At 49.5% G+C, this 71,784-nt stretch overlaps 2 protein-coding genes across 2 annotated transcripts; one reads left to right on the top strand and one right to left on the bottom strand.

Annotated features, from left to right (window-relative positions):
• Positions 1-8,834: 8,834 nt before the first annotated feature.
• Positions 8,835-9,353, bottom strand: LOC119382197 (uncharacterized). The gene is made up of 2 exons (XM_037649913.1): positions 8,967-9,353; positions 8,835-8,927 (listed from the first exon to the last, which is right to left on the bottom strand). Exons 1-2 carry the CDS (start codon positions 9,351-9,353, stop codon positions 8,835-8,837), a joined length of 480 nt encoding a protein of 159 aa, XP_037505841.1.
• Positions 9,354-32,975: 23,622 nt separating this feature from the next.
• LOC119382196 (facilitated trehalose transporter Tret1) lies at positions 32,976-66,952 on the top strand. The gene is made up of 6 exons (XM_049413040.1): positions 32,976-33,185; positions 34,191-34,452; positions 37,185-37,358; positions 45,729-45,974; positions 60,048-60,243; positions 66,605-66,952. The coding sequence occupies exons 1-6, from the start codon at positions 32,986-32,988 to the stop codon at positions 66,931-66,933; spliced, it is 1,407 nt and encodes a 468-aa protein (XP_049268997.1). The 5' UTR covers positions 32,976-32,985; the 3' UTR covers positions 66,934-66,952.
• The last annotated feature ends 4,832 nt before the right edge of the window (positions 66,953-71,784 follow it).

The raw sequence follows: 71,784 nt of genomic DNA, 5'->3' as shown, positions 1-71,784 counted from the left end.
TGAAAATGTCACAAAATTGTGTTAATCTAATCTAAATCTCATTATTCTGCTGTGTGTCGCATTTTAAACTTTGACTTTCTTGAAATGACGATATTTTCAATCCGTTTGGAAAATTGGTATGAAAGACTAGGTCGTACATGAATATTCTTTTGCATCACATTTAGTTATTCGCTTCACCTCTCGTAGTGGGTAAGCTGCATCGTAACATGTAGAAGGTACCATAATCTGGCACTGCACGAGTGGTCCAAGGGCTGATGTCTGGCCGTCGTGGATACCTGCGGTAGGCCGGGAAGCGCAGGACAGCTGCAATCTCCACCATGCGGTCACGCATTAGAGGTAAACCGAAAATAGTCCCGAGAAGTGTTCCAACAACCGTGCAGACGCAGCGGCAGTCAATGCCGGACGTATCAGCCGTGGATAAATTTGAAACAACGATCACCGCTACGGTTGCACAGAAAGCGCCTGCCACGAATGGTCGGGATGTCTCCGGAGACAATGATGCCCTTGATTACGTCGACGACCAGGAAACCGCCCAGCACCCTATGCCAAAGCTTTATGACACGCTCGACACCGGCACTGCTGATGAAACAACTGCATGTAAAAGTTCTCCTACAGTATTTACCACGTGGTCACGTTTGAAAACTAAGCCTAAAATAGTCCCCAGAAGTGTAACAACCCCCGTACAGACGCAGCGGCAGCCGACATCGGGAGTATCTTCTTTCGATGAAGTTGACACAATGTTCTCTGCTACGGCTGCGTTGGAAGGGCCTGTCGCCTTTGGATTGGACGACTCCAGACTCAAAAACGCCTCTGATTTCGACGTTTCCAAAGTGAAGGACGCTCCTTATTGTGCCGACGATCACGAAATCACTCCGCACGCGCAGCCAGCGCATTCCACCACGTTCCACACCGGTACTGCTGATGAAACGCTTTCATGCAGAAGTTTCTCAGTAAATCGACCACAGAGCAGGCTAGATAACACGCCTGGAGAATCTGTTGCGAAAGCCAACGTCGTGTCCCCTGACGCCACGCTATCAGGTCCTCAGGCTCCAGATACCGGCCGCCATGAAACACTATGTGGTGTCGAATGGTACCGAGGGGATCAAGAGGAGCCTCACCCGACCGCTATCCACGCTGAACCACGAGGGCAGCTTATGATGCCGTTGGAACACTACATCTACTTCAATCCACCCGGAATGCCCATGTCTCACAAAGATGGGGTATCTTCAGCCGAGGAAGACATCGGGTCTACAGGGCGGAATAACGCCTCTCTCGGGAACGCGACACTCGGATCGGCGATTAGTAATGGCCCGGAGACTGCGAAGGTTAGAGTTACTGTCAGCTTCAACGGTGAAAACACGCTCGTCTCAAAGAGCTTACCTATGCAAGTGGATCTTCGCGCCACGACCCACGCCGTGGTGCGCGACATGGGAATCCCCGAGGCAAACTATTCATCATTCCAGGAGAGGCACCACATTCATCGCTGCTGGAGCGCTGAAGAGACTGCGCGATTCTATCGTGCGCTGAAAATATTCGGCACTGATTTCGATCTAATGACAACTGCATTCCCGAATCGCACGCACAAAAACCTCAAGAACAAGTTTAAGCGGGAAGAACGAGAGAACCGAGAACTTGTGCAGAGGATAATTAACGATCCATCAAAATTCAATCTGGAAGGATTTGAGGATGAGTTCAGTTGGCCAAAAGGACCTGAGCCGATGCATAAACATATATAGAAAGAAATATAACACAATGAAGGCCGGTCCTTCTATAGTGGCAAAATGTCGGCACATGGCCTAATGCGGGGATGTACAACTTTAATGCAGGCAGAGAGGTTTTCCCTCTGCAGCAAACGACAACCATCGGGGCGCATAAGATAGGGCTCGCAAGCCCCGTGTCGACACGAATGTACCCACGTCAAGACGACTTCACATACTAGAAACACTACGTATTTGATAACGTGTTTTAACTTCGTTGTTTGAAAGGAATCTACGTTCCATCCGTGAGACGACGCGCATGACAATTAGATCAAAGAGTACGTGTTTTTTTCCGCTTGGTTACCTAGTGTTATTGATTGTATTCATCAGTAATTGAAAATGTTCGGGATATGGATGTTGCTCTTTATGGCCGAAATAATTACGGCTGAACACGCTTAAAACTCCCGGACATGTTATTGCTTGGTCCAGCTGAGTGTGATGAGTTAGACGTAGACATCTCAACAGAAAGTCTTGCACAAAAGTTTATAAACTTGGTTCAGGATTTTTTTTTACTGTCTCTAAACAAACGACTCTAGCTTGCCTGAGTTGAAGAACACGTAAAGGTAAGGTATATTAAAGCCACTTTGAGAAACGCGCATTTGCGATGGCGACGTCACCACTAACTTCCTTATTTATGCCATTGCCGTAAGGATAAAATGCTCTCGAAACTGAAAGAAACGCCAGGCCTGCGCGGAAAGCGCAGCACAGTCCCAGTGAAAGCTCGAAGAGCGGCATTTCTTGAGCACGTTATAAACTCTCTTGTGGCGACTGATACAAGTACACTAGGAACGTACCCACTACGCCACAAATCATAATTTTTGTGAAGTTGGGAACCACCCAGCACGACATTATTCGGCATTCTGCGGAAACGCGAGGTACCATCTGTAAGGCAGTATGTGCACTTTGTTGATGCGACAGTTGATGACCAAGAAGAATTATGGCTGATCCGTTTGTAATGGGTTGGAAGCTTTAAAGGGACCACTAGGGACGTAATTTGCATTGCGTGGCGCCCGATCGTTATTTCATTCTCCCATCACGCTTTATAACATACGCTAACGTAAGAAATAGATAGATAGAGAGAATTAACCTTATTGAGACCCTGAGCAAATTGATCATGGGAGCCTTATGGGCTTCCTTGGCAACCAATAGAAATGCACTTGCGAGAAACCTGCTACGCTATAAAACACCATAATTTTTTGTGAAGTAGGGAAGCAGCCACTATGCAATTTTTCGTCATTCTATGAAGAACCGTGGTACCCGCTAAATACCTGTAAGACAATATGTTCACTTTTTTGATGCTGTGGCTGATGACGATAAAGTATTATTGGCAGATCCCTTTTTAATGGGTTGGAAGCATTCAACAACCCTCTCGTTGCGCAATTCGCGTTGTGTGACGCCTGGTTGCAGAATTCGCGTTGTGTGACTCCTGGTTGTTATTTTACTCTTCTACCACGCTACATTACATGTGTTAATGTGGTTCCTTCCCTACATGGAGCCTGCATAGGGTCTTTTTGCAACACAGCTTCAAGCACCGGCATGGCTCCGAGGTAGAACACTGTGCTCCCACGCAGAGGGCCCAGGTTGGAACCTCGTTCCATCCTGGAAGCTTTTTCTTATTTCGTTTTTACAGCGAAAGCTGTTATGAGATCATTTCACCGGCCGTTTCTGGCGCCGTAGTTGTCCGCCGCCGCCGCCGGTGTCCGTAACCAGTATCGCTCGAAATAAGAAAAAAACGAAATAAAAAAATTCCAGGATGGAACGAGGTTCGAACCTGGGGCCTCTGCGTGTGAGCCCAGTATTCAACCTCTAAGCCATGCCGGTGCTTGAAACTGCTTTGCAAAAAGGTCCTATACACCAGAGCACGCCTGTCTCGCACCCAGGCTGCTGGCGAGCCGAGCGGATACTCTCGCACCCAGACGCCGGGCTGACCGGGGTGCCAAGGCGCGCGCGGGCTGCACCAAGTAAACAGGGCAAGCTTCAGTTATGAGGCTTTAAAGTGCGAAAAAGAACCCGTTCACGCCGCTTCAGCGTATAAGAGCTGGTGTGGGCACTACTGCGTCGTCTTTGGATGCCAAAACAAGCTGCGCAACAAGAGGATATTAGCGTTGTCTGCGGTGATTACGACGCGCCACGGAATAGTGTCGGTGCGGTGTTTTCAGCTTCGCCGCGAGTGGATAACTGTGATTCAAGCAAAAAAACTAGGAGCCGAGTGAAAATGCGCGAGTAAGTACACTAACAGCGTGTATTCTGCAGTGAGATGCCCACCTGTTTCATTTTGCGAACCCATTTTGTGTGACACGCAGCTGGGTTGAAGGCAGGCGTGAGCTTTGTGTGGGGGTGCACTTCATACCTTTGAGCGTTTCCTCTGACAAAAATCTAGTGCAAGGTAGTGCTTTCAAGCACATGCAATCAGCATGCTTTGCCACTTTCAACGTAGTATTAAGCTTTAGTGCTTTTGATGGCATCCACGCCTTCGAGATCTCATCTTCAAAAAGTAATAAATGGCACGGTGCTCCTCAACAGCTGGCCAAAATTTCGTGCTTTCATTTCAGTGTTTGATGTCCCCAAATTTATTTGGACACGAGGCATCCAGCTGCACATAATACATATATTGGAACGTAAGTAAACAGTACTCGCGCCAGTGTCCTTTACGTCGCAGGCGTAGCTAACCGGCTTAACTAAGAGAAGCACAGTTTCGCTTGTAAAGCACCATCGTTACAAGAATAAAATAGCGCAGGTAGCTTCCAAAAGGGATCGCTGAACGATACTTCAGGTTATACTCTCTGATAGCACGCTTTTGTGAGCAAGATGCATTATTGTAAGAGCGCCCGTGAAACAAAAATTACGTTCCGCGAAACTACCCGTAAAGCGTACTCTAATTATTACGCGATGCATGCTGAAATGATGAGCTTTCACAAAACTTTGTGCACAACTTGTAATATGGGGCAACAAAAAATTGTTTCACTCTTTCGCGAGCTGCACTGCAATTACGATTCACGTGTACTACAGCGAGAACGCTTATTTTACAAATGTAACAGCGTACGTATCTGACGAGGTTGCTTCCGCAGCCCACTAGCACGTGGACTTGCATGAGGAACATGTTCTTGATGTTCCAATGAAATCAGCGAAAATGTCCAGGCTAGAAAACACGCGAAACACGCTCTCCGACGGGCTGAGTTTCGGAAGTTTCACGTTTGCTCTGTGTAGCGTCTGCTGGCGTCGCAGCCCGCGCGTGTTTCGTCGCGTGTGCGATAGATGGCGCGACGCGCGATGCAAATATGGCGATGCGCATGGAATTCGCTGTGTTCTGGTCTATACAGGCTTCATGTCGGGAACGAACCACGTTAGCATATGCCATATAGCGTGGTAGAAGAGTAAAATAAGCACCAAGCGTCGCACAACGCGAATTCTGTAACCAGGCGTCACACAATGCGAATTGCGCGACGAGTAGGTTGAAGTGCACTTGTATTTGTTGCCAAGGAAGCCCATAAGCGTGTAGCGTACTCGCCCCAAGGAGGAGGGAAAAGCGAACACCTACACTCCTTGAAGTCTGGGCAAGAACTGCTTTATTTTCTCAGAAAAACAGGCTTCGAAAGCGACGACACAAAAGGGGCGTGGCTGCGTATCTCCCGCGGCACGCCGTAGATAACGTGAGGCATGTTGACCGCGTATGGGCCGTGCGCCTCTGTGTAAGAATTGTTATGCGCACACAAATAAAAATTATCGCGGTCACCGGCATCAACGCCCGCTACAAGAGGTCTCCCCCCCTAGACCGCGGAGCCAGGAAAAAAAAACGAGTTAGTCCATGATGTAAGCCGGTTTCACGCGGTCGAGAGAAACGACGTCCTCTCTGTCGCGAACACGAATGGTCACAGTTTTGTGCGACCGCGACAGCACACGGAGGGGCCCGTCGTACGCAGGAGTCAACGGCGCTTTCACTGTGTCTCGTCGCACGATCACATGGGTTGCCGCATTCATGTCCAGGAACGAAAACACTCTTTGGTCGCGGCAGACGCGTGGCGCGTTGGGTTGCAGGTGCTCCAACCAGGAATGTAGCCTTTCCATGTGTTCTGAAGGTGTCGGCGCAGTGCTTGGTTTCTCACCAAAGAATTCTCCCGGTAGTCGGATTGTAGAGCCGTACAGCATTTCTGCTGCATTGAATCCGAGGTCTTCTTTTAGCGCGGTACGCAGGCCCAGAAGAACAAGAGGGAGCTTCTCCTCCATCCGGTGCTCTCTATCCAATTTGGCCGTTAGAGATGCCTTCAGTTGACGGTGTAGCCGCTACACCATTCCATTGCTCGCTGGGTAGTAAGCCGTGGTGAACTGGAGCCGTGTTCCCAGAAGCCTTGCCAGCGCAGAAAATAGGTTGCTCTGGAATTGTCGTCCGCGGTCGGTTGTTATGCGCAGTGGGCAGCCATAACGTGAAACCCATGTGGCCACAAACGCCTGTGCGACGGTCCCGGCTGCGACGTCCAGAATCGGCGTCGCCTCAGGCCACCGTGAGTAGCGGTCGACACATGTGAGCAGGTATCTGTAACCCTGGGAAGGAGGAAGAGGTCCTACCAAGTACAAGTGGACGTGGTCGAAGCTACACTCTGGTGGCCGAAATGCTTGAAGTGCTGTGCGCGTGTGACGAGTCACCTTGGCTGCTTGACATATTCGGCATGTCTTCGCCCAGCGTCGAACGTCGGCGTTAATGCCTGGCCACACAAAGCGGTCCATGACGAGCCTCTGCGTCGCGCGGATTCCTGGGTGGCTGAGTTCGTGAAGGCTGTCAAACACTGCACGCCGAAACTGGACGGGGACGGAGGGTCTTGTAATTTCTGCGATGTGTCGCATGTGACATAGTAGTCGTGTATGGTAGTGGGATCTCTGCGAGCACAAGTGACATTGGATTCTGCCGCATCACGGTTAGCTCTGGGTCTTCCCGCTGGGCGCGGCTAATGCCTCAAAGTCGACGGACGCTGAAACGGTGTCGATACGGGAGAGTGCGTCGGCTGCTTGATTTTCGATCGCCGCTGTGTAGCGGATGTCCGTCGAAAATTCGGAAATGAAAGAAAGTTGGCGCAGTTCTCTTTCCGAATATGAGGAACTGTTTTTCTTGAACGCATATGTCAGCGGCTTGTGATCCGTTAAAATGTGCAAAGTGCGACCTTCGAGGAAGAAACGGAAATGCTTTACGGAGCAATAAATGGCCAGCATGTCTCTTCCAAAGGTGCTGTAGCGCACTTCCGCCTGTTTCAGCCGTTTCGAAAAGAAACCTATCGGTTTCCAGTCCTTGCTGTCGTATTGTTGCAACACTGCTCCCACTGCCGTCAGTGAAGCGTCAATCATGAGCCGCGTTGGAGAGTCGGAAAGCGGGTGCATCAGAAGTGTTGCGGAGGCAAGCTGAGTTTTGGCGTCCTGGAAGGCTTTTTCGTGCTCCGCTGACCAGTGAAACTCGGGTGTTTTCTTGGTGTCCCGGCGCAGCAAGTCAGTTAGCGGCTGTAGAATGTGTGCACAGGATGGGATGAAGCGCCTATGGAAGTTGATCAGCCCGAGAAACTCGCGCAACTTGCGGAAACAGGTAGGCGTGGGAAATTCCCTAACGGCTTGTACCCGTGATTCGAGCGGCAAGATGCCTTGCACCCCGGGGTGATTCGATGACCTAGGAAATCTAGTGCTTCAACACCAAATATGCACTTTTGGGGCTTCAAAACCAGACCGTGCTCGTCAAGACGCTTGAAGAGGAGCCGCAGGTCATTTTCGTGCTCTTCCGGCGTTTTGCTGGCGACCAAAATGTCGTCTAAGACAAAGAGCAGTCCGCGAGTGACCTCATTCATGAAACGCTGGAATGTTTGTGCCGCGTTCTTCAGTCCGTACGGCATACGAACAAATTCAAAGAGGCCGAACGGTGTTGTCAGGGCCGTCTTTGGGATGTCGCTTGGTTCTACTGGAATCTGGTGATAAGCGGCCATCAGATCCAGCTTAGTGAAGCTGGATCTGATCAGCGCTCGCCTCGCGGTCGTTCCCGCGAGGCGAGCGCTGAATTCATGGATGTGAGGGAGAGGACATTGGTCTGCCGTTGTGGCAGCATTGAGTGCCCGATAATCACCGCAAGGCCGCCAGTCACCAGGCTCTTGTTTTGGCACCATGTGCAGCGCAGAAGACCAGTTGCTGGAAGAAGGTCGAATAATGCCGAGCTGGAGCATGTGGTCGAACTCACGACGGGCGACTTCGTGTCTTTGTCCAGCGAGCCTTCTAGGTCTAGCGGTGACGGGCGGTCCGGAGGTGACAATGTGATGCGTCACCTTGTGCTTGATTGGCAGTTCGGTGTTCCGAGGTTTGGTGATTTCAAGGAATTCAGCCAGAATATTTTGAAAGTTTGACTCTGGGTGGAAAGTGCAAATGCCGCATGAGGACAGGTCAGACTTCAGTCCGACAACAGCGAGCAAAGTGACGTTGTCCTTGAGACGACGATCGCGAACGCTAACGTCAAGATTGAAGTGGCTCAGAAAGTCCGCTCCCGGGATGGCCATTCTGACGTCGGCCACAACGAAGAGCCATCGATATGCGCGCCTGAGTCCGATGTCTATCGTCGTCGACTGAACTCCATATGATGCAATAGCAGTATTATTGACTGCAGTTAGGCTGGAAATGGACTTGCCGCCTCGGCGATGTTGAGCTGCTCCTGGTAGAATAGATAGCTCAGCTCCGGTATCGACAAGGAGGCGTGTGCCGGTGATGCGGTCGACAACGAAGAAGAGGCGGCTTGAGCGCTGGCCCGTGTCGCATTCCGCCGTTAGCGACTGGCCGGTGCGTTTCCCGTCCACGAGCATGGTTGGGTGCAGCGAGTGGCTTGCTCTCTGAAGCGGCGGTGGTACCAGCAGACGCTCTGCTCTGCCTCGCTTGAGTGGCCGCGGTGGTGCGGGCTTCGAGCACGGGACGACGAACGATGCCGTGCAGGACGGTGTTTGTTGGACAGGGCGAGGTTTTCCACTGCTGCAGCCAGTCGGTCAACTCTGTCCTCTAAGCGACGTAACCGGCTTGCATGTTCGAACATTCCCGCTGCAGCAATAGGCATTTTTGATGGCTCGGTCAGTCGGTGATGCGGTCGGCGAGTTGAGCCAGACGCTCGAGAGCCACGTCGTCCGAGCCAGCGAGTATCATCCGTGTTGACTGTGGCAGTCTCTGGAAAAACAACTCGCGAAGCAATGGCTATTGACGCACCTCTGACGCTTGTTGGCCCAGCAGCTGACGCATTCGGTGGAGAAGTTGCGAGGGACGCTTGCCACCGAGCTCTTCATGAGACAGGAGTTGTTGCAGCCTGCTCTGTTCGGACACCTCAAGACGTTTCAGGACGGCGCTTTTTAGTTCGTCGTAGGCCTTCACCGATGGAGCGGAGGCGAGCGCATCGTCTATGGCGTCAGCGATGTCAGGTGGCAGTGCTGCAACGATGTGGAGGTATTTAGACTCCTGCGATGTGACGCGTCGAAGCTGGAAGCGGGCCTCGACTTGGCTGAACCACACCCAGGGGTTTTTGGGCCAGAAATCAGGAACCTTTAACTCCGAGGCGTTGGTTGTGGATGAGCTCGAAGTGGCTTCCTCGTCTGACATGGCTGCTGTTTTACAGCGAAAGCTGCTATGAGATCATTTCACCGGCCGTTTTTGGCGCCGTAGTTGTCCGCCGCCGCTGCAGGTGTCCGTAACCAGTATCGCTCGAAATAAGAAAAAAAACGAAATAAGAAAAAAATTGCAGCATGGAACGAGGTTCGAACCTAGGCCCTCTGCGTGGAAGCCCAGAATTCAACCTCTGAGCCATGCCGGTGCTTCAAACTGCTTTGCAAAAAGGTCCTATACAGGCTTCATGTCGGGAAGCAACCGCATTAGCATATGCAGTATAGCGTGGTAGAAGAGTAAAATAAGCACAAAGCGTCGCACAACGCCAATTCTGTAACCAGGCGTCACACAATGCGAATTGTGCAACGAGTAGTTGTTGAATGCTTCCAACCCATTACAAATGGCTCTGCCATAATTCTTCGTCGTCATCAGGCACAGCATCAACAAAGTGCGCATAATGCCTTACATGCGTTTAGCAGGTACCACGGCTCTCCGTAGAATGACGAAAAATGGCACAGTGCCTGCTGCCCTACTTCTAAAAAATTACAATGATTTATAGCGCAGTGGGTTCCTCGCAAGTCCACTTGAATTATTTGCCAAGGAAGCCCATAAGCGCATGATCCACTTCCTCGGAGTCTCAGTAAAGTTACAATGATTTATAGCGTAGTGGGTTCCGCGCAAGTGCACTTGTATTGGTTGCCAAGGAAGCCCATAAGCGCATGACCCATTTCCTCGGGGTCTCAGTAAAGTTCTTCGCCCCCCCCTCCCCCCACCGTCTCTCTCCCACGTCAACGTATCTTATACAGCATGACGGGAGAGGGAAATAGCGACCGGGCGTCACCTAATGCAAATTACATAACTGGTGGGCCGTTTAAAGATTCCAAACCATTACAAAGGGCTGAGCCATAATTCTTCATCGTCATCAGTCGTCGCGTCAACAAAGTGCGCATAATGCCTTACAGACGTGTAGTGGTGTCTCGCTTCTCCGCAGAATGACGAATAATGGCTTAGTAGGTGCTTCCCAACTTCACAAAAATTGTGATTTATGGCGTAGTGGGTACCTTTCTAGTGTGCTTGTATTGTAGCCCCAAGAGAGCTTAACGGGCTCTAGAAACGGCGCTCTTCCAGCTTTCGCTGTGACTGTGCTGCGGTTTCAGCGCAGGCCTGGCGTTTTTTTTTTCTTATTTCGAGCGATAGTGGTTACGGACACCGGCGGCGGCGGACAACTACGGCGCCAAAAACGGCCCTTGTTGTGATCTCATAACAGCTTTCGCTGTAAAAAAAAGCACAGTGTACACTAGTGGCGCAAGGCTAGAACCATCAGCGGAGCTAGTGTTCGACTTAGGTAAGTTTGGCTAGTATTGCCAAGCTTTTGTTGAGAGGGACAGTTTTCGCTAGCAGTACCAAGTATGCCTACACTTGGCTAGACATCTCACTTGACTACGTGATAGGTTAAGTTGTGATTTTAGTTACCTTACTAGGTGTTACGTGCTTTTGGGTGGCAACATGCCACGTGGCTAGCTGTCACGTGGTTTATGGCGGGGGCATGTCACGTGACTAGCTATTGCACGATGCTGCATGTTTTTAATCGCGAGACGAAATGTTACGTAATTTTTATTCACGTGATTAAAAATCACGTGATGTTACATGATTTTTAGTCACGCGAGTAGTTAGTTACATGATGGTACATGATTCTAGTCACGAGGCTAGTTACGTAATGTTACGAGATTTTAGTCACGTGAGTGTTACGTGCTGTTTAGTCACGTCAGTGGATGTTGCGTGATCTTACGTTAATTTAGTCACGTGACTAGATGTGACGTGATTTTTGTCGCGTGACTGGTTATTACGTGATCCTGAAGGGAGTGCGGAGCTGGGCGGCCTTTACTGTTTATCTTTGTTTTTCTGTTTCTTTCTTCCTCTCTTTATTTTTCTTTCGTCGGTCTGTTTATTTTGTCTTTTTCGACTCTGTTAATTTCTATCTTTCTTTCTCTCTATGTATTTCCTTGTCTTTCTCGCTCTTTCAGTCTTTGTCCTCTTCCCCTTTTTTTCTCTCTCTCTTTACTCATTCTCTCCTCTTACCCGTCAGGGTTATTACAGGCCACGCCAGAGAAATCGCGGCGCACGTGTTTTGGGAGCGAAGGCAGAAGTTGAAAAGGACGAAGCCAGTGCATGCCGGTTCATGATGATGATCATGACTGTTCGCACTAGCCGGCACAAAAGAAAGCTTAAAGACCGTCACTAAAACTTGCAGTTTCGCCGCAAGGGCGAAACAATGTATGCGATAGCAACAAATTGCAATGTTTTGCGAAGGAAGGCTAGCAGCTAGTTCTTTTGGGTCTGATCTCGCGTAACTCTAGAATTTATGCGTGTATTTAACTGACTTAACGTCGTAAAGGCCACTGTGCAGCAGAGCTTAGGGGAAGCTTCAGCGATGAAATGCGGAGTGGTGCAAAGCTAGGCAAATATTGGCATGGATTATCACTCAAGAAACCTCCTCTCCGTTTGACCAACTGCATGTCTCCAACCTCCAACTCGCCTGACTCCTCCACTCACCTCCGCTATACTATGCTGTACTCTCCCTCCTTCTTTACCTACTCCTTACCCTCCCTTCCTTTTTCACCCCTTGCTATACTATGCCATGCATGGATATGCTATGTATGGCATAGTGCGTGCTTCTATGCTCTTGAGTGTTGTCTTCTTCGTGCAGTTTAAACTTGTCTCCCGAATCTAGGAACCAAATAGCCCGACAACGCTGCTCTTGGTGTTTGTGCGTGCTTCTATGTTCTTAGGTGTCGTCTCATTCGCGCAGTTTAACTTGTCTGCTGGGCGATACTTGTCTATTTGAGCTCGGCTTTTACAGCTCCACGGTAAAACGCTGGTGTAATGGAATACGGCCATAAAAAACGAGAAACAGCGCGAACAGCAGGATGACAAGACAGAAAGAGATCAACGGCAAGTTTTTCTGTTGTCCTTTCGCGCTGTTTCTTATTTTCTATAAACATTTACCAACCGTCCCAAATAAGCACTCCAGTACGGTCATTCCATGCAGAGAAACTGCTTTCGTGCAGTCCATTGTCGCAACGCGAAGCGGTGAGAGCACACCACGTAAAAAGGCATACGAACCGCTTGGTGATGTCTGCCGAGATAGCGCGCGCCTTCACTCGGGACCGCGCCCTTGTGGTAAAAATTTGCACTTGCTGCTCGAGTGATGCAGCCCTGCCCCTTCCCCTCCCCCTCCCTCGGTGTCCATGCATCTCCCTCGGTGTCCATGCACCTAGGTGTCCATGCAAGACAGGCGCGCTGCTTCCTTTCCGCTTGAGGAGCAATCGACAGCAGGCCTCGCACACGGGGAGATGTTATCGCATACGCTCTACGTGTGACAGAAACGGCCGGCTCGTTTCGTGTCTGCTTCAGCCGCGTTCATCAAACCAGCTCGCGCGCTTTTACCCGCAGGTAAAACATAAGGGTTTTTTTTTTCTTTTCTAAAAGAGCGAAGTCCACTTTACCTGAAACTAAAAAATACGCAGTTTTTTGCTACTGAGAGTATGTTCGGGGCCTGTTCCAGCAGTTACATCCAGTGTTCTCATGTCACCAAAATACCTCAAATCTTTTTTATTTGAACATACTGCAGGCTCACGAGGTTCTTGCAGGAGTGGTTGCAGAATGCAGCACAGCATGCAACAAAAACAATCATAAACAGAAATCGATGGCTTTAGAAACAAATGATTCCACAGTATTTCAATGCACCACAATATAAGGCAACTTATTCCACCAAGAAATTGCTGAGGGAAGGAGAGAATGTTTGTGTAGGTTGACGTGGCTTGAAGGTTGTCGAATTGTTTTACTGTGGTCACTTCTTGAATGGGGGAAAGGATGACGCAAATAGCGTAATGTTGGGAATTTTAAATGGCCATTGTACAGAAGATAAATGAATTTTTTTAAAGTGGTTCAAGCTTTGCTTTCGCTAATAGTTCAGAGACGCTGGATTGTCTAGAGTAAACAGAACATATGAATCTAGCCGCTAGTTTTTGTATGCGCTCAATTTTGTCAGTTAGGTGTTTTTCATAAGGGCTCCAGATTAAGTCAGCATACTCTAATGATGGTCTGATGAGTGTTTTACAGGCATTTAATTTCACATTTGGTGGAGTGGTGCGTAACTTCCTTCATAAGAACGATAGTTTGCGCTCGGCAGTCTCACAGATGGAGGAGATATGAGGATCCCAGTTAAGATTTGACGTGAGGATAAGGCCCAAGTATTTTACCTGATGAAATTTTTCGAGTGCAGTGTCACCAAGAGTGTGTGTCACATCCATGGGAATTTTCTTGTCGGTGAATGTGATGCACTTGGTTTTTGACGCATTAAGTCTCATGCGCCATGTATTACACCATGAACAGATAGACACAGATAGACTGTAGTGAATTATTTAGTTGGATTTGATAATTTAGACGTCGGGCTACTGTATACACTACACAGTCATCGGATGTAGTGCGGCTAAACTCTTTACAGCACACTCTCATCGGTATTGAGGAGTAAAATTTGGATTTGGCCCTTATAGATTGGAACACTTCATTTGGGTTTGAATTACCACGTAAAAGAAGTCTAAATCGCAACGAATGAATGATATAGCAATTCTCCTTCTTTCGTCGGTGCCGTTCTTTGTTGCATGGGCGTAATGGCAATGACTATATCTGCAGAGCGAGTGATCGTTCCGGGCAAAAGCCAACATTCTGGACTATCGGCAGCATTTTCTTCTTCTTGGAATCTAATAAAGACCCTAAAAATGCTTGAGCTCTTTTTCTTCTGCTTAGCCCGCGTTATGCCGCGCCATTTCATATCAATAATTTTTCTTCAAGGAACAGATCGATGCAGAATATCCTCGTTTCAGTTGTCTTCTATTTCAAATTTGCCATCTTGGAGCGAAGAAGGACACGAACGAGGGCAGGTCACCGTTCCGCCGCGCTCCAGCGTCATTATTTCCGTCGGCACAGAAAAACCTGCGAACCTTGAAGGCGTCATCGTGGGCGATCAGCACCTACTCCTCAACCGTCAAATTTGCGTCGCAAGACGTACAGCCGAGCTGCGGGACGGTAAAGCAAAGGTAGTGCTGACAAACTTCAGCCACGAATATAGGCGCCTCAACATTGGTACGACGGTCGCCTACATCGACGAATGTGTGGCCGCCAGCAATGCTTTCGCCATCTTCGATGTTACCGAACCTGCTTCGACGAATCGAGGTCCCGAACCAGATTTTGACGTCAACCCGAGCCTTCCAAAAGTCAAGCTAGACCAGCTCAAAGCCCTGCTCCCGCAATATAGCGACTGCTTCTCATCGTCGTCCAGACTTCGACAGACCCCAGTCACGAAACATCGCATCATAACAGGAGAAAGTGCCCGAACAATCCGCCAGAGCCCGTACCGAGTTTCGACGCGAGAACGCGATGCCGTCAAGAAACAGGTCGACGAAATGCTACGCGACGACATCATCCAGCTGTACAAGAGTCTGTGGGCGTCACCTGTGGTGTTAGTGAGGAAGAAGGATAGGACCCTATGTTTCTGCGTCGATTATCGTCGCCTGAAGAAATTCACGAAAAGGGACGTGTATCCTCTCCCACGTATAGACGACGCCCTAGATCGACTCCAGAACGCAAAGTACTTTTCGTTAATGGACCTCAAGGCCGGCTATTGGCAAATCGAAGTCGACGAGAGAGACCGAGAAAAGACAGCCTTCATAACAACGGAAAGCCTGTTCGAGTTCAAGGTCATGCCTTTCAGTCTTCGCTCGGCACCTGCGACATAACAACGAGTCAGGGATACAGTATCCGCTGGCTTGAAGTGGCAAACTTACCTTGTTTACTTGGACGACGTAGTTGTTTTCCTCGAACTTAGGCGAACACCTCCAGCCCCTGGATTCCGTACTACAAGCAATCAAGAACAACGGGCACACCTTGAAGCCAGAAAAGTGCCGCTTCGCGTGCAAAGAGCTCTTGTTTTGGGGTCACGTGATCAGCAAGACTGGGAGTGCGCCCAGACCCGCAGAAAACAGCTGCCATCTCCGCTTTCCCACCACCCACAGACAAGAAGGCCGTGCGCCAATTTCGCGGCTTGTGCGCCTATTACAGACGCTTTGTCAAAGACTTTTCACGGATCGCCAAGCCACTAACGCAGCTCACAAAGACCGGCGTCAAATTCATGTGGCAAACAGCGCAAGTCGACGCATTTCATGAACTGAAACGACGCCTGCAGATGCCTCGGATACTTGCGCATTTCCACGAATACGCCAATACGGAGATTCACACGGATGCAAGCAGCGTAGGATTCGGCGCCGTCCTTGTGCAGCCGACGGACGGACCGGAAAGGGTTATCAGTTATGCGAGCCGGTAACTGTCTAAGACAGACCCCAACTATTCCACAACAGAAAAGAGTGCCTGGCCATCATCTGGGCTACATCAAAACTTCGCCCTTACCACTACGGCTGGCCCTTCAAAGTTGTGAGCGACGACCACGCCTTGTGTTGGCTAGCTAACTTGAGGGACCCTTCAGTTCGCCTCGCATGGTGGAGCCAAATACTTCAAGAATTCGACATTACCGTCGTGTACAGGTCCGGAAGGAAACACTCCGACGCCGACTGCGGTGTCGGACCAGGAGGATGACTGCTTTTCGGGAACCGTAAGTGCCGACGACCTCGCCGAACGACAGAGAGCCGACCCGGAACTGAAGGGTCTAGTGGAATACCTGGAGGGCAAGACCATCGTTGTCCCAAAAGTATTTAGGTGAGGATTGACATCATTTTCCTTGAAAAACAACGAGCTCGTAAAAAAATGCCAGACCTGCGCGGAAAGCGCAGCACAGTCACAGCGAAAGCTGGAAGAGCGGCATTTCTAGAGCCCGTTCTAAACTCTCTTAGGGCTACTAATACAAGTACACTAGCAAGGTCCCCACTACGCCATAAATCACAATATTTGTGAAATTGGGAAGCACCTACAACGCGATTATTCGTCATTGTGCGCAGAAGCGAGGTTCCAGCTACACATATGTAAGGCATTATGTGCACTTTGTTTACGTGACGACTGATGGCGATGAAGGATTGTGGCTCAGCCCTTCGTAATGGGTTGGAAGGTTTAAACGGCTCACCAGGTACGTAATTCGCATTGTATGACGCCCGGTTGCTATTTAACTCTCCCACCATGCAATATAACATACATTGACGTGAGAAAGAGAGAGAGAGAGAGAAGGGGGAAGAACTTTATTGAGACCCTGAGGAAATGGATGATGGGCTTATGGGCTTCCTTGGCAACCAATGCAAGTGCACTTGCGAGGAACCCACTACGCTATAAATCATCATAACTTCTGTGAAATGGAAATGCTTACGTGACGACTGATGACGATGAAAAATTGTGGCTCAGCTCTTTGTAATGGGCTGGAAGCTTTAAACGGCTCACCAGTTACGTAATTCGCATTGTGTGACGCCCGGTCGCTATTTAACTCTCCCACCATGCAATATAACATACATTGACGTGAGAAAGAGAGACAGAGAGAGGGGGGAAGAACTTTGTTGAGACCCTGAGGAAATGGATGATGGGCTCATGGGCTTCCTTGGCAACCAATGCAAGTGCACTTGCGAGGAACCCACTACGCTATAAATCATAATTTCTGTGAAGTAGGGCAGCAGCCACTATGCCATTTTTCGTCATTCAACGGAGAGCCGTGGTACCCGCTAAAAACATGTAAGGCATCATGCGCACTTTGTTGGTGTTGTGCCTGATGACGATGAAGAATTATTGCAGAGCCCCTTGTAGTGGGTTGGAAGCATCCAACAGCCCACTCGTTGCGCAATTCGCATTGTGTGACGCCTGGTTACAGAATTCGCGTTGTGTGGTGCGTGGTTGTTATTTCACTCTTCTACCACACTAAAAACATACGTTAATGTGGTTCCTTCTGGACATGAGGCCTGTATAGCGTCGTTTTGCAAGGCCGTTCCAAGCACCGGCATGGCTCTGAGGTACAACACTGGTCTCCCACGCAGAGGACCCAGGTTCGAACCCCGTTCCATCCTGGAAATTTTTTCTTATTTCGTTTTTTTTTTCTCATTTCGAGCGATAGTGGTTACGGACACCGGCGGCGGCAGCGGCGGCGGCGGACAACTACGCCACCAAAAACGGCCGTTGAAATGATCTCATAACAGCTTTCGCTGTAAAAAGAGCTCTCCGGCCCGAGCCAGCTACCGTATTGTTCTACCTTCGGGACTGCGATCAGAATTTCTGCATGCCCTGCACGACGACCCGACGGCTGGACACCTCGGACTTTCCCTCACGCCCGCATGAGTACAGGAAAAGTACTACTGGCCGCGCCTTTCCGCCGACGTCACTCGCTACGTAAGGACGTACCGGGACTGTCAGCGACGGAAGACACCGCCCACAAGACCAGCAGGCTTCCTTCAGCCGATCAAGCCTCCTCGGCGACCATTCCAGCAGATCGGGATGGACCTCCTGGGGTCGTTCCCAACGTCGACTTGCGGAAATAAATGGATCGTCTTGGCTAACGACTAGCTCAACCGCTACGCCGAAACAAAAGCCCTGCTCAAAGGCAGTGCCTCTGAGGTAGCCAAGTTCTTCGTTGAGACCATCGTCCTTCGACACGGCGCCCCAGAGGTTCTCATCACCGACAGAGGTACGGCGTTTATGGCTCACCTAACTCAGGCGATCTTCGAATACAGCCACACAAGGCACCACCGGACCACCGCGTACCACCCTCAGACCAACGGCCTGACCGAGCGTCTAAATAAGACCATCGCCGACATGCTGGCCATGTACGTCGACGTCGAACACAAGACGTGGGACGCTATCCTTCCGCATGTGACGTTCTCGTAAAACACGGCCGTACATGAAACGATGCAGATGACGTCATACAAGTTAGTCTACGGACGGAGCCCGGCAACGACGCTCGACGCCATGTTGCCAAAAGTGACCGACGAGGAAAACATCGACGTGACCACATACCTACAGCGCGTCGAAGAAGCACGGCAGCTCGCCCCCTACGGATCAAGAACCAGCAGACGACTGACCGCCGCCGCTGCAACCTTCGACGACGCCACATGAAATACCAACACGGTGACTGTGTATGGGTATGGACGCCAATACGCCGACGGGGAGTTAGTGAGAAGCTTCTTCGACGATATTTCGGACCATACAGGGTGCCTCGACGCCTCGGCGCACTCCACTACGAGGTTGTCGCTGACGGCATTACCAACTCTCAGCGGCGCCGTGCGCGACCAAGTAGCCCATGTCGTGCGCCTGAAGCCATATCACGCGCTTTAGTGAATCTTCGGACTGTACTTTTGCTTTATTATTGTACTATCTTGGTTGTGCTTATTGTTTATTTAATTTCTTGCTTTCTTGTTATTTATTCTTGCATACATCGCCCCCACCCCCCGTGTTCTGTTTCAAGCATCGGCACGATGCTTTTTCAGAGGGGGGGCATTGCCACGTGCGCTTCTTATTATCACTATTGCTGTATTATGTTTTCGCCAGCAAAGACTGTCAGCAACGATCAGCGCAAACCGCGCCTCATTGTTCGAGAAGTTTCGCGATTATTGTAGATCGTTTTGTTAAGATTGCGCGCTAGACGCGAACACTCGAGCTTATTCTAGAGCTTTCGTGACAACCAGCCATAACGCTCGAATATTCGACGGCTCATGTAGAAATGCCGACGCGCTTCTCTGCTTGTCAGATTATTGACGGCCGACGCTCTGTTTGCCGCTATCAGTGTACAGCGTGTATTGTTGTAGGTTGACTTTGCGTTTCACGGCCACAAGTTCAGCCAAATAAAAAGTTTGACTTTGGACACGCCGCCTGCTTCCTTCGTGAGCGTCACGCCCAGGTGACAATATGGTGACATGCGACTGGTTTCTGTTTTTCCGCGCCCGACAGAATATAGCTGACGGCGCTTATGAGACTGTCGACAGACGACGGTCTACACTTTAAATATCCCGTATTGGTGTATCCCGTATTTTTTACACGCTGGGATCTAAGTTACAGAATTACTACAGAATTACAGTTACAGAAGTACAGAATTACAGTTACTAGCATTAGAAACATTAGGACGCTTAAGCTTCTCATTTAAGAGTTGTGCGTGACAGCGTCATCGGGCCCTGTTATTCGCTTCTCGGTGTTCACCTCTACCATGCTGCGAGAGAGAGAGAGAGAGAGAGAGAAAACTTTTTATTGAAAAAAATAAAAATATCAATCACGTCAGGTATTGCCCGTCGCCCCTAGCTGTCGGCCGGAATCCCTTGAGCCACGGCAGCAGCAAAGGCTTGGCTGATGATGTCCCGCTGGACGTTGTGGTCTGGGCTGCGGAGCAGGGCCTCCCAGGATTCTAATGTGGGAACCATCGTCTTGATATGTCCACACCGTGTGAGCCAAATTCGCTGCCTCATCACAAAATTTGGACTGGGACCGGAAAACTTCTGGGTGCCACGTCTAAAGTACGGGGTTTGGAAAAACCCCCGTCTCCAACTTTCGCCACATAACCTCGTCTGTCTTACTGAGCGATATATCCGCACCTTGGTATACTTGCCGATTCAGCCGGTAGTTTGCTAGGATTTCATGATATGTGAGCATATCCTTACTTCTTTTTGTAAGTTCTGTAACTTGGAAGTTCCCGGGGGTCGACCGGTAAGGGAGGAAAGAAGCGTCTGTGCACGCGACATTGGCTCGTGTAAATTTCCCTAGGACACTTCGCAACTGTGCCGCACGTACAGCTGCGAAGGAGCCACTGCGCCTTCGTAAGGCAGTACACGCACGTACGCTGCTGCACAGTTTTTTTTCATAATATAGATGATGAGGAGGAATATTTCTGGTTGAGCGCTCTGTGATGGTTGGGGCATTTGAACCACCTACCTGTTGCGCATTCACATGGTGTAACGCCTTGTGCGATTGTAAAGCTGTTCCACCCAATCGTACATCTGTTAACGAGACTCCTCGTTCTGCATGAGACCTGGCTAGAGTTCTTTTCTTGAAGCCCTTTCAAGCACTGCCGTGGATCAGTGGTAGATACTTGGCTGCCACACACAATTTTTGGGTTCGAGCTTACCCCTAATTGGAGCCCCTAATTTCTATTGTTTGTATCGATCACCATTTTTCACTCAAAGACAACGATATCGACGCCGACACCGGAATTTCTGCGACACAGGTTCATTAACGCTGTCGCGTTAACAACGGTGCTTTTCGCATTCGTGTAGCTGATCGCGTCGCAGCACAACGGGTTGCAACAGAAGCTACAAAACCGGAAGAATATGCTCTGCAAAGAGTCAGGGAGTGTCAACTTCCCTACAAACTTTCAATTGGCAATAACGGCCAAACATCGCTAATTCAAAAACTCAATAGGCAATTGAAGCTAATTACGAGCGTAGTTATGCAACTCGCGTGTTTTTCACAATTGCTGACGTCCGGCGAATCTGACAGCATGCTTCTTAAGAGAATTTGGTACTTTTCTCGAGAAAGACAATGTTTAGACATTTTTCAGAGTGTTCGCCGAAAAACCAGGCATATCAAAAACAGGGTGCTGAGAATGGGCATCATTGGCAGAGTATTTTCTGAGCATCTGGTGACACTAAAACTGTTCCGGCCTTCGACACATCGCTATTTTCTATCCATACCTGAAGTATCATTTTGCCCACTATACTATTGCTGCAGCTCATGATGCTGGTTGTAGTCTTCTCCTTTGTTTCGAGTGGGCACCTCATAGTGCCTTGAACGGAAACAGAAAAGCTATTAAAATAACATGGTTGATCCCTCCGTCATAGGAATCGGAATAACACGAAAGTAAAGTGCGCCCTTACAGAAGTAACTGAATGTTTACTGTACATTGATATAAGAGAGTTTGCACAATGTATATTGACGTCTGGCAGCTATAGCACCGTATAACGTGGATGTGCCCACTTTGATGATTGGTGGTACATCCATCCCGATGACTAGCGTCCCTGCTAAATGATTAAACAAGCCCTTGTGGTAGCTGTAGTAGTTAACGGTGAAAGCGTAATCAGACAACTAGGTGTGATAGCCAGAAGAGCGTCGCATATTGCACGCAGAACTTGGTCGCCATCCCGCGGCATGTTAAAATGTGATTGAACACCACGGCTGGACTAGAGGGGAAACGCAGGCGCGCGTCGCAGAGCTAGAGCGAGGCCGACGCTTTTTACGACGCTTGGCTAAGGTCGCCACGTTGCGGTGTGTTAAGGCATTGGCAAAATTGAACTTCTATTGAAAACGCGCGGAATGGGAGGGACGTGTAACGCATTGCAGGTGCTAATCGTGGAGGCCACAGTAATGACGAATTACTTTCCTTTACCGCTCCCAGAGGGCAACACCGCCCGGCCGACCGGGAGAGTGGTAGGTATAAAAGGCGCGTTTGTAAAGCCTCCAGAGTCTGTGGCCGTGGCGCAGTGGATAGCGTACCCGGCATCTGTTGTTGCGGACCGAGCGGTCGTGGGTTCGATGCTCGTTGACGGAACTTTTTTTCTTTGCCATCTGATCGTGTATATTTTTTCGCCGTCATTTCCGTGACGGAAATACGTCACTGAAGTCTTGGTGGATCCCGGCATAAAACACTTTCGTGGTAAAAAGTAGAGCGCGATCTGTGGAGAGCCCCGCAAGCACCATCCGCCTTCTTGCGTTGGGCTTCTGAAAGCAAAACCAGTTGTACTGTTTTTAGGGGCGAAGCTCCTTTAGGCGGCACCCGTTCGTCCCTCGTAGTCGTAGTCGTAGTAGTCGTAGTGCGTAACCAGTCTTAAGCTTTGACCTCCAAGGTGGTGCCGGTGGGAGATTTTTCCGGTGCGTTGTTGAACAATAAAATATTCGCAGCGTGCGCGTTAACTAAAAGCCGAATTCTTCTGTCTCTCATTCCCCATTAGCAGCCATTGGCATGTTCCAGTAGGAAACGTTAGTAGAAGTAGAAGTGTAAGTGTTAGCTAAAAGCCGACTTCTGTCTCTCATTCCCATTAGCAGCCATTGTTTACCTCCAAGGTAGTGCCTGGTGAGATTTCTCCTGTGCGTGATTAAACAATAAACATTTTGTTCAAAACGCCGTTGATTGATAAAATAAACCAACGAAAGACGCCAGATGTTTTGTAAAAGCAAAACGAAAAAACGCCAGATGTTTCTAAAGCAAAACGAAAAGACGCCAGCTGCTTAACGAAAGACGCCAGATGTTTTCTAAAGCAATGGTTTTCTAAACAATGAAAATTCACAGCGTATATGTAAAATTAAAGTGAGCTGCAAGTCGTCATAACTCATCGAACCTTTAGTATAAACGCGCCCGATCTCACGTCGGTGATGATGTACTGGGCAGAATTCACGGAAGATTCACGGTTTACCGATGAACCTCCGCAGCTTCGCCCACTCATCATCATTCACTCCGTGGATATGCTGTGATTTTTTTTTTCTCACAAACATCGGCTGGTTCTCTTATGTCGTCGTTCCACGATGCCTTATCAGATTTGCGCACCGCTGTACGCGTAACGAGTGAGCCAGGACATCTCCGGGAACTTAGTCAAACCGTTTTTTGCAGAAGTGCATTTACAACTCGTGCCACAATCAAAAAAGAAAATACCGTCACCCTCGCGGAACTGGTTTTGTAACGAGACTGGCATTGTGTTTGCCAGAAAGTTCGGTTGGCGCAAATAAAAGCGACAGGTTAGATTTGTTTCTCTTTGTTCTGCGCCATTCGCTTTGCTTCTCTGTGATAATAGCTTGGCTTAACGAAATGCCAAGCACAGATATTTGACATGCGCATTATTAACAGATTTCTAAGAGGAGGACGTACAGGACGCGCGAGAGAGTGTGATCGATCGGCCTTTCCTTGCGTTGCTACTCACTAACGTAAGCAATTGTACACGAGGGCAAACATGCACACGTTAATAGTCTAAAATTAGCTTAAGGGTCTGTGAAACATTCGGCGCACATATTGCTTTAGTTGCTTCAAAGCAGTACACCTGTGACATGCTTTTCATGGAAACAATAAACATACGACCTCGTGGCGTGGATGTGCGTGGGGTAGCATATGTACCTATTCGCAATGTCCGTAGCCTATAAGTATAACGCGATGCAAACCAAGATGGCGGTCCGGAAGGGGATAGCGAGCGAGTAGGAGGGCACGGATGCGTGCTGCGCAGGGTTTCCGCAAATGTGCAACACCATGCCGCTTTCAATGCACGGCATTATGAAGCACATTGAAACAGAACTACAATTCCATACATCTATTCAAAGAGAGTTGGCGTAAATCTGTTGCGCCGCCGCTCCTATCGCGACGACGATGACTATGCTGGGTCAGCACGAATCGCGAGCGTTAAACGCGCCTTTTGCAGCGAAAGCTACTGTGAGGTCACAAGAAACAATCGAGTACTGGGGGAGTATTTCTGCCACACAACTATAATCGTCATCCACCTCGCGTACATTCCTCGCGTTATCACCGCGCCCCCGGCACTTCTCGGTCACAAACGGCGCACGCACTATCAGCGTGACATGGCATTCTTGATAGGAAAGTGGCAAGAGCCGGGTTTTCAAGAAAGGAAACGCGAGCAAGCCAGATAACGATCATTTTTGCGTGGCAGAAATACTCCCCAAATACTCGAATTTTTCTTAGAGTGAACGGCCGTTTTTGGCGCCGTAGTTGTCCGCCGCCGCCGCCGCCGGTGTCCGTAAGCGCCATTGCGCGAAATAACAAAGAAACGAAAAGAGAAAAAATATCCAGGATGGAACGAGGTCCGAACCTGGGCCCTCTGCGCGAAAGCCCAGTAGTCTACCTCAGAGCCATGCCGGTGCCTGAAACTGATTTGCAGGAAACCCCATACAGGTTTCATGTCGGGAAAGAACCACATTATGATATGTAATATAGCGTGGTAGAAGAGTAAATTAACAGCCAGGCGTCACACAACGCGAAATCTGTAATTAGGCGGCACGCAATGCGAATTGCGCAACGAGTGGGTTGTTAATTACTTCGAACCCATTAAAAAGGCCTCGGCCATAATTCTTCATCGTCATCAGCCAAAGCCTCAACAAAGTGCACAAAATGTCTTACAGGTGTTTAGCGGGTACCACGGTTCTCCGCAGAATGATGAAAAATAGCATAGTGGCTGCTTCCCTACTTCACAAAAATTATGATGATATATAGCACAGTGTGTTCCTCGCATGAGCACTTCTATTGGTTGCCAAGGAAGCCCATAACGCCCCATGATTCATTTCGTCAGGGTCTTAATAAAATTCTTTTTCTCTCTTTCTCACGTTAACGTATGTTTCATAGCGTGGTGGGAGAGTGGAATAACGACCGGGCATCACACAATGCGAATTACTTTACTAAATGGTCGGTTACAAACGGCTCAGCCATAAGTCTTCATCGTCACCAGCCGTCGCATCAACAAAGTGCACATAAAGACTTACGGATGGCACCTCGCTTCTCCCTATAATGACAAATAATGGCGTACTGGGTGCTTACCAACTTCACAAAAATTATGATTTGTGGCGTAGTGGGTACGTTGCAAGTGTACCTGCATTAATAGCCCCAAGAGAGTTTACAACGGGCTTAGAAATGCCGCTCATCCAGTTTTCGCTGTCACTGTTGCGCTTTCCGCACAGGCCTGGCGTGCTTTAGGAGCTTGCACCTTATGCTCGGTGCTTGTCCATCGCCGTAGCATCCGCTAGTTCTCATTGCTCCCGCTAGCTTGGCTCAGCGCACGCTCGAGCGAAAGAGAAGTATTCTTCCTCTTGTTCTTCGAGCGCCTTGATGATGATAATAACACAGGCAAAACCACATGTAGCATAGCCAACTGTAGCACGCGGCGCTCGCTTCACTCCGGCGCGTGCTCTAGTTTGACAGGAGACAGCTAGAGGGCCACAAGTGCGCGCTTCCTCGCTCTTTCAACAGTCGTCAGTCAGTCAGCTTCGATACTAATAACACGAACGAAGAAGACAAGGCGGCGGAGCGGAAGGCTCGCAAGGCAGCAGCAGCGGGCTCGCCGCCAGGACCTTGTGATGAAAGCTCGCGAGGCCGCATAGAGACGTCAGCGTCGTACACCCCGAGATACAAGCCCGCGAAGCCGAAGCAGCGCTGAGCGGCAGCAGGAGAACCTCGAAGAGGTACGGGTGCGGGATGCAGCGGCCAAGCGCCGAAAGCGGTCGCTACCTGAAGTTGGTGGCACCGACGCGCGCTTCAAGCGCGAACGTGTGGTCGCGCTTGAAGCGCGCTTCAAGCGCGCTTCAAGCGCGACCACACGTTCGGCCACAGCTGCAAGGTCTGCGACCGCTTGTGGTTCGACAACAACCTGACGACAATCGCTACTATGACAATGTGTCACGTCTTTGACTGTAGAGGAATTGTACGGAGCATTCATGGTTTACACGATTATCTCGGAGCAAGCTCCTGTAACATCATTCACTTCTTGAATATGGTGGGGATTATTTTATCCGCTGCATGCACCCACTCGCGTCCGCAAATGTCGCTTCGGATTTTTTATCTATAAATGTGACAACGACGGCATACACCCAGGGCTGCCATCACGTCTTTTCTTGCCAATTAAACGCCAGCTACATTATTTTATGTGGCGTTAAATATTCCGCCGCTAGTGTCTTGAAAGCTGTCGCTGGCGCATTTCAAGAAGGGAGATTGCAGAAATGCACTGTCCACGCGATAGGCGACGTTTTCTTGGTCGCAAAATAAAAACCTTTCAAGCTGTAATGTCGTCAAGAAATTCCATGTTATTTCTCGGCAGTTTGTGAGGCTTCTAAATTTGAATTACTTGTTCAATGTCACGATTTGTTAATGCGATCATCAACATAACCACAGTGAGGAAAATAATTCATCTGTCTGTAGCCGTCATTCTTCACTATGTCAACGATCAGCATTTTTGGACTTGTATACACACTTCACCTCGACACAGTACCACTCCGAGAGAATTTATTGAAGTGATCGTATTATGTGACAAATTATCGTTAAAATTGCGCGCAGTTCATTAGGGAGCATTTTTCAGAGTTTTGCCATCTTGTCAGAAGAAGAGTATTCTCCAGGGGCGTAGCCAAGGGGGGGGGTTGGGGGGGTTCAAACCCCCCCCCCGAAATTTTTCAGTTTTGCTTGCGTATATAGGCACGCACACATACAAACGCACGCACGAACATACATAAAGTATGGTTGAAACCCCCCGAAAAAAAATTTCTGGCTACGCCCTTGGTATTCTCACTAGCGCAGGGGGGAGGGGAGGGGGAATAAATTATAAATTGCTTAGCACAGACTACCACATACAACCTTAGTTTAATAACACTACTACAAAACACTATTCGCTCAATCTAATTTCCGTAAATCGTGCGATTGAATGATGCGTCAAGAAAAAAAAGAAAGGCGCTCTAGGAACGGGTAACATCACAACGTCTGGGTTCATTGGAGTGTACATTTTCTATCGGTCTGAAATTTGTGCTTTGTAATTTTTCACAAATAAAACCCAGTGCCATTCGTGAGTGCCTTAACTCTGTTAAGATACGCCACCCGGGGAGCTGACGGTTGCAAGAGTTCACTTGGGTGTTGTGTAACGGATACGCAAGGGAAGAGTGTTATTGCATTGCAGCGCTGGCGTCCTCGGTTATAATGTTCGTCAGCATTTCGAGCAGCGCCTTAAAAGGCACATGGCGATAAACATGTTTCGCGTGAAATTCTCGCCAAGCAGGAATTTTTCTTATGTCTACAATTATGGATGTTGGTTTTATAAATTGTCTTGCAGAGGGCTGCTATTCCGCGATGACGAACGTAAAGCAAGCCTTCCTAGGACGAGTTCTCTTTTTACATTTGTTTTACACTGCGGCTAGAACGCATTCAATATAGTTCAAATATAAGCGCTTTAAGCAAGCATGGGTGTGAAGCTTCTGCTGATATTGGCTCCTCTAGCGCAGCTTCTACTTCGCACAGCTGATGCATGCGAGCAAAGGAGAGCTGCTTGAAACGTCACATATTTACCGCCCTAAATGGGAAATGATTGTCAAAGTAGCGATGAAATGCTATACCAAAAGCACTGTTATCTGTCACGACTCCATCCATTCTATTTCTTCAATGTGTTTGTGGCGGGCGTGCTTTTTTTTCAAATCCCAAAACCGTCTCTGTAGGTGTCTCTCCAAGCGCCAGGGCTTCCGCAAGCTGTCTTCGCGCGAAAATCAAGATGGGAACGATGCAGCGGTGGTGGAGAACAAGTTTTGTTTGGTCCTGCAGGGTTTAACGCGATCAGACTTAGATCTTCCTCTAGGGGATGGTGAGGCTCTGCCACAGCGCCGCCTCCCGGAACTGCTGGACAGCCCAAAGCTGGTCATAAAGGCTGGAGCTGCGCAGAGCAACGGTGCACATTGACGGAAGAGTCAGGAGCAGTGTATGTCTCATCGCCTATAAATCTCCCATAACATGTGATTTAGCGTGGCAGGGGCCCATCTCCAGATATCGCATATATTTATGGTGTATAGCTCTGGAAAGATCCTGTTTAACTGGACTGGATTAGGTAGAATTCGTTTGTAGCTGACGCTAAGCGAATGCGTGCGCCCTGCCAAGCTTGGCGTCAGGGGATCGAAGCGTTCTTCTGGAGTTATAATACATTTTGGTGACATCATTGCATCTAGTCATCGTACTAATCTCTTTAGGCGTGTGAAAGATCGAGGCCTAGGACTGGAAAGGCATTTTATACACCAGATTTTCAATAGATCGTTTTTATTTTTTGAGGTGTCGAAGACCCACTCTTGCGCACGATGTGTCAGCTTAGGCCCCGACAAGCACTTCCTCAGTTTGTGATCCGAACAGTTAGCATCACGGGTCCAGTTCGCGGTTTCCTTAAGTAAATTATTCATGAGTGTTCTGAGTGTCCCGTTATCGAATGAATATTTGTGCATCGTTGGAAGGAAGGAATTGTACAATGTCGTACGTGACAGTACTCTGCCTGTTCCAATGTACAGGTTAATATTCAGTGGAATCCAAGTCTAGACGTTTCGAAAGGTGTAAAGATAATACTAGTCCCACCTGCAACGAAAACGTTCTCCAAACTGCACACTGACGTGCTCTAGGTTAAATCTTTTATGGAACAGCGGGTTTCTTTTTTTTTACGAGCTGAGCTCTTTGAGCTTTTCGTTGCGCCGGTAGGGCGAACAGTAATTGTCATCATCATGAACTGGTGCGCGCTCGCTTCGTTCCCACACCCACAACACGTGCGCCGATTTCTTCAGCGTGACCTGTAATATCCCTGATGGGTCAGAGGAGAGAACGAGTACACAGAGAGAAAGAAAGAGAAAGAGAGAGAGAGAAAGAAATATATAAAGAAAGAGAAAATCAGGGCGAAAAAAATTTCTGATGAGGCGGCGGGATTCGAACCCGCGTGCCCACGATACGAAGGCGAGCGTTCTAACCACTCGGCTATCCAGGCACGCTAGCAGAGCATAGCAATGACTTGTATAGTATAGTGTAGCACGGTGGTGGGAAAGGGATATGAGGGTAAGGAGGAGAGATGTGAGGGGAGAGAGCAAAGCATGGCATATATAGATAAAGAGAGAAATAGAAAGAAAGGAAAACGAGACAGAAAGAGGAAGTTAGAGACACATATAAAGAGAGAGAGAGACAGGGAAAAAAGGCAGAAAGAGAAAGTCAGATCGAGACAGATATAAAGTTATAGAAAGAGATAGCAAGAAAGGGGAAGCGATAAATAGAGAGAGACAAAGAAAGGTGGGCAAGAAGGAGAGAGATAGAAAGAGCAAGGAAGACAAATAAATATATAGAGAGAGAAAGAAAAAAGAAAAATTATCAGTGACAGAAAATACAGAATAAACAGAGAGATGAAAGAAAAATAAAGAGAGGAAGAAAGAAACCGAAAAATAAAGAGAAACAAATAAGACTGCCCAGCTCCGCACTCCCTTCAGGCTTGGCACCTCTAGTGTGAAGCATCGCATAATAAGTAGTCACGTGACGAAAATCACGCAACAGCTAGTCACGTGACTAAATTTCCGTAACATGACGTAACTAGCTACGTGACCAGAATCATGTAACTACTCGCGTGACTAAAAATCACGTAACATCACGCAACATCTAGTCACGTAACTAAAAATCATGTAACATTTTGTCACATGACTAAAATCACGCAACATCGCGTAATAGCTGGTTGCCTGACGTGTCTCCGCAATAGACCACGTAACAGCTAGCCACGCGACATGTTCCCACTTAAAAACGCGTAACAGCTAGTCACGTGACTAAAATCACATCACGTAACAGATAGTCACGTGACATGTTTAGCCAAGTCTAGGCATATACTTAGTACTACTAGCAAAAACTTTGCCCTCAGCAAAAGCCTGGTAATACTAGCCAAACTTAACTAAGTCGAACATTAGCTCCGCTGATGGTTCCAGCCTTGCGCCACTAGTACACGCTGTGCTTTTTTTGCAGTCTCGCGCGCATTTCATCCTTACGTCAATGACATAAATAAGGAAGTAAGCGGTGACGTCGCCATCGCAAATGCGCTTGTTCAAGCAGTTGTTCAACTGCTTGAACGCTTTCGTGGTTCATTCGACGTCGGCCAATCATCACTGGAGCGCACGTCTGCGGTTGTTCATCGTATCGACGCTGGTCACCACGCTCCACTGCGACAGCGTCCCTTCCGAGAATCGCAGGCCGACCGTCGCGTTACTAGCGATCAGGTAGATGATACGCTGCAATGCGGCGTGATTCATGAATCCAACAGTCCGTGGGCTTCTCTTGTCGTGCTGGAGCGAAAAAAGCATGGTTCGATCAGAGTTTGCGTCGACTACTGCCGGCTAAACAACATTGCACCAAAGGATGTTTATCCCCTACCACAAATCGACGATGCTCTGGATTGCCTCCAAGGAGCCGAAGATTTCTCTTCCCTGGATCTGCGTTCAGGCTTCTGGTAAGTGCTGATGGCTGATGCCCACAGTCCAAAAACAGCTTTTGTCACCCCTGACGGTTTATACCACTTTAATGTAATGCCTTCGGCCTTTGCAACGCGCCTGCAACCTTCGAGAGGATGATGGACACTATTCTCAGAGGACTCAAATGGCAGACCTGTCTATGCTACTTAGACGATATAGTGGTCTTTTCTGCAGATTTTCCATCTCATATCGCTCGCCTTGAACAAGTTCTCGAGTGCCTCACTACTGTTGGCTTGCCGTTAAACTTACAAAAATGTCATTTTGGCGCCCGTCAGCTTACCGTCCTAGGCCACGTCGTCCAGAAATAAGGAATTTCACCAGATCCTGCCAAACTTCGAGCGGTTGCCGAATACCCCAAGCCCAGCACTCTAAAGGAGCTCCGAAGCTGCATCGTTGTGTGTTCATATTTTCGGCGCTTCATCCGTAATTTCGCCTCCATTATTTCCCCTTGACGCAGTCAAATGCGACAGGCCGGTTCTTCTGAAGTGTTGCGGCCCGGCGCCTGGCAAAAGGGTCACGAATGCAAGACAGCTTAAGCACAGAAAAAGACCAAGCGCGCAACGCACGAACGTCATCGTGTTGACACTCGCTGGCACAGAATTGGTGCCGATGCGCACCGGTATATATATATATATATATATATATATATATATATATATATATATATATATATATATATATATATATATATATATATATATATATATATATCCCCCACGAAAAAAATTTCTGGCTATGCCACTGCATACAACATAGGACGTACGGGCAATGTCAACACCATTAAGGCTCGTTCAGATCGAAGGCGGAGCGCCCAAAGCGGCGAAGCGGAGTTTCAACGCTGCCAAGGCAGGGAGTGCGCGTAACTGTTGAGACCGCACGGCTCGCCTGGCTGCCTGCGCGGCGGAGGGGGCGGAGCATCGCGCGCATTTGCGGACGTGTCGCCATCACCAAATATGGCACTGAAACAAAAGTACGATACTCTCAGAAATTTTTTCAACAAACGTCAGCCAGACTACATTCTGCGAAATTCGGAAGGCTCCCACGTGACGAAAAATTGTTTTCGCTCCGAAATATTCCAGAAATTTACTGTTTTCGACGCAAGAAATCAGCACAATGTTTTTCGATCACATTTGGGATGGTCGCCGAGATGGCTGGGACGCTTGGGCGTGGAATGACCGCATTGCCTATTGTCGCTCAGTGCCGTCAAATAAACGCCTTATCAAGCCTTTCAGATACCTTTAACGTCAAAAATATTTAACACACCCGAAGGCACGTTGTTCGATGTCTAAGGCGCGGATCGGATTTAATTCCACGCGAAGGACAAGCAGTCACTGTACTTTCCAAGCTAAACAAACGTACCGGTTACTGTTTTGGACTGCCACGGGCGCTATACCGTGGAAATCTCACATATGCAGAAAGCAGCGCGCGAGTGTGCGTGAAGATTTTTTTTCTTAAAGAGGTAGTGTAGCTACGTTCGCACGATGAACATTGGTTAAGACTGAACGTCTTTTAGGAAACAGAGATATGTGGACACAAGTCTAACGTCACACTTTAAATTATTTTTTCAAAACACCTTCATTTACCTTATCAAAAGACGGCGTAATCAGTGCTTCCGTCACTAGACTCCGACTATATCAAAGCCTCATCGCGGGCAGACTTTATGTAGCCCGAAGGTACCAAGTCTCTCGACTTTGTAGCAAAACTGAAAATAAAATAATAGTAATAAAATCTACTTGCGTATAGGTGACGTTATAAGAGGAACATCATTCTCATTCGCTTCTTACATAACAACAAGCTCTCGTATCCTGGCGGAGATAATAGACCCTTGTGTGCCTAGAGACGGAGGCAGTCATACCGCACGCGCGTGGCTTTGAAACAGGCGCGCATGAACCTTCAGAGACGCCATTCGAGAATTCCGCTGTCAGTAAACGGCTCAAACTGTATTAGAATTGCTACTACAGTTAAATAATCATGGATTCCATGTCTGCTGCGAGTTGACGAGACATCATTGGACAATAAATATGCGATACTTTGGGTGACGTATTCAGGGGAACAATAGAATCGCACTTTACTTTAATAAACTGCTGGCTAGAACCACAGTTTTACAAAAGAAAACGCATTTCCAATGTTCAACCGTTTCTTTCCCTCTTTCACTCCGACGATTTCGCGAAAACTGAAAATTCTTTGGAGATGCCTATCGGGGATGACATGCGAATTTTCGTACCATAATTATTACGCTGGCTCCCCCTAGCCACCATATCATCATGGTACCGACCGCAGGTGTTGCGAGCAATTATATGTCACCGACATTAAAAACTCAGGATAAAAAAAGAACCTTTATTTTTTGTTTTGCAGTATTTTAATAAGTAAATTTTCTATTCCTACTGAATGCCATCGGTAATACCAATGTTTTCAGGCTACGACTAATTAGGCAACGCAATAATTTCATCATCATCCATGGCTGAATATACGGGTCACGCGAACGCATGTGCGTTGAGAAAGAAGACGGTTTTCTTTTGGTGAGGCTACCGTTCGCGTATCCTGGACAAATTTGCGTTCCTCACCGGAAACAGGCATTCCTAAACGCAGGAATCTCAAGTAGTACGGCTGACTACACTACAGCTGAGCGAGGGGCGTCGTTTTCTCTTCTCAAAGGCCAGCTGTCTGCAGCCCACTCGACATGTCCCAACACAGCGGTGAGCGTTTGGACGAGGACCAGCGTCCACCGATGCCCCGTCCCCTGCTGATGACCCTGATAGGCAGCTGGCTGGGATCGCTGTGCATGGGCAGCACGCTGGGCTACTCGTCCCCCTCCAAGCACAGCCTGGAGCACACCTTCAAGGACGGGGTGCATGGGTTTGACGTCAGCACGAACGACTGGTGAGACGGCGGCGCCTCTCGGCGTTGTAAGAAGGCCGTATTATTCTCCCATGCACAAAGCGGCGATGACGACACAAAGTGGCTGTTTGTCCTCTTTTATACAAAGGCGTCCCGTGTGCAGTGGCCATGACTTCGTTCCGGCTTATGCAATCGCGTCCAACGCTTGCGGTGTCAAATGTAGCCTTCGATATTGGCCTCCGTTACAACATACTAAGAACACATTGCGGCGTTTCGCACGCCTGAACTGCTACGTGGTTATGAGGAACATCCCCATTACGAACTTTGGGCTGATTGCGACCGCTTTGCTTCTATAACGTGTATATAACCTAAATACCCGAAGGTTTGCACTTTTCGCACGCACTGAAATGCGGCCGTCGCCACTAGAATCGAAACCACATCGTATTCCCGCCCTTGAAGGGAGCCGTCGCTGGGAGTTCGAAAGGGGGGATAGGAGCAGGAGCATTGTTGCGCTTTGGGAATTACCGCGCGGAACTCACAAGGCAGCTCGGTCGTTGCATCATAGCCAATATATTTAAGGCGAAAGCCTTAGACGCCTCATCAAAGGCGAAAATTGACCGTCGTCGTCCGGTGCCGTCGGCATCAACACAAGTGATGCAAAAATCATCACGTGATGACTTCACCACATGACGTCATCATGACGCCACATGTTGCAAAAGATGTGACGCCATAATATATTCTGGCGTCAAAATTTGAATATAACGACTGGCATACGCAATTGCTCAAGCGTCATGTCATTGTGAGACCTGTCGCTAGAGATAAAACTGGCTCTGATCAAACGTTCAAGTAGAAAATACCCCGATATCGCACGCACTGAAGGCGGTGGAAGATAAAAGTATGGGCATTACTTATCCCTAAATTGTCGCATTTCAGTCCGTGAGTACTGTACGTGTACTGTCTATAAGTTAGCACATCAGCATCGTTATCAATGTGGTTTCCCTTCCGGGCGGAAATCACCGCACTGCGTGTCTGACACGTCATGAGCAGGTACGACCCTCTGATGACCATCGGTGCCGTCCTGGGAGCTGCGATCAGCGGCGGCGTGTCGCAGGCCCTGGGCCGCAAGAGCATGCTGACGGTCATCTCCCTCGGCTTCATGAGCGGATGGATGGTGATCTACCTCTCGCGCGGAAACACCTTTCACATCTACTCCGGCCGCCTCCTCACCGGTTTCGCCATGGGCCTCGTATCACTCGTGTCTCCTTGTTATATCTCCGAGATCACGCTGCCACACAACCGCGGAACCATGGTGAGTACACGTATTACTGTCACTCTGTTAGCTCTTTACAGGGACACCAACGCACTAAAGTAAAATCCTGAAAGGGTTTGATCAATGAATTCCGTGGCGGAAGTGCTGCTCCCATTCCGCCAGCTTGCGCTAAACCTGCGCAGTGGCACAGATGTTCAATTAAATCGCTTAGTATAGCAGTATATCAGCGCTCAGTTGAATTCACATATACATAGCTGTGTGCAATTTCGCGTTATGTTATTCAAGTCACGTCATGTGGCGTCATTATCATGACGTCATCGCGTGACTATCTTCGCCTGGCCAAAGGTGGGCCGATCACGGAGGCAATGCAAAGCTCCACCTGATTTTGCAGTGCCTCCGTGATCATGATCTGCTGGTCATACTTAGGCGTCTAGGTCTCTCTCTATATTGTGTACCAACCAGCCCAGCAACAAGCTCTGCTAAGAGGTGCAGAAAGGCTGCAATGCCACCAATCATGTAGGCAGCGCAGGTTTTCTTGTTCAAGCTTTCTACATCACGATAGGTGCAGAAAGCTTCCGGAGGATCAATACATCGACTGAGACAAAAAAGAAGATGGTTTTCGCCGTCAAGTCGTCTGAGGCATAAGTGACAGTGTGAGTTTTGTTTTCGCAAATATCGTTGCATGTGATGGGAGACGATGGGCGGCGGTGTAAATACCGCTCACCGCTCCACTTCACCGCTCACCGCTTTCGACAGACCGCACACCGCTCCGATTGACCCTTCTGAAATTCGCAGCTCAGGAACAATAAATAGCAATTGTACACGCGCAACGCCAGCGAATCGAGCCTCCAGCCACTTGGTTATGTAAAAAAAACGAGTTTTAACAGATGGTGCTATATTTGAAAGGTGACCTGCGATATAACGCAAGAGCCCTTGGTTCATATGTTTTACGTGCGTCATACATATGTAGATGCCATAAATACGCGACCAGAAATGAAGTGGGGATGGGTGTCGAAAACCGGAAACTTGAAAACTTGAAATAGTTAACTTATTATTCCCTCCCCGCCCCTTTCAATATGTCCACCTGAGCAGATCTTTGGGAAGAACCTTGGCGGGGTACACTGGTACATATTCCAATGTGAAACAATTAACTAAAGAAAGGCTGTTTGCCTAATATTTCCCCTTCCAAGTGAGCGCTCCTAGGAATTAAAGAAATTATGTAGTTGCACTCAAGGTGAGAGCTGTAGGACGTGCGGAGCAGCGATTCTCCTGCCCTTCAGCGATGCTGGCTTTCACGGCCAAGCAAGGGCTGGCGTTCAGTGGCGCCTTCTACACTCCTGCTTTCCCTCGTCCTCATTCTCCCTTCGCTTTGCCGCCCCCATGCTGTACTATACTAAACATGGCTGTGTTATAGATGCCTCTGCTGTACGTGGTTTTTCCTGCGTGACGCCAAGCGAAGACGGGATGTGACCGGAGATGATGAGATGCTACGACAGTGCGGGCCCCTAAAGTGCTCCGCACTTCAAATGTAACAGACGGCATTACCTCCACAATATTCGCTGTGTGACTGCTGTTCGTCTCGCTCGAATATTTCAGTACGTACGATTTTAGGTAAGTTTTCGTGAAAGATGTCCGGAAGTTACTTATTACAGCTGCTAAATAATAATCGTTGGGGTTTTCAAAGAACGTTAAAGAGGCCATCTGGTGTTCTTTAACGTCCACCTAAATCTAAGTACACGGGCCTTCAGCATTTCGCCTCCATCGCAATGGGGGCCACCGCGGCTAGAATTCGCTTTAAACACTCTAGGTTTTGTGTGGACATGTTTTCTGGAAAACAGGGTAACCTGTAAATCATATCGTGGTTTTGGGACGTTAAACCCCTGATATTATTATTATTACTGTAAAATCGAAAAGCAACGTACAGGCTACCACGCCCTACGCGTAAGTAGCAGCATTCCTTTTAACCTAAACGTCATAGAATACGGAGGTTACTTAACTGCGAAGGAGCAGCTGCGCTCTTTTCGATTCACCGGCAGGTTACGGCGCGCATCTTAAGTTAATATACTGAAGCGAAATATTCAGTGGTTTGCAATGTCAGAATCATGGTTCGTAAAACAAACTGTTTTCTTGCCCTCGTGTGATTTGTCAGATTCGGGCTTCGTCTGCTGAAGGCGCGAGAGCGGTTGCGTAAGCGCTTTTTTTTTTTTTTTTTTGCTTCCGAATGTTTACAAGGTTGCGTCTTGGTTCGCATAGATGTTATACAAGTAACATACTCGATGATGAGGGTTACTTGTGTGACAGCGTTAGTGATACAGTTTAAGTATTACTGGCGTAGGCAGCCACTTTATTATTGTACCATTAAGATCGTGCGAACATTGTTGTTATACTTTTTGGAGGAAAGCAAGATACGGCTTAGGCTGCTCTTAATTATCTTACCCATTATTTTCCGGTGTCATCTGCTATTGAAGACAATGCTCAACTTGGACGGTTGTCGATGTTACTTGGATACAGGAGATCGCTTGGAAATGAACCAATTATCAGACAACCTGCTCAAAAAGCGTAGAACACGAACTTCTTTGCAATGCATGTGCGTCATAAGTCGAACAAGTGCTAATTACCTGAAAACCACAGCCATGTAGTCAGCACGCTACGAAGATATTGAACTCTTGGAGCTGCAGCGAATCATCACGTTTCTGAGCTGTTGCAAATGGCCGAATTGACGTACTTGTAGTTACCACAAATGGCGTGACCAGCACGGTCTATGGTTGCAGGGCGGCATGCTGCAGATGGCCATCACAGTGGGCATCTTGTACTGCTACGTGTTGGGTCGCTTCCTCACCTGGGATTATCTCGCCCTCGCATGCATGGCACCGGCAGCACTTCTCTGCATCGCCTCCATGTTCTGCGTGGAGTCGCCTCGATGGCACCTGATGTCGGGTAGAAAGGTCAGCGAACATCGGTTTTTATTCACTCAGGCGATTAAAGGACCTTTCACGCATCTCTGACAATTAGGAAAAGAACAAAAAAATCACAGTTTCGCCGCAAGGGCGAAGCAATGAATGCGATAGCAAGAAAAGCGGCCCGTGATGGACGCGCTGCTACGCTTGCGAAACATCTACTCCCCGGCAGCAACTACCGCGCGAGCAGACAGCGGAAGGGCAAGGTTCTCCTTGCGCAAATATTAGAAGAAACGCTTATAAGCGCCTGCCGTCTCGGAGTCCTGCCAGCGGTAAAGAATGTGTATATAACGCTCGCCGTTAGCTACTTGAAGGATCTGCGCTTTGTGGCGTAGTGGTTAGCGTCACGCGCTGCGGAGTGAGAGGTCACTGGTTCGATTCCGCGCTTCGGAAGCATTTTTCTGAAATATATTTCTTTCGAATTTTTATATATATATATATACATACTTGCGCATATACGGTGCATGACGGCGGCGACGCCGACGGCAATAACCAGCTGAGACTGTCCATATAATTGCTATCGCAATAAAGAGCCATCACACCGGGATTTTCCTGCATATTTTCTCATTTCGAGGCACCAAGAGCGTCACGCAGGCAGTGTAATCAGACTACAAGCTGTCGATTAGTCCACAGACGAGGAACATCATTTACCACCAGTCTCCTAGCGCACCTTTGCGTTGCTCGTGCACACAGGACTATTTTAATTATGTTGGATAAAAACGTAGTACTGTTTGATCTTCGGAAGCAACCGGGATAAATAGCGGCTATGGCGGGCAACATGATGGTCCTTTTAGGTTATTCTTTTAGTAGGTTGCCTGTGCTTTATGAACTAGGAAAACTAGAAGTAAAGTAAATGGCGAAAGTACAAATGAAATGGCTCTGCTACTTTCTTATTTTTAACACGAAAGTGTTTTATGCCGGTGTTCACCAAGACTTCATTGACGTATTTCCAGCGCGGCTGAAGCTGCGGCGGCGCAGTGTTGATTTTACGCGGAGTGCCACTTGTTTTACTAATTGATTGCGCTACCGTTGTTTTCTAATTGATTAGGAAAGAAACAGCGACAATTTTCACTTTCCTACACGCGCACGTGCTCGTACTAACGCGATAAGGGAATGCGAACTGCGTGGCATTTACACGCTCGGCTGTCGGCATTTATTAAATGCGATGCATTTCTTAGCGAACTTCTGCGACTTTGAACGTATCTATCTATCTATCTATCTATCTATCTATCTATCTATCTATCTATCTATCTATCTATCTATCTATCTATCTATCTATCTATCTATCTATCTTTTCTCAGGCTATAAAAACAATCGCCTTGCGTCGGCGGCCGGAAGACACTAGCGCGGCGAGCGAGCTGGCCCATTTTTGTGGCGAAGCAAAGCCGCCGACAGCGCGCTGCGGCGAAGAGAAAATGAATACGTTACTTTTCCCGTTCTAGTGTCTTTCCCATTCTAGTGACGCTCTTCGAACCCTTCGCGCCATCTTGCTAGTGATAACGAAAACACGCTGATGTACCACCAATCTCTGAGTAGCGCCACCGGCAAATGGTATATATAAATAGCTCGCCGTTATTATGGTGAAGAACATGCCGTCTGTGGCCGAATCGTTTCGCGCTGCGGAGCGAGGGGTCTTAAGTTCGACTCCCGGGGACGCAACTTTGTCTGCTAGTTGTTTTTTTGCCATGTGTTAGCCTTCATATTATACAACGTCATATCCGTGACGGAAATACGTCACTGGAGCCGTGGTGGACGCCGGCATAACACACTTTCGTGCTGAAAACTAGAAAGAAAAAGTTCCGTCACCAGGAATTGAACCCACGATTACTCGGTCTTCGACGATTAATGCCGGGCGTTTAACGCATTGCGCCATCTACGCATATGTACGACACTCCACGAACGCGCCTTATATCTTTCACACGATCTCTCTCACATGGTGCTCTTGGTCTGCGAGGCGGTGTCGCCGTCTCTGAAAGGTGAAATGAAGCACTGCGTTATGACACTAACGCGCGCCGCCGATATGGAGCGATTCGGCGACGACGCAGTTAAAGCGTCTCGATGCTAGCGAGGAAGCTGGCCGCGCTAGCATGGAGCAATCGCCCTAGACGCAGTTGCGTTCTTTGCCTTTCGCATCGTGTTAGAGCGTGACGGTTCCTTGTCGGAGTAGTGCAGCTTCCACATGCAACAATGGCGTTTCTTCCGCCGCCCACTGCTTCGAATGCGATACCACCTACTATTAAAACTGCTGCAATGAGCGCCGCAGAACGGCAAAGGTGTCGACGGGCGAATGTCGTGTCTTGGTGGAGCGAGGAAGAGGCCAGCGGGACGTACAATGCCGTCGCGCGTTCGCGGCTCAAGCTATGAATATCTGCCTCCAGTGCTGTTGGAGCGCCGCATGGTAGCATATGCATGAGCACAGGCTTAAGTTACCCTACTGCTCGGGAGCGCACACCTGGCCGTTGCTCTCCCCGATTGATCGACTTCTGGTCACCAAGCTGCATGCCCTCCTCGCCAGTGGCGTCGATGTCTTCCTGCATTGGGTCCCAACTCATGTAGGTATTCAGGGAAATGAGCAAGCAGACGCACTGGCGAAGGTGGCGCATCCCTCCACCGTCACTGTCTGCCGTGCTGTGGTCGCCTCAGACTATTCAAGGCTGACCTTGAGGCGGCTGTTGCTACGCTGGCACCCCGACGAACGTGTGGCCAGGCTGGAACCTCCGACCCGGCTGCCTGACAGGGGCCTCTCCAGGGAGGAGCGGTCCCTTCTACTGCGACTACGCATCGGCTGCTCCTGGCCTGCGGCACGACGTCATCGGCTTGGCAGAGCTTCGTCACCTGCGTGCAGTGCGTGTGGGGCAGACGAAACAATTGCTCACCTGTTGTGTGTGTGCCCAACGATTCAAGCACAGCGAGCTGCCTTGCTGGCCGCACTCCGTCGCCAGGGTATTCCCGCGGCTCCACAGAGGGACCTCCTATTCCCTGCATAGCACCACACCCTGGTTTTCAAGGCGGTTCTTCGCTTCCTTGAGGACACTGGACTGGCCAACCGGCTGTAGTAGCCGCCCGGTGCGTCCTCGGTCATGGACAGCATTCCTCCTCTCCTTCTCCTCCCTCTTCTCATCTTTATCTCCCTTTCCCCTACAGGCGCTGAGCCGTGCTCCCCATCTGGGTTGCAGAAGTTGCGCCTTTTCCTTTCCTCAACCTCTCCTCTCTCCTCCCCGATTGACGGCGCTTTGAAGGAGTGCATATCGAGTATAAGCGTTCATTATGTGCTTATTGATATAATCTGTGAGCGGGATTCACGATATGCTGTGTTCAGATAAAGGTTGACGGCTTCAGCTACCAAAACGGTTAAATCATGATTATGGGCGTTAGTCGTCGGAATGGAGTGTGCCACTAGGCGTCGACGTGAGTACATCCACTTCAAACGGCGCTGTAGCTCCCAAACACCAATAAACATATTACAAGCTCTCATATATCAGTGCACACTAAATAATCAACTACTTCTGTGAAGACACTTTTTATTTCGTGTTCTACCGATTGCTATGACGGAGGGATCAGCCATGTTTTTCGTTGTTGTTTTTCACGTCTCGCCGGCGCACTACGCGACATGTGAATCACCAGGCTACTTTCCACGCGCTGGTGTGTTCCTTTTCATAAAGATTGCTATAGCACACTTGCAACATCGGGTTTTCGTTGGAGCTGAGCTTTAATGCTTTTAGGAATCGGGCATATTTTCGTTACTGGTGTTGCAGGGGCGTAGCCAGAATTTTTTTTCGGTGGAGGGTGCACCTGCTCCATCTAAGTGGGGGTCGGGCAAGCATATGTGATTGAGTGTCATTTTTAGCTCTGTATAAAAGAAATTTCGGGGGGGGGGGGGCACGGGCCCGGTGTGCCCCCCCCCCTGGCTACGCCCCTGTGGTGTAATTTCCGTAATGATTGCTTAATCTGTAGTGAGGCTTTCGTAATGCAGGTGTAAAAATGCATTGACACATCTCATCTTAATAAATCTGAACATACCAGAGCATTATCAATTCTTTGGAAGAAACAGCAGCTTAATCTAAGACGCCAACCAAGAACGTCACCTGTGCAAGAAATTTAAAAGTAAAGCACCACATCTGAAATCTGGGCGATCTGCGCTTAGAATTTACAGCGGTGTGCTTGCTAATCTCGGCAAAGCCTCACAGCGTGACATAGCGGCAACGGTACATGCGTGCGCTTATTTGTGCTCCTGAGCGTGCGTGTCTTTGAGAGTTACATGATTGACGCTCCAAAACGAAAATAATTTTTGCTCCAGAATTCGAAACTGCTTATGAGGCCATCTTTTATTTCAAATAAGAAGTGACGGTCAACAAACCTTGTAAGTGTAAGGGTCACTTACTAGAAGCACGTCCACACATTCAGTCTTCGTTCGAAGATCTTCCAGAAGTTCCTACACGGTTCCACTCTCATACTTTTATTGCGATAGCAATTATATGGACAGTCTCGGCTGGATTTTGCCGTCGCCGTCGCCGCCGTCATGCACCGTATATGTATATGTATATATATATATAAAAGCCCCAAAGAAAAATAATTTAGAAAAACGCTTCCGAAGCGCGGAATCGAACCAGGGACTTCTTGCTTCGCAGCGAGTGGCGCTATCCACTACGCCACAAAACGCAGATCCTCCACGTAGCTAACGGCGAGCGTTATATACACACCCTTTATTGCTGGACGGACTCAGAGACGGCAGACGATGATAAGCGTTTCTTCATTACCAGCGAGATGGCTCTAGGAGCGCGACGGGTTCATTTAAAAGTCGTCGGCGAGCTCGCTCGCTTCTTCTTATATTTGCGCAGGGAGAACCTTGCCCTTCCGCTGTCTGCTCGCGCGGTTTTCTCGTGGTGAGGGGAAGAGGAATGTTTCAAGCTTTCACCATGATGTCCGCGCTCATGTTACGGAGCGTACGAAAGTCACTCGAGCTGAAGGGACGCCGCCAAACGAACAAACAGAAGATGAGCGCGAACTATCAAGTGTCACAGCTCGACACTTGAAGCACGCTAGCTTCCTTCGCTGCTTCGGCCGCCTTTGCAACAGGAGCGCTGTTCAAACTGACAGTATCCATTGGCGAGCCTCACTTCGTATAACATTGATTTCTTGCTATCGCATTCATTGCTTCGCCCTTGCGGCGAAACTGTGACTTTTTGAACTGGCGCACGGGCGTCAATCGTATAGCGCCTATCTGACAACAGCCATGTGGAGACGTAGTCATCAGGGCGAAAGCACTACATTTGTTAACGCTTATTTTAATAAGCAGCAGCACTGAAAGCCACTCTACAGATAAGGATAAACTGCTATCATTGCATTGTTCATAGATCTGAATCCGCGTGTTAGCGCTTGAAAACTGGATGCAGTTTTCTTTGCGAGGTGTGCGTGTCTGCGTGCATAAGCATGCGCAGAGTTCCCCAGTGGGGAGGGGGTGGTGGGGGGAAATCTCACCGCAGCACTCCCTCCCACCCCCTCAGTTAGTCGAGTTCGAAAAACAGAAAATACAAGCTTCACAGTGGAGGCAGAAATGTAAATGAAGCAATGACGCGCTTCCCACGGAGGCCTGCCTTCGGTCCCCGGCTTTCGGGGAATGAAAATGGGTTCTAGCCAGATCTTGGAATGCAGCATCAGTGGCAGCGCTCCTCGATCGTCACTAATGTCAAAAACCTGCATGTCCTAAACTTTCACATTAAAGAATGACGGCAAAGGTACGACAGGAATGACGGACAGGTACGGACTGGTATGGGGCAGACTTGGCGCCCCCTTTCAGACGATACGAGGGGGGAGGCGCCCCTCGTGCGCGTGCCGCACATTTTCCTGCCGTTTTTGACGTACTCCTCTAGCATCGTAAAGCTTTCTTGTCGTTTAGGCGAAGCATCTATGCCAGGCGATCCACAATACAGCGTTGTCCATGAGCTAAAAAAAGAGAAACATGCAAATGAAGAAATAATCGAAAATTTCCGTTGAAGCGGGATCCGAACCTGCGACCCCACGCTCCGTGGCCCGATACGTTTAGCCGCTCGGCCACCACGCATACATCCTCTATAGCCAACGCCTCCCCTAGGATGCGCTGCTCTAGGATACTCACGGGGAGCTATTTATACACACCATTTACCTTTGGTGGTACGCACATCTCGGAGGTGCTTCAGCATGGCAGGGGCTTGAATATCACCGGCTAGATGGCGCAAAGGACTCACGGGCGCGCTTTAAACAAGAGTTCTTCAATCCTACCAGTTGCGAAACTACCCGTAGGCCTGCTGTATCAAAACCCGAACTCGCCATTGACCGAAATTGCGAGGGCCCGCTGAATGTAGCCTCATGCGTCTGTTTACCAAAAGCAAACTAGGAAAACTACATTTACCGTTCCGCAACCGTTAGCGCCGCTGCATAGTGCCAGGCAACACGGCAGCGCATAGAGCAGCGGCGTGTTTGTGTTTTGTATTGCTGCGTCCAGATGGCGCGACAATCTGCAAGCCCCCCCCCCCCCCCCCCCCCACGGAATAGGGCATTGGCATGTCCGGGTTTCGGAACGCAGATTCACAACTGAGGAACTGAAGATTGAAGAACTCTGCTTTAAACGGCATCGCCACGCCATGCTTCGTCGAGCAACATGCATGGATATGGGAGCCGGAGGGCGTCCACACTTTGACTTTCCTTGCGGCACGGTTTAGGTGTCCAACGAGAAGTCGGGCAGGCTAGCGATTGGGAAGGCGATACGAACCCGGTCCGATCACGCCATCGCGTTCTACTCTTGAAAGCGAAGCTCAAGCGTCCTCCAAGTTATTGATATACCACCCTCCACTCCGACTGACCCCTTTGAAATGTGCAACTGTGGAACCATCGCAACTGTGCTGCACAGATTGAAGCAGGGTAAAGCATTGAAGCTCTTCAACATAAAATATTGACCAAGAAAAAAAGGAAAAGTAACAAAGACAGGTAAATCTTAGTGCCAGGCCTCAAGTGTACGAAGTTGAGCAAAGATCTATGAGATTTCAATCTATATGTGCAGCAAGTACATACTAAATTAGTGCATAACGAATCAACTATTGTTCAAGCAATTTGAAAGTAATTGAATTGCCTTCTAAAGTAATATTTTGTAATGTAATTACTTTCGGCCAGCTATCGCTTCTATCGTAATTCATTACCTATTGCCACGAGCATGGGATGAGATTGTGCTATGCGGTTTCATTGCAGACCGACTTGTATGTGCCACAGTGGAACACAGAAGAGAAGAAGGAAGTGGGAAAAAATACGATGAAGTCGTGTTCGCATTGATTGGCTCAGCTCGACGTCCCGTTGTTCTGATAGAGAGAGTTTCTTTGCTATCCGGTATAATATGGCATTAAAAAATTCCAGAGTAGTCATTAGTGATGTACTTCAATTATTTTTTGGGAGTAATATATTGCCATCCATAATCTGGAGCATGTGTACTGCTGCCATTTCATAGTCCCTTATTATAAAGCGCAGAGAAATCACAGCCTGAAAGCCCCAGCTACTAGTCCCAAATCATCGGATTACTGGCTAAGCTTTCTTTCTTTTAACCCTTTCTCACTTGTCTTGTCAATGCAGTTGTCCCCTCATCTGGGTCCACATGGTAGCCCTCAACCTGCAACATTCACTATTCGCCTCAGTGTTCAACAAACTACATTGCACATGCGACAGCCGACGTTAGAATGCATAGATTATTCCACACGAGCGACGAAAAAGAGAGACCTGCAGTAGCACGGATGATTAGGCTAGAGGGTACTTGTTCATTTTGAAGAGAATATGGCGCGCACACAAACACGGATACTAGAAATAGACGGCACCAACCGATCGCCTGTGTTGTTTCCGTCTCTTTCTTACGGAGCGGAGCTACGTAAGTTCTCTACGGTGTAGCGCAAAGCTCTGCGTCCTTTGTCGCTGGTTCAAGCTTTAGGTCTACCGAACTTGCGCTCATCAGAATTGTTATGAGCACGAGAGGAACTGCCACTTAAACGCGCGCGCACATGCCCATGCTCGGCCGTGATCCTGTTGGGGTCTCCGGCGGAGCATGTGCCAGTGTGCGCTCGCGTTTCAGAGATCCTGCTGTTTTCTTACCTTCGTACAACTACACCTGACCCGGAGTATTACTATCGCCGTCCAAATGGCTGCAGTTGCATGTCGAAGAAGCGAGTAAGTAGATAGTAAGCGGGAATATAACTCAGTCTTTCGTCGCTTTTATTTACGCTGTAAGTGTCAAATAAGTGAGCTTCGCATTATGTCGCGGCTACGTGACACATTGCGGTTTAGCTGTGACGACTGCTTTCGGTTACCGCTCTGTGAGGCACTTTACGATCGATAAACACGCAGGCCGACGGTCTCGAGTGCCTGTTCCAGCTTCGAGGAGCCCGCGCCGACGAGGAATGCATGGCCATCGAGATGGTGTACGTGACAGCACCGATCCCACCTGCTCACGTACTGCTGGCCGCGCAAGTCAACTTCCTTCAGCAGTTCTCAGGAATCAACATGATCATATTCTACACATTCAGCGTGTTCGCCGACGCCGGTTTGCGCATCCATGAAGCGGACTGCTCTATCCTCATCGCCACACTGCAGGTGGGAGTGCGCGTGACTTTTACGTGGCCACCAGCGAAATCACCTTGCTTGCGCGGACAGCTATCCTTACTCTCGATGGCCAGCTTCTCGAAGGTTTGCTTAGAATTCGTAGAAACGGGAACTCCGGAATGATTTCTTCGCGGAAATCTTATGCCCGCGCTTAAAGCACGGGGCCTTTTCATTATGTGCGAAGAAAAACATGTTGAATAATCTATAGATGTTTTCGATTTCTCTTATGACGACACATGACAATAGGGAATATTCAAAGTGTACAGCGCCATCTGTCGCCAATCCCATAAGCTCAATCCGCGATGTTTTGTTGGTCGCGAAAACGAAACAAGTCGCACATTCGTTCTGCGATCACCTCAAAATGCGTCGTGCGCTGTTCAGGCAACGAGGGAGACCTGACAAGACCGGGAACAAGGTAACACTATTTTTATTCGAATTTATCAGTTACCCGAACGAAGAAAAATAATGTACCGACGCGAACTTGCTTCGCGAACAACATCGGCACTATGGTGCAGGTAAAAAAACCCCGAGGCATTGCGCCGACCAAAGTGAAAATTAAAACGCACAGAAAAAGACGTTTCGGCTCCCACACAGGAGCCTTGTTCACAAGTTAAATGAAAAACATGTCAAGCAGTTCGCCTTATGTACGCTTGAATATATAACGCAGGCAGCGCGCCTACAATGAGGGCAGATTACCATCGCTCCTGTTGAGAGTGCGCGGTGTGGTCTATATCACGAGCGACTCAAGATGAAGACACCGTGACAGTCCTTTTCTCTAGCCAGAACACGTGCCCTCCCCCAGTAGATTGTGTATCCACCTGGCGCATGCTCAGCCAAAGCACTGGATTTCACATTTCCTTTCTTCGCGTCATAATTGTGCTGCTTGAGACGCCGTTCAAAGTCACCAGTTTCACCAATATATACGTCGTCACAATCCGCGCATGGGACAGCGTACCACACCGGGGAAATTCACTTTGGGTAGTCTGTCCTTCACATTTACGAGTGATTGTCGCAGTTTCTGGTCGGGAACATGTGCCACTTGGACGTTGTAGGAACGCAGAACATGGCTTAGGGTTTCGCTTATGGAAGGGATATACCGTATCCCCGCGCGCTCTTTACCAGAGGCAGCACAGGGCAATTGTGGACATGCCATTTGTCGTTCGACAGCGTTCAAGAAGGAATTCAGATAGCCACAGGCTGACAATTCCCGCCGCACTAAGCGTACATCGGCTGCTTAGTCTTCTTGTCTTGTGCAGGGTTTGTGCGCGCGTCGTAGAAGCATAGAAACCACTGCAATTTTGTGAGAAGCAGGTTGCATGCTATCAAAATGCAAGTAACGCCCTGTGTGGGTCGTCTTCCTGAACACGCCAAACGCCAAAGTGGGCCCTTTCCTTTCAATGAGCATATCAAGGAACGGGAGCTTGCCTTCGCCTTCTTCCTCCACCGTGAATTGAACTGCTGCTTCCATGCTGTTCAGGTGTGAAGTGAACGCCTGAACCGCTTCTCGGTGTATGATGCAAGAAATGTCGTCCACATCACCATGCATCATTTCGACCAGACGGGCTTCCGTCAAACATTAAACTTCATCGGCACTGTGCTTCGGTTCGTAAAGGATCGGCGCGCGAAAAAGCGCTCTTCAACCTCAGTTCTTATTTCTCCGTGCACTTTAGTTGCTAGACCTTCACAACACGATATATGCATTTTAAGAGACGGCCGACAACGCACACGCGCGAGAGAGCATGATTGATCAACATTAGCTTGCCGGTGTTTCAGCTGGACGACAGCAATGATTTACGTATATAAATGTGTGTATAGCAGTGTCACAGACGCTGCTGTATGCGTCCACGGTAAATCAGTGCCGCCACACGAGACTCTATCGGCGCAAAGATTCCATCTCTTGCAAACTTCGATCGCAAGACAGTGTGCGCCGAAGAACATAATCCGCATGCAGCGTTTGCCCTTGGCTTTGCACTCCCTTATCCCTCCCCTTTTATTTTTCTTTTGATTTCTTTGGTCAGCGTGCGCCGCGAACACGGAGGAAAGAGTTACGGAGCCGTACTGTAGATGGAGCTTTCTTCAGTAGATCTAGAGTTACTGTATATGCTACTTTTAGGTAGCAGAGTTGCGAATCTGTCTTCCAAACGCCGCTAGAACCATGCGTTACAGAGAAGCTTACGCTCGGGCCAATTTTCGTATTTCTCGATGGCGCCGCTGCAGCGAATTGGATTGACACTAGTCGTTCACAGTAAGGTTAATCACCGGTCTTCGACACGCCAAACATGTCGCTCAGTGGCCCGGTGGGCATGTTGCTTGCAAAAACGGAGTGCGTCTTCGAGACATAGCCGTGGTGGCTAGCCAGACCTATGCGCAACTCTGCTCTGTAAAGGTAGCATATACAGTAACTCTAAGAAGATCTAGAGTTACTGTATATTGCCGCGAGTGTCTGTTGTTGATGTATTCAGGGTTGACCTGCAAAGACGGTTAGGAACGCTCAGCGCAGACCGCGCCGCAGGATTTGAGAAGCTTCGCGATTGTAGTACATCATTATGTCAAGATCGCGCGCGACGCGAATAGCCAAGATTACTCCACAGTTTGCGCGACCACCAGTGATAAGGGTGCAAAGTTCGATGCGTGATGTATAAAAGACGGCGCGTCCCAGCGATAATCACTTATATCGACAGCCCACGCTCTATTCGCCGCCATCAGTGTACAGTGTGTATTGGTGTAGTTTGGCCTTCCGTTTCACGGCCACAAGTTCTGCCCAAATAAAGGGTTTCATCTTGGACACGCCGACTACTGCCTTCGGAGGCATCAGGACCCCATGGAAAAATGCTACCCAAAGGTAGCATATACAGTAACTCTAAGATCGTCGCACACATCTGTCCGCTGATCGCAGGCTTTCGCTCGCATCTGTGCATAACCACGCAGGCGTGGTTATGCACGCCTCCTTGGCATGCGAAAGCAATGAGCACAATAAATAATAATAATAATAAGAATATCTGGCGTTTAACGTCCCAAAACCACGATATTGTCACGTGGTCGTGACGTCGACGAAGACAGCAGCCGGCCTTTGCAGGGTGAAACTGTTTATTTGGCCGAACTTGTGGCCGGAAAATAAGAACTAGCACTACAGCAATACACGCTGTACAATGATAGCGGCGAACAGGGCGTCGTCCGTCGATCAACTCACAAGTGGTGAGGCGCGTCGGCTTTTATAGAGGCGCTATCGAACTTTCCAGCGATATCGCTGCTTGTTGCGCATGTTCTAGAATAAGCTCCAGCGTTCGCGTCTTGCGCGCAATCTTAACAAAACGATCTACTAATCTCGTGAAGCTTCTCGAACACTGAGGCGCGGTTCGCGCTGAGCGTCGCTGGCAGTCTTTGTGGGCGAAAACGGAATACAAGAGTATTCCGTTTGCACAATAGTGATAAATCTTGTGAAACAAGAGTGATAATAAGGAACGCACGTGGCAATGCCCCCTCTGAAAAAGCATCGTCCCGATGCTTAAAACAGAACATGGGGGGGGGGGGGGCTTATGGTCAATGCATGCAACAATAAATAGCAAAAAAAAAGAAAGTACAATAATAAAGCAAAAGTACAGCCTTCACATCACTAACGCGCGTAATACGGCTTGAGGCGCACGACATGGACGACTTCAGGTCGTGCACGGCGCCGCTGAGAGTTCGTAATGCCGTCAGGGACAACCTCGTAGTCGAGTGCGCCGAGGCGTCGAAGTACCCTGTACGGTCCGAAGTATCGTCGAAGAAGCTTCTCACTAAGTGCCCGTCAGCGTATTGGCGTCCATACCCACACACGGTCACCGGGTTGGTATTCCATGTGACGTCGTCGAAGGTTGTAGTGGCGGCTGTCAGTCGTCTGCTGGTTCTTAATCCGTAGGCGGGCGAGCTGTCGTGCTTCTTCGGCGCGCTGTAGGTAGGTGGTCACGTCGATGTTTTCCTCGTCGGTCACGTTTGGTAACATGGCGTCGAGCGTCGTTGCCGGGCTCCGTCCGTAGACCAACTTGTATGGCGTCATCTGCGTCGTTTCCTGTACGGCCGTGTTGTACACGAAGGTCACGTACACGGAAGGATGGCATCCCACGTCTTGTGTTCGACGTCGACGTACATGGCCAGCATGTCGGCGATGGTCTTATTTAGACGCTCGGTGAGGCCGTTGGTCTGTGGGTGGTACGCGGTGGTCCGGCGGTGGCTTGTGTGGCTGTATTCCAAGATCGCTGAGTTAGGTCAGCCGTAAACGCCGTACCTCTGTCGGTGATGAGAACCTCTGGGGCGCCGTGTCGAAGGACGATGCTCTCAACGAAGAACTTGGCTACTTCAACGGCACTGCCTTTGGGCAGGGCTTTTGTTTCGGCGTAGCGGGTGAGTAGTCGGTGGCCACGACGATCCATTTATTTCCGCAAGTCGACGTTGGGAACGGCCCCAGGAGGTCCATCCCGATCTGCTGGAATGGTCGCCGAGGAGGCTCGATCGACTGAAGGAAGCCGGCTGGTCTTGTGGGTGGTGTCTTTCGTCGCTGACAGTATCGGCACGTCCTTACGTAGCGAGTGACGTCGGCGGCAAGGCGCGGCCAGTAGTACTTTTCCTGTACTCGTGCGAGCGTGCGGGAAAGTCCGAGGTGTCCAGCCGTCGGGTCGTCGTGCAGGGCACGCAGAATTTCTGGTCGCAGTCCCGAAGGTACAACGACAAGGTAGCTGGCTCGGGTAGGAGAGAAGTTCTTCTTTACGAGGACGTTGTTTTTCAAGGAAAATGATGCCAACCCTCGCCTGAATACTTCTGGGACAACGATGGTCCTGCCCTCCAGGTATTCAACTAGACTCTTCAGCTCCGGGTCGGCTCGCTGTTGTTCGGCGAAGTCGTCGGTACTTATGGCTCACAAGAAGCTGTCATCATCGTGGTCGTCGGGCGGTGGTGGGTCGACGGGGGCACGAGACAAGCAGTCGGCGTCGGAGTGTTTCTTTCCGGGCTTGTAAACGACGGTAATGTCGAATTCTTGAAGTCGTAGGCTCCACCGTGCGAGCCGACCTGAAGGGTCCTTCAAGTTAGCTAGCCAACACAATGCGTGGTGGTCGCTCACAACTTTGAAGGGCCTGCCGTAGAGGTAGGGGCGAAACTTGGATGTAGCCCAGATGATCGCTAGGCACTCCTTTTCCGTTGTGGAATAGTTCGCTTCTGCCTTTGATAGCGACCGGCTAGCATAACTGATGACCCTTTCCTGCCCGGCAGTCTTCTGCACGAGGACGGCGCCGAGTCCTACGCTGCTTGCGTCGGTGTGGATTTCCGTATCGGCGTATTCATCGAAATGCGCTAGTATCGGAGGCATCTGAAGGCGTCGTTTCAGTTCTTCAAATGCTTCGATTTGCGCCGTTTCCCACTTGAATGACACGTCGCTCTTCGTGAGGTGAGTTAGCGGCTCGGCGATTCGTGAAAATTCCTTGACGAAGCGCCTGTAGTAGGCGCACAAGCCGAGAAAACGGCGCACGGATTTGGTGTCGCTGGGTGGCGGGAAGGCAGCGATGGCAGCTGTTTTCCGCGGGTCTGGGCGAACACCATCCCTGCTGATAACGTGACCCAAAAACAAGAGCTCCTCGTACGCGAAGCGGCACTTTTCAGGCTTCAACTTGAGGCCGGAGGTCTTGATTGTTTCAAGTACAACTTCAAGGCGCCGGAGGTGTTCGTGGAAGCTTGAGGCAAACACAACGACGTCGTCCAAGTACACGAGGCACGTCTGCCACTTCAAGCCAGCCAGCACTGTGTCCATAACACGTTGGAATGTCACAGGTGCCGAACAAAGACCGAAGGGCATGACCTTGAACTCGAAGAGGCCGTCTGGTGTTATAAAGGCCGTCTTTTCTCGGTCTCTCTCGTCGACTTCGATTTGCCAGTAGCCGGTCTTGAGGTCCATCAACGAAAAGTACTTCGCGTTGTGGAGTCGATCCTGGGCGTCGTCTATCCGTGGTAGAGGGTACACGTCCTTCTTCGTGATTTTGTTCAGGCGACGATAATCGACGCAGAAACGTAGGGTTCCATCCTTCTTCCTCACTAACACTACGGGAGACGCCGACGGACTCTTGGACGGCTGGATGATGTCGTCGCGTAGCATTTCGTCGACTTGCTTCTTAACGGCGTCTCTTTCTCGCATCGAAACCTGGTAGGGACTCTGACGGAGTGGTCGAGCATTTTCTTCCGTTATGATACGGTGTTTAGCAAGGGGCGTTTGCCGGACCCGTGAGGACGACGAGAAACAGTCCTTGTATTTCTTCAGAAGGCATCGGAGCTGTTGGTGTTGGCGGGCGGGAAGGCTTGGATTTACGTTGAAGGATGGCTCACGCATTGCGGTTGTCGTTGTAGCTTCGTCAGAATCTGAAAAGGCAAACGCATCGCTGACAGCTAAGATTTCTTCGATGTACGCAATCGTCGTGCCCCTGCTCAGGTGTCTGTATTCTTGGCTGAAATTCGTTAGCATCACGCTTCCTTTCCCTTCATACAGCCGAGCAATGCCTCTTGCGACGCAAATGTCACGGTCTAGCAGCAAACCTTGATCGCTCTCGATGACACCTTCGATGCATTCAGCCGTGCTGGATCTAGGAGGAATGGTGGCTTGATCCTCGAGCACGTTCAGGGCATGTTGAGATGGGTTCGTATCCGGCGGTGTCGCTTTCTCCGACGATAGGGTTATCGACTTGGTTCTTAAGTCGATGACGGCGCCGTGGTCACTTAGAAAGTCCATTCCAAGTATCACATCCCTGGAGCAGTTTTGTAGGATTACAAATTTCGCAAGATAAGTCCGGTTGTTGATAGTGACTCTCGCCGTGCAGACACCAATCGGCGTTATTAGATGGCCTTCAGCGGTCCGGATCTCGGGGCCTTCCCAAGCAGTCCTAACTTTCTTCAACTTTGCTGCGAACGGCCCACTCATGACGGAATAGTCGGCTCCGGTATCGACAAGAGCGGTGACGTTGTGGCCGTCGATCAGAACGTCGAGGTCGCTAGTCCGCCGTCTTGCGTTGCGGTTACGTCGCGGCGTCGGGTCACGGCTATGTCGGTTTGCACCGCTGCTTCCGCGTTGCGTCGTCAGGTCTGCTTCCGGTCGCAAAGTTCCGTCTTCAGGACGTCGACGTCGTTCGGCGTGCGGCGGGGGCTCGGAACTTCGTCGCGGTGTCGTCGTCGACGGCGGAGGATCTTCAGCATTTCGTCGTTCAGCAACCGCACCTCCACCGGTTACTGCCCTTAGTTTTCCGGATATGGGCTAGGTGACCGGCCACGGTTTGGGCCAGTGTACTGCCGGCGGTGCGGTGACATGTAGCGGCCGGGCGAGGGTGAGCGGGAAGGTCGTCGTTCTTGCCACTGTGTGCCTGTGAGGTAGTCGTCGATGTCGCGAGGCCGTTCGCCTGGTTGCGGGCGCGGCGCGTTGACGGCGAATCCGCGTAGCCCCATCTGACGGTACTGGCAGCGGCGGTACGTGTGGCCGGCCTCCCCGCAGTGGTAGCAGAGCGGGCGGTTGTCAGGGGCGCGCCAGACATCGGTCTTCCTCGGGGTGTAGCGCTGGCCGATAGGTGGGCGGTAGGGCGTCGGTGGCGGCGGCGGCGTCTGGCCGACAGGTGGACGGAGGGGCGTCGGTCGCGGCAGCGGCGCCTGGCGACGGTACTGCGGCGGTGTGTCGTCTTGGCGTGGATGTGGAGGAGGAGCATGACGGCGGGCTGCAGCAGCATAGCTCATAGCTTGCGGCTGCGGCTCTACTAGCTGAGGCGCGGCGAGTGAATGCTGGATCTCCTGGCGCACGACGTCGGCGATGGAATCTACTTGAGGTTGCGACGAAGGTAGAAGTTTTCGCAGCTCCTCTTGCACGATTGCTCGAATCGTCTCACGCAGGTCGGCGGATCCTAGCGCTTGAACGTCGGCGTAGCTTGTGGTCGAGAATCTGCGGTCGTATTGCCGTGTTCGCATCTCAAGCGCTTTCTCGATTGTTGTTGCTTCGGAGACAAATTCTTGGACGGTATTCGGCGGATTCCTCATAAGGCCAGCGAAGAGCTGTTCCTTTACTCCTCGCATGAGGAAACGAACCTTCTTTTCTTCAGGCATGTTGGGGTCAGCATGGCGGAACAGCCGGGTCATTTCTTCGGCGAAGATGGTCACGTTTTCGTTCGGGAGCTGAACCCGTGTCTCCAGCAAGGTTGCGGCCCTTTCCTTTCGGACGACGCTCGTGAACGTCTCCAAAAAAGCACTGCGAAAGAGATCCCAGGTTCGAAGCGTGGACTCCCGGTTCTCGAGCCATGTCCTTGCTGCTTCTTCCAGGTAGTAGTACACGTGGCGCAGCTTGTCGTCGGCGTTCCAGTTGTTAAATGTTGAGACCCTTTCGAAGGTCTCGAGCCAGGTTTCCGGGTCTTCGAATGACGACCCGCGGAAAGTTGGCGGCTCCCTGGGCTGCCGGAAAAGTATCGGCGCAGGCTGCGCGGGGTCGGTCATCGTCGCTGCGGTCGGCGTTGGGACCTGGGGCTGCCTGGTGTTTTCGGGAAGGAGCCCGTACTCTGGCTGCAGTCACTTCTGCCTGCGGCTTGTTCGACGATCCGGGTTTTCTTTGCCGTCGTCCTCCTCGCGGCATGGGCTTGGGTCAGCGCTTCGCGGTGGCGTCCGGATCATGAAGCAGCACCTCCACCAGATGTCACGTGGTCGTGACGTCGACGAAGACAGCAGCCGGCCTTTGCAGGGTGAAACTGTTTATTTGGCCGAACTTGTGGCCGGAAAATAAGAACTAGCACTACAGCAATACACGCTGTACAATGATAGCGGTGAACAGGGCGTCGTCCGTCGATCAACTCACAAGTGGTGAGGCGCGTCGGCTTTTATACAGGCGCTATCGAACTTTCCAGCGATATCGCTGCTTGTTGCGCATGTTCTAGAATAAGCTCCAGCGTTCGCGTCTTGCGCGCAATCTTAACAAAACGATCTACTAATCTCGTGAAGCTTCTCGAACACTGAGGCGCGGTTCGCGCTGAGCGTCGCTGGCAGTCTTTGTGGGCGAAAACGGAATACAACAAGAGTGATAATAAGGAACGCACGTGGCAATATGATAATGAGAGACGCCGTAGTGGAGGGCTCCGGAAATTTCGACCACCTGGGGTTCTTTAACGTGCACCTAAACTAAGTTCACGGGCCTCAAACATTTCCGCCTCCATCGAAAATGCAGCCGCCACGGACTGGATTCGATCCCGCGGCCTCCGGGTCAGCAGTCGAGCGCCATAACCACTAGACCACCGTGGCGGAGCAAAGAGCGCCTTATCTTATTGTCATGTCAATGTCATCTGTCAATGAACGCACACGTGTAGCGTTGAAGGAAATCAGAACGATACTACTAAATTTGCGCGATAGATTACGACCACGAAACATTATAAACAACCCGTGTGCAGTAAAAGAGCATTACTAGGGACGCTCGCTTTGTATACAGTTGAAACGCACGATCAGTATTTTTCTTTCGTTTGCCGTGCTCCCCTGATGCACACGTCGATGCCTTGTTTTTTTTTTTTTTTTTTTGGAAAGCTATGACACACTTGACTGCGGAGGGTGCAGAGATACTTGTGGCTAAAGAAGTGAACCGAGGAAAGCAGCTCACCGTTGCACAGGTCGCGCAGAAGCAAAGTGGTGTCGATATCTGACGAGTGTTTATGACGCGTGTATAAAATGGCAGTGGGAAATAAAATTGAGATGTATTATGTTAGAAGTTTGACAGTCACACCTCCTCTGCAACGAACACTTTTCTTGAACGCCTACCTCAGATCGGGAGCGCACGCCACTAGAGAACAGCAGTTCCGCTATTCGCATTGGTGCGTCTGGTGCAGCTGCCGTCCGCATGAGCTTTTAAGTGCGCAGAACTCCTATATTGTGTTCTCGTCAGTTTGTGGCAGCACAGTGAGATCCTCGGATGTTTCGTCCCTGGGTGTCGAAGAAAGCGACCACATTTTCTTTGCCCGAAAGTTGCGCCAATGACTTGCTCAACCTCTTCGATGCCTTTCCTTACGGAGCCGCTCGCAGGATATTCCGCGATTGCGCCCAACAAAACATGGGGGACGCGGCCAGTGTTGCCGGAGCATGAAACATTATGAATGTCCCTTATTTGTGGCGATACAGCAGCGTTGGTTGAGGAGCCTTCTAGTCTAAATAGCGTTTTGTTGAGTTGCATGAACCACAGCCGCGCCATCCCAGGCCTACCAGTAAGTTTTGTTCTCTTGGGCATTGCATCTTTTGCGAAATAGTCATTGAAATACTAATTTTGGAGTGCTAGTTCAAACTTTCAACTTTCGTGTTTCTCATTTCGTAGAAGGACTGGCACTGCGCATCGCATTCCATCCGGTACCTTCAATTATACCCAAATAAATTAATATACTATGCGTACCTGTCACAAACTTCGGTGAGGCCCCGCCGGTCTAGCAACGTCGTTGTGGCAGACATCGCAGGCTCCCACTTTACGTCTAGGCCTGCGACGCCTGAAAGGCCTCGAAGTGGTGTAATTCGAATTTTTAATGACCCGTGCGGGGTTGCACGTGTAGTGGTGTTTAGGATGACTGACGGACTCATTGAGCAGACACGGACATTTAGTAAGAAACAAACAAGCATTTAATTAGAACAAGGGCATCAGTAAGAGATACACTGTGAACTAAGAGCAAACAAATACACGCGCCATGAAAAAAAAAACAAGGACACAAGACATTGTGCACTGAAGAAATAACTACAGTTACAAAACAATACATCGCGGTATGTTAATAAGATAACTCAACACGACGGAGACTAACAGAAATTCAAAAGAAAAAAAAACATTGAGAAGGGCCCTGCTCCTGCTTTGGAGCTTTTTGTACGACGCAGGGCACACTAATACAATGATACTTAAAGTTGGTTATAATAAAGAAACGGTAACAAAAAAAATCAGAATAAAAAGTTCCAGACGGGCCATACGAGCTCGTGGTACTCGTAGGGGTAGTGACTTGGTGCCGCTGAAGGTATTGCAGCTTCGGTAGACGACCAGGGTGCGCGGTGTTGCAGCTGACTCGATTCGTTGCGCGGCACACTCGGCGTTCACCGCCTACGCGAGACTCGCCACACCGATGATCGCGCTCTTCGCTGGTGCAACGTCAACTGCCGAAGCAGCCAAATTCTTTTCGCTGCGTACACATCGCCACCGCGTGCCCTTTGCTTCCTGTATGAGAAACCATCGGAGGTGCCGTTCCCGCAGTCAGTTGTGGGAAGTCTCCTTCCCGACACCACAGCTCTTTTCCATCGACGATGGCGCGCGAGAACGAAAATTACATATGTTTGTGACAATACCCCAGGCACTGCAGTAACCGATGGTCTACGCAGAACTTTGCAGATAGGTGGCTTTACGAAATTGTTCCCTGCCTTGCAGTTATAACAGAGGATAGCCAGAACTATCCTATATTAGCCAATATCTAGCCATGCTTATGTAGCAGCAGTCAATACTAGCGAACGAACCGATCGACAGCCAGTATTAACCAATCTTGAAAATATGCTACACGAAACGATAACTAGCTGAGGAAGACCCCTAATCGCGAAGAGCAGTGCGGTTGCGCTGCCGCTCCATTAGGAAGAGCTGAACTGGATTAGACGCTATCGTCCACATCGTGGCCATCGCACCCTTCCACAGAATGCAAGTGAAAGAGTTCCGCAAAGGAAGTGTGTTCTCTAAAATCTTAGTGAATAACGAAGAAGTGTCCACGTGACGCGAACGTGTGTCTCAAGACCGCAACAATGCGGCGACGTCATTTTAATGGCGGCTGGAACGAACCAAATGAATACAATAGACATTTAAGCCAAGAAAAGCGCAGGCGGAATTATTTGTTGCTTTTAACTGTAGTGTCATAATTATGACTCAAACCGACAGCAATTAAAGTGGAAGTAAAAGCACCCTTTCCGTCGGTTGAACCTCAGCCTACAGCCTCCAAATTACGCGTCCGATTGACCAGTGAGCTACGACGGAAAGCGCTTCTCCCTCTGCGTTTTTTTTTGTATATCTGTGCGTGTAATCCCAGGGAATGTTAGCCAGCGCCACTCGTAGCCAAGGTAGCGAGTATGGAACACTCTTCTCGCCAGGGGGCGTCACGTGATACGTGAATGGCGACGGCAGTGCATGTGTGGCAAACTGACACTCTCTCGCCCTTATAAGCGAGCATAACATGCTATTTATTCTCGTTAATAATAAACCACGGTATCATTATGAGAGACGCCGTAGGCGAGGGCTCCGAAAAGTTCGACCACCTCGGGTTATTGACGTGCACCTAAATGTAAGTGCACGGGCCTCAACCATTCTCGCCTCCATCGAAATACGGCTGCGCAGCCGGGATTCGATGTCGCGACCTTCGGGTTAGCAATCAAGTTAGTCTTTATCGTGCACTGTAGTGCAGAAAACTATACATTTCACTTTCATGCGTTTAGTTTCTTCTTACGCCACACCCGCACGTGCCCGCCGCCCCCTTTTTTTAAAACGAAATTGTTGCGATGCGTAACATGGCCAGTCGTCTGAATTGACTGGTTGGCATTTACAATGTACGAGCATGCATACATAAGGTGTCTTGATAGGGTATTATCAGGCGTTGCAAGAAAGGGGAAAGCGCGACTAGAGTGTACTAGAACAGGGGAGTGCCCGGAACGAGCTTCAAAAACTGAAGCCCAAAGAGGGTCAATCCGCTTGTAGCGCTGCGATCGCTAGTCTGCAATGTGTCGTTGTTTAAAGAGTTGCGCGCGGCTCCGCGAAAGCGGTGCAGTGGTACGATCCCCGCTTCCCACTCAAAATGCCCGGGTTCGAATCGCAGCTGTACAGGGTGGGTTTTTATTCGTAGTGTCTACCTTCATAGCTGTATTGGTTTCCCTCACTTTCTTAAAATTATCTTCAGTTGCTACGTATTACTGCAAAAAGTAACGCAAAATGAGACGTAAAATAAAAAAAAATTCACAGTTAACATAGTTATTTGCAGCGCCATCTCTTGGGATTCAATCTCGGGGGCCATACCTTATGTTTTTGTTGAATTCCGCGGGATGGCGCTTCAAATAACTACGCTCACTGTGAATTTTTATTTCTATTTTACTTCTCATTTTGCGTTACTTTTTGTAGCAATACATAGCAATGGAAGCTAGTTTTAAGAAAGTAAGGGAAACCAATACAGCTATGAAGGTAGACACTACGAATAAAAACCCACCCTGTACAGCTGCGATTCGAACCCGGGCCTTTTGAGTGGGAAGCGGGGATTGTACCACTGCACCACTTTCGCGGAGCCGCGCGCAACTCTTTAAACAACGACACATTGCACACTACCGATCGCAGCGCTACAAGCGGATTGACCCTGTTTGGGCTTCACTTTCTATACATTGGTGCTGCGGCCGTTCCGAGCACTCCCCTGTGCTAGTACACTCTAGCGCGACCTACAAAATAATGAAAGGACGCCAACATAGTTTATCTTTTTTCACTGCATGATCCTAGTTCGCGCTGTTTACTGCGGCCTAGACATATAGACGGCCTTGTTGGATGTAACTTATGGCGCGAAGTGGTAAGAGCAACCGAGCTAGGACGGAGAAGAAACGCGCACAAAACTCGTACACGTGTGTGTCTGTCTCCTCCGTGCGCGTCCGATTGCGCTGACCACTTGAGAGCCAGTTTCCAATTTTCCAAGGATATGTCACTATATTATTGCCTAATTCGGCTGTTTTGCTGGTGGAGCTCGATTTGTTTCCTGCATCAGACACATTGACCGAAAAGGCAAGAAATCAGGCGAGATTGGAACCAAGCCACCCTTGTGCCTCAGGTTTAGTCAAATGAATAAACGGATGCGTCTTGTTAAATAGAGTGAAGCCATCATGACGAGGCTCTGGCGTCCACTCGTTGACATGTCTCATGTAGAATATAGAGGCATGGGGGCGCTTCTGAGACTCGCAACAAAACGGTCTCTGAATTGGCGCTTGTAACTGCGAGTTGTGTTAGTTTTCTCTCTTTTTTTTTTTTTTTGTAAACATACAAAAATCAATGCGGCCTCACTGGTCGCGCAGGTGTCCACCACCATGGTCGCTGTGGCGGTAATGGACATGGTGAGCCGCAGGCGTCTGCTGCTTGTGTCGTCGCACGTGTGTGTCTTCTCGCTGATAGCAATGGGCGCCGTGTCACACGTGAGCAAGGAGAGCGATGACCGCGAACGTGACATACTCGACCGAATACCCGTCCTTCTCATTGGCTTTTACATCGTAGGTAAGTACTAGTCTCGAGCTTTGACTCGCACGTCTTTCGAGTTGGAATATGAAACGTGTTTTCTCTCATCAGTCATATTAGTTTTCTCATCTGTCATAAATAAAGCTAATTGAAATTCCTTTTGTTTGTCGCACTCAATTGGCTCTCAGTCGTCCGTGAAAAGGGGGTGAACGTGTGTATCGGCACACTGCACGTGTGAGGACAGAAATATAATTATTTCAACGCTATAAGGCAGGCTAGATATTATAGTGGGAACGTTCTACCTAATGAATATTTCGAAACAGCTAACTATGAATTAAGTTAGGAAAGAAATGAACCGCCCAGTGTTCATGCTATAGCCAGCAGAAGCTTCACTGCAAACACAGACACCCAGCTCGTTCGCATTGTCAAGCGTCCTCGAGAGATTTGCCTCCGCTCATGCACCGGAACAGAGCGACTGCGTCATGTTGAAGTGATGAGCCAGTCATGTTTCACGGTAATTTCCAGTGGCGGAATTTCGCGTTCCACATTGGTTGATTAAACCGAAGCCACATGCCGTGCCCAGTGACGTTGCAAGCAGTGTTTGTTGTTGCTTAGGGGCATTTATGCGGGTGTTGCTCGACATGCGCCTCACTCGAAGGGAAGGGCGTGCGTCCATCTATGAAACTACGACATTTGCGCCCCGCAGTGTAGCAATGTGTAGGAAAAAATCTGTAGTGTGTCACCAAGGCAATTATCGTGTTAGCGTGCTATGTGCAAGCCTGCTGAGGAGCTCTTGAATATTAATTAATGGAACTTTGCCGTTTGTGTCCGCCTCGGTGGTACAATAGTTACTGCGCTCGGCTGCGCCGACCCGAAATCTGCGGATCCGTTACCGGCCGCGGCTGTGGCATTTAGGTGGAGCCGAAATGCTAGAGGCCCGTGTGCTGTGCGATGTCAGTGCTCTTAAGGAACAACACAGTCGAGATCTCCGGAGCCCTCCACTACGACGTGCCTTATAATATCATATTGTTACGGGTAGCTCAGTAACTATTTATTAAATCGTTAAAACGCGCAGGGTGGACAAGATGGCGTCAGTCCAGCAACAACCAGAGAAGCGACGTCGTCTTCCTCGTCTTTCATGCAGCCACGCTGCGGCGGATGTATGGTATCATAACCTCCCGGCGGTTGAAGCACCGTCTCGGTGCTTAATTACACAGATGTGGTCGAGGGAGGGTAATAAGGCTTGAGCCTAGACACGTGAACGACATCGCTCGTAGCTGATGATGACGTTGTTGGATCGGCTCGGACGATCTCATACGTAACGTCAGTGATTTGGCGAACGCCACGGTATGGTCCAGTGTACCGTGACAGGAGTTTCTCAGAAAGCCCCACACGCCGAGTGGGAGGCCAGAGGAGCACAAGAGAACCCGGAGAAAAGTGCACGTCTCTATGACGACAATCATAGAGCTGTCTTTGGTGCTCCTGCGAGGCCTCGAGGCGATTACGGGCGAGTTGGCCCGCGTGGTCGGCGCGGGCGATGGCTTCGGCGGCATATTCGGTGGCGGAGGGCAGCAAGGTGTCCAAGGGTAGTGCGGGTTCTCGTCCGTATAGGAGATAGAATGGTGAATAGCCGGCAGTGTCGTGACGCGAGGAATTGTGGGCGAACGTCACATATGGCAAATGAATGTCCCACTCCTGGTGATCAGCCGCAACGTATTTCGCGAGCATGTCGGTTATGGTCCTGTTGAGGCGCTCCGTGAGGCCGTTCGTCCCTGGATGGTATGAAGTCGTAAACTTGTGTTTGGTATTGCAAGACCGCAGGATTTCGTCAACGACAGCTGAGAGAAAGGTGCGGCCGCGGTCAGTGAGAAGTTGGCAAGGGGCTCCATGCACTAAAATTATGTCGTACAACATAAAGTCCGCAACGTCGGTAGCGCAACTCGTCGGAAGCGCTCGTGTGATAGCGTACCGCGTCGCGTAGTCTGTGGCGACAGCAATCCATTTATTTCCGGAGCTGGAGAGTGGGAAAGGACCAAGCAGGTCGAGACCAACTCGAAAAAAAGGTTCAGCGGGCACGTCGATCGGCTGAAGGCATCCAGCTGGAAGGGCAGACGGCCTTTTGCGGCGCTGGCAGGGCTCACAAGCGGCGACATAGCGTCGAACAGAACGGGCAAGTCCAGGCCAAAAAAAAAACGACGACGTACACGGTCGTATGTGCGGGAAACGCCCAAGTGGCCCGCCAAGGGAGCGTCATGAAGTTGGTGCAGCACAGTCGAACGCAGGTGGGCTGGTATGACGAGGAGTAAGTCGGAGCCGAGTGGATCGAGGTTGCGGCGGTATAGGATCCCGTCTTTGACGAGATACATTCGTAGAGGCGCGTCGCGAGGCGTTGACTCAAGTTGGTGAATAATGGCTCGTAAAGAAGGATCCTTGCGTTGCTCTTCGCCAATATTGAGCAGCTGCGACACAGAAAAAGCGTCTGCGATGGTGTCAGTGTCGGTTGCTTCCTCCACAGGGTAGCGGGATAAACAATCCGCATCCTGATGCAATCGCCCTGTTTTATACGTTACAGAGAACGTGTATTCTTGCAGGCGTAGAGCCCAGCGAGCGAGTCGTCCTGTGGGATCCTTGAGTGAGGCTAGCCAGCAGAGCGCGTGATGGTCGGTGACGACACGGAATGGGCGCCCGTATAAGTATGGACGAAACTTGGCGACTGCCCACACAAGAGCGAGGCACTCGCGCTCCGTAATTGAATAGTTGCGCTCGGCGGGAGAGAGCAGTCGGCTTGCATAGGCTATAACACGGTCGTGTCCACGTTGGTGTTGCAATAACATTGCTCCTATGCCATGCCCACTGGCGTCAGTGCGGACTTCGGTTGAAGCTGATGGGTCGAAGTGGGCCAAGACTGGCGGCGTGGTAAGCAGGGTCGTAAGTTGGGAAAAAGATGAGGCTTGATCAGGGCCCCAGTAAAACGGGGCGTCTTTCTTCAAGATGTCTGTGAGGGGGCGTGCAATGGTCGCAAAGTCCTTAACAAAGCGCCGGAAATAGGAGCACAACCCCACAAAGCTGCGAACATCCTTTGGGGACTTCGGAACAGGAAAGTTTATAACGGCGCGAATTTTCTCTGGATCTGGGCGCACGCCTGTGGCATCGACGAGGTGGCCAAGCACGGTGATTTGACGACGAGCAAAGTGGCACTTAGAGGAGTTCAGTTGAACTCCGGCTCTACGGAAAACGTCAAGAATTGCCTCTAAACGAGTGAGATGTGAGTCGAATGTGGGCGAAAAAACAATAACGTCGTCGAGATAACACAAGCCGGTGGACCATTTGAACCCTTGGAGCAATGAGTCCATCATTCTTTCGAAGGTGGCCGGCGCATTACAGAGACCGAAGGGCATCACCTTGAACTGATAAAGCCCATCAGGAGTGACAAATGCGGTCTTCTCGCGGTCCATGTCATCGACGGCTATCTGCCAGTAGCCAGACCGAAGGTCGATAGTTGAAAAATAAGTAGCACCATACAGGCAGTCTAGGGCGTCGTCGATGCGGGGCAAAGGGTAAACATCTTTTTTGGTAATCTTGTTGAGGTGCCGATAATCTACACAAAAGCGCCATGTTCCATCCTTCTTTTTGACAAGGACGACGGGAGAAGCCCAGGGGCTGCACGAGGGTTCGATAATGTCTTTCGCGAGCATCTTCTCGACTTCCTGTTGTATTGCTGTACGCTCCGACGCGGAAACACGATATGGACGCCTGTGAATCGGATTCGCATCGCCAGTATTGATGCGATGCGTAACGACGGTCGTTTGGCTTAAGGATGTACTGGCAAAATCAAAAATATCGCGATAGCGCTCCAGAACGTGGCAAAGAGCTGCAGCTTGATCAGACGTGAGGTCCGATGAAACCATCCGTTCAATGTCGACGCCCGAGGATGGTGATGAAGTTGAACCTTGGGCTGAGCTGCAGCAATCGTCCACTCTGAAGGGCTCGACATGGTGGTCCTGAAGAGCGGTAATTTGGGCGAGGGAGATACCCTGTGGAAGAACTTGTGCAGTCAGTGCGAAATTGACAAGAGGAAGGCAGGTGCGGTTTCCAGTAATTGTCAGAATTGTGTGCGGAACAGCGACGCCACGCGTAAGCATCACGGCAGGAATCGGTGCAACCATGTAATCGCCGTCAGGTACAGGTGGCGTGGAGGATAAGTCGACGTGTATAACGGAATTAGGCGGGAGGCGTATGAAATCCATGCAGCTGAGACGACTTTGAGGTGGGTCGGTCGAATCGGAAAGGAGAGGCAAATCAAGGTGAAGAGAGCCGGCTGAACAGTCTATGAGGGCAGAGTGAGTGGCTAGGAAATCCATACCGAGAATGAGTTCATGAGGGCAATGTTCGATAACGGCAAAAAGAACGACAGCGCTTCTATCTTCAATAGTCACTCGGGCAGAGCACATGCCAAGGATAGCGGCAGTTCCCCCGTCGGCGACTCGTACGGCTCGGTTTAGGGCGGGCGTGACAACCTTCTTAAGTCGGCGGCGAAGAGCAGCACTCATAATGGACACATGCGCCCCAGTATCTATTAACGCACTCACAGGAACATCGTCCACAGTAACGTCTAAAAGATTCCGGTTGGTCGTTAACGTCAAACGAGGATTTCTTGCTGAGGTCGTCGATGCAGCTCCACCTCCAGAAGCTGCACTGCCTAGTTTTCCGGTCGGAGGCGCTGTGAATAGGTCGGAGAGGCAGCGCGGCGAGACTGCGGGGGCGAGCGAGATTGACGGCGAGCAGGGGATGGTGAGCGGTCGTAGCGAGGTCTGGTCAGAGGTGTGGCAGGAGCAGAGAATGTGGTCGGCATAGAAGATGCAAGTGTTGAGGACGACTGGGTGACAGAACTGGCCTGGTTTGGAGACCCATAGTGTGCCGTTGGAGCCCAGTGGTTGCGGCAATGGCGAGCGATATGACCAACGCGTCGGCAGTTAAAACATACGGGCTTGTCGTCAAAGGTACGCCATTCGGACAGGTTGCGTTGTCGAGAATAGTTGGAAGCAAGTCGAGGAGCGGACGGCCGACGATAAAAAGGCTCAGCAGAGTATACAGGTGGAACAGGATGTAGGCCGACGTTCGATAATTCTTGACGGACGACGGCCTGGATCAAGGAAAGCGTGGTCGGGGAAGGCTCAGGCGTTGGGAATGGAGTGATTGCCGGTTGCGCTGCCTCGACTTCTCGACGAATGATGCGGGTGAGGTTGTCATATGGAGGGGTCTGGCGGAAGACGTCATCACAAGACGAAGTAGGCGCTGTGTTCGGAAGGCGCGTGATGCTTTGAGGTACGCGGCGGGCTTTAGCCTGTTCGAGACGGCGGCATTCTTTAAGGATCGTGTCGATGCTCGCGACGTTGTTAAAAACCAGCAGATTGAAGGCATCGTCGGCAATACCTTTTAGGACGTGGTTAACTTTCTCGTCCTCCGACATGCGCTGGTCGGCCTTGCTACAAAGAGCCAAGATGTCAAGAATGTAGGAAACGTATGATTCCGTAGATGTCTGGGCGCGTGTGGCGAGAGCCTTCTTTGCAGCGAGCTGACGACCAGAGGAATCGCCGAAAAGGTCGCGGATCTTCTCTTTGAAGAGATCCTAGCTCGTTATTTCGTCTTTGTGGGTTTCGAACCATGTCCGCGGAGTGCCGTCGAGGTAAAAAAGAACGTTGGCTAGCATGAGTGTACGATCCCAGCGGTGCGTAGCACTGACGCGCTCGTACCGGTGCAGCCAGGCGTCAACGTCGGTAGAACCATCTCCGGAGAAAGTGCCTGGATCTCGGGGGGGGGCGAGAACGTGACGTAGGTTGTAGCTGGGGCGGAAGGGGTCGGCGGTGATGAAGCTCCGGCAGGCGAAGTCGGTGAGGGCTCGCCGGTGTTGCGACCGCTGCGCGTCTCCATGGAGGTACGGGAATCGTCCACCTCCACCAATAATGTTACGGGTAGCTCAGTAACTATTTAATAAATCGTTAAAACAGCGCAGGGTGGACAAGATGGCGTCAGTCCAGCAACAACCAGAGAAGCGACGTCGTCTTCCTCGTCTTTCATGCAGCCACGCTGCGGCGGCTGTATGGTATCAGTATATTAACAGGAGATATTGTTAATTTCAACATTTGTAGATTATAGAATAGCTATAGGAGGATGTGACCGCTGGGTTCTGGGTGAGGTAAATGAGTAACTTTCTTAAGTAAGGACAACAGAACATTTCTGGATATAGTTCTTTCCCTGAAATTTTTAATCCTAACTTAAAGGGAGGTTAATGTGCGAGGCAACTGGAAGGACCACACTGCGCACCTTTCTCGCATTTATCAAAAATGGGGGACGTGTGGGGGACGTACATGACAGCCAGTCGTTGACGTCCTGTCTGCAGGTTTTTCTATAGGCCTGGGTCCCGTCGTGTGGCTCCTGAACGCCGAACTGGTGCCGTGTCGCGGCAGCGGCACTCTGCTCTCCATGGTGTCGGCATTCAACTGGACTTGCGCTGCGGGAGTGACCGCCTTCTTCGACCAGGTGCGCGACTCACTGCGGCTCTCCGGACTGGGCTTCCTCTTTAGCGCCATCACTTTCATCGGGGCGATGCTCGTCACTTTCCTCCTGCCCGAGACCGGCCGAATCACCCTCGAGGAGCTGCTGCAAGAGAACCTCTTCTACGCCATGGACGCCGAGCCGCAGGCCGGTCGCAAAGGAGGGAAGAAGTGAACATGCGCCATTCTGCCGATGCATCCCGGAGATGTCGCATTCGTAAACATCATGCACATGTTACCTTTTTAGCTTTGAACGTACATATTTGCTCGAATTTTCATCAAGGTTATACACCATTCGTAAAAAAATCTCATTGAACATATACTTTCCCTTCTTGCTTTTGCACGTCCTAATCTAGTCCACCTTTACAATTGCCAGTGAACAAAGTTAGAGTTTGCCCTCTTTGGGCGAATGAGGTCTACCCCACCTGCGGTTTTCCAGCGGAGAAGAAATAGCCTAGCCAGCGATTGCATTTGCGTAGTGAAATCGCTACGAGAAGGCCACGCGTAGTATAAGGACTCCCGAATAGCTGTGCGCATACGATGACAGAGTGCATTTAACTGTCTTGCTGTGCATGATTTCATATTGCTTAATCGTTCCTCAATCGTTCAGGGCTACGTTAAATATGGATATGCGTCTAGCTGATGTAACCTTCGCAGCGCAGATTGGAGCACATTTTTTTCCCTGTGCCCTTGTTCCCGATCGAGTCGTTGACTAGCTGTTCTCTGTGCGAATATTGGAGTATGCACGGCACTGAATGATGTTCAGTTTAGTTGCTGTTCGCTGCAACGCTAAGATGCGCGTAATCGATCTACCTTTGCGGGGGAAATACGATACTGCATGCTTGTACTGCACGTTTATGCAAATATATGTTCGTAATTCAAGTGTGCACACATAAGACTGCAGTGCAGACACAACGGACATGAGCCAGTCATGACTTACACATTCAGTCCTATAACGAAATAAACTTTCATTTGGTAGTATGCGCTTTCCCTTTTTTATTGTGTCTCTCGTATTTCAATCAAACCACTATAACCGAAAGAATTAAAAAATTATTGCACTCCAGTGCGTTATTGGCACAGCCTTAAAGCAAAAGAAAAGCTACCTTCGGCGTCGCTGCATGCAGAATGATTGCCACAGCAATGGTCAGTTTGCATACGCATCTTGAATGCAGAAGAAAAACGTTACGACATGTTAAGGCTTTGTGGAAGTCGATGTTATGCGAAGCAGTAAGCGATTAGCAGCTTATGGCGCAATTAGTCTTTCTTTTTCTTTTTTTTTTAAGCCACGCGTTGCGATGTGGACAGACGTCTCTCTGCATGTTGTGGACTTACCAAACACATCGACTACAGTGACGCCCAAAGTGTAGCTTGGTCGCCTAAAGTATGCTCTAGTGCCGACGTTACGTCAGTTTTAGATGTTGTGGAAATAATAAAAGAAACCGAAAACTACACCGAAAACTTAGGCGCGAAAGCTGGGATCAGATCTGCGACAGCCTTGTGGCGACCTTCAGCATGCGTAAAACGTGTAACTTCCAAAATCACTTCTGGACCGCACAGAATCTAAAAACGAATCTCACAAAGCTCCAGCTCATGTCTTCAGTAACCACGATGGCACGTGAAAAAGTCCTTGTGGAGCCGGGCTCTGATATTTAGTGACAACCCTCTAACCGCCACATCGCAAAATAATCCGTTTTCGTATGAAGGACAACCAAATGAGGCTTCGCATCGACGGTTTACCTTCGCAAAAATGAACGCTCTCATGAAGCTTACTCTGAACACTATCCCCGGCAAAATTGCTATCACCAACAAAATTTCGCGAAACTTCAGTCAGCAAGCCGCCATCTATCTGCGTAAGCAGTACACTAACTGGACAGAAGAAGGAGTTATACCTGAAACGTCGAAGCTTGCAAAGATCATTATGATTGCCGATATCAACAAAGTAATATTTGGGTGCGGGCTAGCATTTCAAATGTGACTGCAACGTATGAGAAGACAACAAACGCCAGACCGCCAAATATGAGCGCTGTCTTCCAACTAAAATTTTGTTGTGAAGACCGAGCTTATATGACAAACACACTGTGATCAAAAGCACCCCCTTCCAAAACAGACATAAGCAAACACTCAAAACACAAAAAACGCATGAACAGCCTCTACACGAGCGCGTGTATGGGCGCGAGAAAGCAAGCTCCTTATTAGTTAAAGCGATTTAAGCCTGACTGACCATAAAGCCTTTAGCGACAATGAGGCTGTATTCCGCTCTTTCAAAAGACGCGTAAATGTATTAGCTAGGCATCCGAACGAAAACACAAAGCTCATCGTAGAAGCTGAAGGTGAATGGTCGCTGAAGGTGATTTGGTCCGTAAGTCCTCGGTAGCTTTAACTGATAAGGAGCTTGGCTTCTTGCGTCCACACACGCGCTTTTGTACAGGCTGTTCGTGCTTTTTAAAGCGAAGCATTACTTACCGAACTTCTGCGACTATATATATGAGCGTATCTGTCTGTCTGTCTGTCTGTCTGTCTGTCTGTCTGTCTGTCTGTCTGTCTGTCTGTCTGTCTGTCTGTCTGTCTGTCTGTCTGTCTGTCTGTCTATCTATCTATCTATCTATCTATCTATCTATCTATCTATCTATCTATCTATCTATCTATCTATCTATCTATCTATCTATCTATCTATCTATCTATCTATCTAGCCGCCTAGGACATTGTGCCCTCCTGGCCGTTTCGTTAATAGGATGTAAAGACGGGTCCACTGTTAAAGGGAACACTTGCGTGCAGGGCTTGTTCGGATTTCGCTCCCTTGCAAAAGCATCGCGGCTTAGGTTTGCATAAGACTGCTGGTGGTTGACAGTTGCGACTCCTTTTGACAGAACAGTGCCATGCACGAACGAAGTTTCCCCATCCACTTGCCGTTAGGGGGCCAGCAATACGAAGGGTGCTCATTCGAGGGTTCCCTTTAACAATGGACCATACTGTACACCAAAACTGGTATGGCGTAACATCACTGTATGACGAACATAAATGACAAGTCATAACATGAAAATCATGACATGCATGTCATGAACGACATTCTTTACATGCCACAGTCTTGGTGCTCTTGCGGCCGCTCCGTTAACTTGATATATACCAAAATCGGCATGGCTTGGCAAGAGTGCAAAACGAACATAAATTACAGGAGTTAATATGAAAATCACGACACGTATGTCATGTACAGCGTGACTTACGTGCCATGCTCATGGTGCGCTCATGGCCATTTCGCTAGCTTGATATAGACTAGAATTGGTGTTACGTGACTTTGTGAAGAACATAAATAACAGCTGGTAACATGCAAATCATTACATGCATGTCATGTAGGGCATGATTTAGACGCCCCGCTCATGGTGCGCTTGCGGCCGTTTTGTTAACTGGATATATACCAAAGTTGGTATCGCGTGACAGGAGTGCGCGATGAACATAAATAGCAGGTCATGCATACTATATATGTACCAGAATCTACGTTGCATTAGCATGGCATATACCAGATTGCACATGCATGCATGCATGACAAACTTGCGATATATAGCGAACTAGATGTTACGACATGAATGACTTCGTTTGCCTCAATGACAAACAAGGCGATGTATGCCGCTGTTTGCTGGCTGCTTCGATTACATCGATCCCCAAATTGCGTGAAATCTGCCGGGTTTTTTTTTTTGTTTTTTGAGTGTTTTCTCATGTTTCCTTTCTGTTTTCGAAGGGAGTGATTTTAATAATACTGAGTTGTTCATTGATCACACAATAAAACTTCACAATAAAACGTTAGTTGCAAGTCAGTGCTCGCCTTCGTCGGACTGTCATCCTCACATACGCTGCAGTCACAGTGGAAAACAACAAAGCTCCAAGCGTGGGAAATTGGCGACCAATATCTTCAACCTCCTTCGTGGGAAATCTAATCGGACACGTGATTCTTAGTCACCTAACCAACCACCTGAAAATGCCAACCTTCCCCGCACCCTACGTGGCTTCCGGCACGCTTCTCCATCTAAGACGTCAATATTAAGCATAAGGAAGATATCATTGATCTCTTTAGCAACTGCACCAAGAACGCCATCCTGGCAATGGATGTGGAGGGGCCTTTTATTACGAATCTCATGCCACTATCCTCCGCAACCTGCAAGAGAATGCAGATAAGGCACATACCATTACGTACAAGTTTTTTTTTTTTTTCAGAAACCGTCTCGCCGTTCTAGAGCTGCTCTAGAGGGGGGGGGGTGCAGGTCCGAGTATCTTGACGTTCTCCTCCCTCCCCCCTCTTGATTTTTGAATATAAGCTCTCAAGAAAAAAAATCACAGCATATCCACGGAGTGAATGACGATGAGTGGGCGAAGCTGCGGAGGTTCATCGGTAAACCGTGAATCTTCCGTGAATTCTGCCCAGTACATCATCACCGACGTGAGATCGGGCGCGTTTATACTAAAGGTTCGATGAGAGTTATGACGACTTGCAGCTCACTTTAATTTTACATATACGCTGTGAATTTTCATTGTTTAGAAAACCATTGTTTTAGAAAACATCTGGCGTCTTTCGTTAAGCAGCTGGCGTCTTTTCGTTTTGCTTTAGAAACATCTGGCGTCTTTTCGTTTTGCTTTTAGAACACATCTGGCGTCTTTCGTTGGTTTATTTCATCAATCAACGGCGTTTTGAACAAAATTTTTATTGTTTAATCACGCACAGGAGAAATCTCACCAGGGACTACCTTAGAGGTAAACAATGGCTGCTAATGGGAATGAGAGACAGAAGAAGTCGGCTTTTAGCTAACACTTACACTTCTACTTCTACTAACGTTTCCTACTGGAACATGCCAATGGCTGCTAATGGGGAATGAGAGACAGAAGAATTCGGCTTTTAGTTAATGCGCACGCTGCGAATTTTTTATTGTTCAACAACGCACAGGAGAAATCTCCCACCGGCACCACCTTGGAGGTCAAGATCTGGTACTAGCGTTACGACTGGTTACGCACTACGAGGGACGAACGGGTGCCGCTTTAA

The sequence above is a fragment of the Rhipicephalus sanguineus genome, chromosome 2, assembly GCF_013339695.2.
Source record: "Rhipicephalus sanguineus isolate Rsan-2018 chromosome 2, BIME_Rsan_1.4, whole genome shotgun sequence".
Taxonomy (NCBI): domain Eukaryota; kingdom Metazoa; phylum Arthropoda; class Arachnida; order Ixodida; family Ixodidae; genus Rhipicephalus; species Rhipicephalus sanguineus.
Note: the sequence above shows the minus strand (reverse complement) of the source record. Positions and strands in the feature narration are given on the sequence as shown.

Bases quoted from the DNA above. Each gene is read 5' to 3' on its own strand.
- LOC119382197 (XM_037649913.1), bottom strand. From the start codon at position 9,353: ATGTCAGACGAGGAAGCCACTTCGAGCTCATCCACAACCAACGCCTCG. The intron at 8,928-8,966 runs GTGCGTCAATAG...TTGTTTTTCCAG, and splicing joins TGGGCCAACAAGCGTCAGAG to AGACTGCCACAGTCAACACG.
- LOC119382196 (XM_049413040.1), top strand. From the start codon at position 32,986: ATGTCCCAACACAGCGGTGAGCGTTTGGACGAGGACCAGCGTCCACCG. The intron at 34,453-37,184 runs GTGAGTACACGT...CTATGGTTGCAG, and splicing joins CACACAACCGCGGAACCATG to GGCGGCATGCTGCAGATGGC. The intron at 45,975-60,047 runs GTGGGAGTGCGC...CTGGTCGCGCAG, and splicing joins TCCTCATCGCCACACTGCAG to GTGTCCACCACCATGGTCGC.